Source organism: Nansenia antarctica, assembly GCF_963989245.1.
Source record: "Nansenia antarctica genome assembly, chromosome: 7".
NCBI lineage: Eukaryota > Metazoa > Chordata > Actinopteri > Argentiniformes > Microstomatidae > Nansenia > Nansenia antarctica.
The window spans coordinates 35,525,105-35,577,604 of NC_137677.1; the positions used below are offsets into that span (position 1 = coordinate 35,525,105).

General features: G+C 44.9%; 2 protein-coding genes and 1 long non-coding RNA gene across 3 annotated transcripts; 2 read left to right on the forward strand and 1 right to left on the reverse strand.

Moving 5' to 3' along the window:
- The first annotated feature begins 22,801 nt into the window (after positions 1 to 22,801).
- Positions 22,802 to 25,595, forward strand: LOC308163077. Its single transcript, XR_013937597.1, has 3 exons — positions 22,802 to 22,882; positions 22,981 to 23,051; positions 25,079 to 25,595. It is a non-coding gene; the product is annotated as an uncharacterized lncRNA (long non-coding RNA).
- A 4,024-nt stretch (positions 25,596 to 29,619) lies between these two features.
- LOC308161810 (putative inactive tRNA-specific adenosine deaminase-like protein 3) lies at positions 29,620 to 30,711 on the forward strand (the record flags this gene model as incomplete). The annotated part of the gene is made up of 1 exon (XM_080535889.1): positions 29,620 to 30,711. One exon carries the CDS (start codon positions 29,620 to 29,622, stop codon positions 30,709 to 30,711), a length of 1,092 nt encoding a protein of 363 aa, XP_080392015.1.
- A 1,303-nt stretch (positions 30,712 to 32,014) lies between these two features.
- On the reverse strand, positions 32,015 to 45,728 carry LOC308162552 (RAD52 motif-containing protein 1-like; the record flags this gene model as incomplete). The annotated part of the gene is made up of 7 exons (XM_080536698.1): positions 45,577 to 45,728; positions 44,272 to 44,451; positions 40,465 to 40,584; positions 39,160 to 39,358; positions 38,552 to 38,644; positions 32,274 to 32,353; positions 32,015 to 32,107 (listed from the first exon to the last, which is right to left on the reverse strand). Exons 1-7 carry the CDS (start codon positions 45,679 to 45,681, stop codon positions 32,015 to 32,017), a joined length of 870 nt encoding a protein of 289 aa, XP_080392824.1. The 5' UTR covers positions 45,682 to 45,728.
- Between the last annotated feature and the right edge of the window lie 6,772 nt (positions 45,729 to 52,500).

A 52,500-nucleotide genomic window follows, 5' to 3' on the forward strand; every position in this document is an offset into this window, starting at 1 on the left:
GGGAAATTTGTGCACAAACTATTTCGTTGTCTCAGTACTTGTGTTCTGTTCAATGACAATAAAGTTTAATCTCTTAATCTTAATCTTAACATTGACTCAAAGTCCAACTGCCACATGAATATCTATCGTATGCATCCTATCGCATTGTTTAGGTGGCTACATACAACATAGTGCTTGGTTGACATTACAGGAAGAATCAATATCATTGATATCCTCAAGTTGCATATACAGTATTTTGTTTTGTTTTACACAGGGGTTCTTTTTCATTAGTATTAGTGACAGGAAAAGATGGCTGCCGTGAAAGGCCTTGTATAAAAATAAAAAATAAAATCATCACATTTTTAGGGATCAAAATTGTGTTATGGACGGATACGACTTCACATAAAATCAATACTTGTGTGATCCTTTAACAACATTATTTGATTTTTTCAAATTATCATTTCATTTCCCCACTCTATTAGACAAAATCACGCTATAATTAGTCGCTACTTGGTTTTCAGGTGTGGATTCCCCCCCCCCCCTCCCTTTTTTTGAACTCCTCCCTTTCCTTTTTCTATTTAAACTTCCTCTTCCTGGTTCACTTCAATTCTCCCTGATGAAGGCACAGTGTGCTGTGAACGTTGGAGCTTTTTCTTTCTTTTAAGCCTTTTATGATATCAGTCTTGCTTGACTTTTTAAAAAAAATCATTCTTGATAGGTTGGGACAGAACCCATATCTACCGTTTAAATTAATTATTCCTGTCAGTAGTTTGCACAAATAATTGTGTACAAACAAATTGCCTTTGCACATGGTTGGGGGAGGGGAAATCAAGTTTCTCCAAATGTTGAGACTCTCTTACACATTGAGTGTGGTGTGTGTGGAGTGAGTTTTGCACTTTAAAAGCACCTTGTGTGTTTCTTCAAATCACAGAGGTTGGGACAGAACCAATATCTACCTTTTAAATTAATTATTCCTGTCAGTAGTTTGTACAAACAAATTGCCTTTGCACATGGTTGGGGGAGGGGAAATTAAGTCTCTCCAAATGTTGAGACTCTTACACATTGAGTGTGTGGTGTGTGTCGAGTGAGTTTTGCACTTTAAAAGCACCTTGTGTGTTTCTTCAAATCACAGTTGAGTGTGAAGTGAGTTTTGCACTTTAAAAGCACCTTGTGTGTTTCTTCAAATCACAGTTGAGTGTGGAGTGAGTTTTGCACTTTAAAAGCACCTTGTGTGTTTCTTCAAATCACAGTTGAGTGTGGAGTGAGTTTTGCACTTTAAAAGCACCTTGGTGTGTTTCTTCAAATGTGAATTTGGTGTACTTTTACAGTCCTTGGTTTGAGAGGGACGTTCTTTCCACCCCTGCTTCAAGGCAACAAAAATGTTTTTCTAAAAACAAATACAAATAGATATGACAGGAATAACAGGAATAATAGTCAGCAGGCCTTGAATTTAGGCCTATATTTCTTTTATCTTTTATCTTCTTAAAGTCTTTTAGTTTAGCTAGCATCCATTGAACACTTACCATGAGCGACGAGTGGACCGCAGTCCGTCGACGGAGACGGGCTTCTCGGCAGGGGCATCTGTCTGGGGGAGGGTCCGGAGGGCCTCAAGCGCAGTATCTACTAAAAAATCAACAACAACATCAACCTCCCAGAGTTGAAAAACAACTTTTCAAATTACTCCAGGCTACTCACCATGCTGAAGTGATCAGTAGATCTCTGGAAACAGGACAGTTTCCAGTGGGGATGATGAAACAAGTTAATAGACTAACATTCTTTATTAAAAACCTCTTCTTATCCACGGACCCAGATGGGCATCCGAAGTGATATAAAGAGTTTATCTCGATCAATTCTCTTCATCGATATCACATTTTTTTCACAATTTTGCATGCTATACGATGCCACATTTTTTTCCCCGAGACGGTAAACACGGCCTAAGTCACATCCAGTTTTCTCCAACTGGAGAATGTGTCATGTCCGGTTTCAACGCCAAATGTCCATACCATTGGTCGGCCAACCCCCCAAAAAATAAAAAATAATAATAAATCTGATACATGACAAAGGTCAAAGGTCAAAGATGGTGCCAAAATATCTCCAAATGGCCTAAACATATAGGTGTCCGCCTAAACATACCTGTACTAAAACAGGTACAAAGTTGCATTTGCTCACATTACTAGCATCAACTTTGGCACAAGTACTAATAAGACCCTGGAGTACTGATTCCTAGATGATTTGGGCTTGGTTATCAGGTTTCCAAGGTGATATTCACTGTAAAAGCTGTTTGTTTTTTAGGCGGAGACTGAATTTGAGATGTTTTATAATGTTCTAGCTCTATTTGCTCTGACACAGTAACATAGATTTTGATTCTGACACTTCTACAGCCACCCCACAGGTGTTAGCTTTCATTTGATAACAATATCATTATGAAGGCCCTTGTGATTGTGGAGATATTCTATATTCACTGTGGGCATGTCATTTCGAGCAGAAAACCAGAAAAATTAGGTGGATAAGAAGAGGTTAAACCCTCATCTCCCCATCCTGACACAAATCACAGAGTGAAACTTAACACAGATGAGTGGATGGTTAATAACTTGAACATTCTCAAAGAAATTATTTTGGGGATAGTATAGGAGTGTAGTAAAAACATTTTGGTTTATGGATCTGGGACCCCTTAAAACATTATTTGATTTTTTCAAATTATCATTTCATTTCCCCACTCTATTAGACAAAATCATATGGAGGACCAAGTCTGCCAAAATTAACAATAAATATATAGACACATAAATGAATGTATGAACAAATAAATCAATGAATACACACAGTATAACGCAATACATTTCTATATGTATTTATTATTTTCCACATTCATTCTTTCTTTTCCACATTGTTTTCCACATTCATTCTTTCTTTTCCACATTGTTTTCCACATTCATTCTTTCTTTTCCACATTGTTTTCCACATTCATTCTTTCTTTTCCACATTGTTTTCCACATTCATTCTTTCTTTTCCACATTCTTTTCCACATTCATTCTTTCTTTTCCACATTCATGCTTTCATTCTTTCCCCGATTATCAGTAATGTATGCAAATATAGGGGCGTGTCTTGCATGTTGTCCTCGCCCCACGCATTTTCATTGGTTGATACCGCGCGTGACGTGGTAAAAGCGACAATGTTGACATTTTTCATTGTTAACATACTGTGTTCAAAACGGTGAAGAACACGTTCAAAACAAAATGATTTGGTGCATTTTTGCAGTAATCATATTCCTATCATATATGACAGAAAGATCACAATAAACAGTTTTTTTGCACAGTGTTTGAGTGACTGTTATTTTGCACTCTGTTAATTGTTAATTGTTAATTGTTAATTTTATTTATAATGCGCCCCCCATCCAACTTTTACATCGGCCCGGGTAAAGGAACAGATAAAGACAAGGACAAGGAACACAGAAAGCAAACAGACACAGACTACTTAAACGAACATCTCAAGGGATACAATTTACAACAAATAGGGAGTAGACTTAGGGAACATCATTGACGAAGAGGTGGGTTTTTAACTTGGCTCTAAAGGAGTCCAGAGTGGGGGCAGACTTGATGGCGGAAGGGAGCGCGTTCCACAGGGTCGGTGCTATCACCGCAAAGGCACGGTCACCCTTCCTCTTGAGGTTGGTGCGGGGGACCCTCAGGCTGAGTTGGGCGTCGGACCTGAGTCTGGGCCTTGAGGTGGAAGACAGGTCCAGGAGGTCCTTGATGTAGGGTGGGGCGAGACTGTTGAGAGCTTTGTAGACAAAGGTGCAGATCTTGAACTTCACTCTCTTCTTTACTGGGAGCCAGTGAAGGGAGATGAGGACAGGGGAGATGTGGTCCCTCATTTTAGTGCCTGACACCAGCCTGGCAGCGGCATTTTGGACTAGCTGCAGGCGGTAGATGGTCTTATCAGGAAGTCCAGCATAGAGTGAGTTGCAGTAGTCGAGCCTAGATGAAATTAGCATGAGGACGACCAGGGTCCAAGACATCTTACACAGGGGACAGGATTCCTGTGTTAGGCCAGATAAAGGTACCGGTCAAGTATGAAGGAAGAGAGTGGATGTTACCACTGCTCATAGTAAAAGGCGACAAGACAGCCTTACTTGGCCGCAACTGGCTGAAACAGATAAAGCTGAACTGGGCAGAGATCTTCAGTGTGAAAAATGACAAGCCAGTGAGTACGATAGTTATGGAGATAGACTCCAGTTCTATGAGTGGAGCGGAGCCCCATAGGGGAGCTCTGCTCCTATTGGTTTACCCGCTACCTAAAGTAGCCAATGACTGAATTTTTCAATGCCTGCGCCCGCCTGGGGTGCTATATAAAGGGGCGTACTTCGCTCCCTCATTCTCCCAAACATACAAAACAGCCGGGTTTGAACGAGTCGAAGTGGGCCAGCAGCCCTATGGGGCTCCGCTCCACTCATAGAACTGGAGTCTATCTCCATAACTATCGTTCTATATCGTGGAGCTCCGCCCCATAGGGGAGCTCTGCTCCTATTGGTTTAGGCGGAGCGAGCGAGGCCAAATGTACCCCCACTGAGACTATTAATCCGAAAACAATCTGCCCCTTCGATTCGTATGCAAGGCTAATAGTCTCGCAAATCCATAGGGACAGCCTCTGCTTCGAGAGTGGTGTCCCGGCTTTCTGTCCGCCATAGCAGATCAGAAGCCGGGGAGAAGATCTCAGTCCTGCCTCGCGCTTCACATATTGTGCCAACGCGCGCACCGGACAATACAATGTAAAACGCCTCTCCCTCTCTCCGTCGTGAGGAGGAGGAAGAAAAGGCGCTCAGAGCACAGCTCTGAACCCTAAACCCACGATTAACCGTAGGGATAAAAGCCAGGTTAGGCCGTAATACAGCTTTTGTTTCGTCATCAGATATGATCAAACAATCTGCCCGTGACGAGAGAGCGCACAAATCACTCACTCGCTCAGCCGTAGTCAAGGCGAGGAGTAGACTCGTCTTGAGAGACAATAAAACGCAACGACACAGTGACAATGGGTTCGAATGGGGGCACGCACAGCGCCTCTAGCACAATCGACAGGTCCCATTTTGGCATTAGAGTCCTATGAGGGCGTCTAAGCCTACACACTCCAGTCAAAAAACGCTTAACCAGCGAATGACTGAAAAACCAGTGTTGTTGTCGCAAAACCCTCATGACAAGCTGAGATGGCAGCCGCGTAAACTTTAATAGTTCCCGCCGCCAATCCCTTGTCAACAGCGACTGTAAGAAACACAAGAACGTTTCGACCCGACAACATACAGGGTCAACGTCCTGTCCCTCACACCACTGTGTAAAACTCGCCAGCGCACCGCATATCCCTTTGCAGTGGATTGCGCGCGCGCACTCTGAATGGTCTGAATGACCGCGTCTGTCAGACCCCTGCGTTCTAACAATCCCTCTCAGTAACCAGGCCATGAGGGGCCCCCCCTCACCAAGCCTCCGGCTTGAGAGAGTGCATCTTGTCGATGAGGTATGGGCCATGGGCCCTCTACCAACATCTCCATCAGTTCCGGAAACCACGGGGCTCCGGGACGGTCCGGGGCTACAAGAATTAACTCTAGCCTCTCTGACCTCACTCGTGCCAACAGTGGGAGGATAGATGTCAGGGGTGGGAACACGTATAACAGGACCCTCGGCCATGGGTGGTGTGCGAATGTAACGACTCCCAATGGCGGGTTGTCCTGTTCGCGCAGGGAGAACCAAAGGCGACACTGCGCATTCGTCCGTGACGCAAACAGAACCACTTCTGCTTGCCCGAACCGTGCCCAAATCAGCGACACAATGGAGGGTGCTAACCTCCAGTCGTCGTCCCTCGGGCCTCCCCGTGATAACAGATCTGCTCCTTCGTTGAGCAGACCTGGAATGTGGAGAGCTTTCAGCGAACTCAGGCGACTCGGTCTCTCCAGTAGCTCAGGTCGGTTTTGACCGATCTCTGTATTACAATCAACTTGCGACGGCGTCTCACTGGAACCCGTCGCAGTCGTGCGAACCGCCTCTGCAGTCTGCGCATGTGTAAAAGGCCTAAGGGGACCACTACATGGGCTGCAGACATCAGTCCTAGTAAGGACATCCTTGACAGAGCGGTGATTGTATTTGTCACTCGACACACCCGGAGAGCTGACGTCAGTGTCGCTCTCCGTGGTGCCGATAAACTGGCCCTCATCTCGGCAGTAACCAACTGAATGCCTAGATAGGAAAACTGTTGAGCCGGCCACGGAGCACTCTCTGTCCAGTTTACAGCTAACCCCAGCTGAGTGAGGTGCTGCACCAGTGAGGTTGCGTCCCGAATGGCTCGATTTGGGCATTGGGCCAAGACCAGTAGGTCGTCGAGATATTCTAATATGCGTATCTCGTTTCGCCTCAGTGGTTCGAGTGCTGTCTGCACGCATTTGGAGAAAAAACGAGGAGCAAGCGTGCACCCGAAGGGCAGGCGCGTGTACTCGTAAACCTTCCCTTGGAAAGCAAAACGTAGGAATTTCCTGTGCCACTCTGTGATTGGCACACGAAATACGCGACCCTCAGGTATCTACGAAAGGGGCGTTTCGCCACTCTCTCGTTGAGGACCCTGAAATCTAGTATGGGTCTCATGTCTCCCGAATTCTTTGGGACAAGGAAATACGGGGAGTACCATCTCATGTCCCACTGGTCCCTCGGAACCAATGTCACTGCGCCCTTTGTTAGGAGATTCGTAATCTCCTCCTGGAGCGCACGTGTCTTTATCGGGCAGGACAAAAAACAGTCTCTCTCACGCCCCTGAAGGGCGGAGGAGGCTGAATGAACTGTAGTGCATATCCCCTCCTCAATGTCCTGTCTAGCCAGCCCGACAGAATACCTGTCCCTTCTAGTCATTCTGCATAACGCAACGACAGCGGCTGGACCGTCTGTTGTGGTGCAGTCGACAGAAAAAACTTGAATTTCTGTATGATCCCAGCCGCCGCTGCACACCGAGGAGGTGGCACAGCCCAAGGTGGGGTCATTTCGAAAGGGATGGGCTGCCGTCTGTAAAGAGTGTTTGTTATGTGTAACAATGCTCTTTATTGACACAGGTTTATTATGCCTGATAATCAAAGAACCGGCCGCACGCTCATGAGCTGGGCCAGGTCTTGATAGACATGGAGGGGTTTTTGATGTACATAACGACCCCTCTATACGGCTACATACAGGGGTGTTTAACCCGCTACGTGTCGTGATAGGGGTAAGTCCGTTAGGCAGAGAGCTGGCCACACGCCGGTAAGCTGGGCCAGTCTCCGGTTTGTTTCTAACCGGTAGCGAGTCGACCACACTCTGACAAGGCAGGTCGATCTCCGCTCTGGTAGATAACGGTCCCTCTATACGGCTACAGACAGGGGTGTTTAACCCGCCTCGTGTCGTGATAGGGGTAAGTCCGCTAGGCAGAGAGCTGGCCACACGCCGGTAAGCTGGGCCAGTCTCCGCCTTGTTTCTAACCGGTAGCGATTCGACCACACTCTGACAAGGCAGGTGGGTCTCCGCTCTGGTAGATACCATGGAAAATCCTCCTTAGGGATGGTTTGCCGTCTGTAAAGAGTGCTTGTTTTGAGTAACAATGCCCTTTATCGACGTAGGTTTATTATGCCTGATAACCAAAAAACCGGCCGCACGCTCATGAGCTGGGCCAGGTCTTGATAGACATGGAGGAGTTTTTGATGTAAATAACGGTCCCTCCATACGGCTACAGACAGGGGTGTTTAACCCCCTTTGTGTCGTGATAGGGGTTAGTCCGCTAGGCAGAGAGCTGGCCACACGCTGGTAAGCTGGGCCAGTCTCCGCCTTGTTTCTAACCGGTAGCGATTGGGCCACGCTCCGACAAGGCAGGTGGGTCTCCGCTCCGGTAGATAACATGGGAAAAATCTCCTTTACTGAAAAAGTAAGGTGGGGATTTTCCTTCTTTTGCCTCTTTATGAGGTAGCAGCCATGAAGAGGAAACCGGTGGTGGGGTCATTACCGACCCCTCCGCCAGTGAAACCGGGCCACGCTGCCGTGGGGGGCCGTAGCGGGCCCTCCCAGTGGTCAGCGGCGGGGGCTGGGGATGCCGAGTGGGGCATGGCTCCGTCGTTTAGAGGTAGAGCCAGTGCCGCATCACGCCGAAATCTCCGTTTCGCAGTCGTTGACGGTCTATTCGTCACCACGGCGGAAGAAGAAGAGGTGGAGCTTGCTCAGAAGCTCCGCCTCCGCTGCAGACAGACCGTTGGTCGGTCTGTGGTGATTTTCGCAATGGCGGCGTTAAACACGGCGATGTTATTCGCCGCTGCCGCCGCCTGCGCACCAAGATGGAATGTGGAAAAAGTTTCTCTCAGAAAAGCTCTTTAAATGTACACCTCCGAAGTCACACTGGGGAGAAGCCTTATAGAAAATCGCAGCGGCAGGTGTCCCGGAGGAACTTCTTCGTGGTCGGCGGCGGACGATCCATCGCTGAAGGGAAAAGTCTCCTCCGCTGCTTGGAAGTCGCAGCGGCAGGCGTCCCGGAGGAACTTCTCCATAGGCGGCGGACGATCCATCTTGAAGGGAAAAGTCTGGCGGGTCCTCCAGTCTTAGTAGTCGTCCTTCTCAGTCTTCAGATATAAACCCGTGCTGAACTTTTTGGGAGAATGAGGGAGCGAAGTACGCCCCTTTATATAGCACCCCAGGCGGGCGCAGGCATTGAAAAATTCAGTCATTGGCTACTTTAGGTAGCGGGTAAACCAATAGGAGCAGAGCTCCCCTATGGGGCGGAGCTCCACGATATAGAACACCTACACTCACAGCCCTCCTAGAGAAGCACAAAGGACTGTTCAAGGATGGCTATGGAAAGATGCAGGGTTTCCAAGCGAAGGTCAGAGTTCAAGAGGGAACCAATCCTAGGTTCCACAAGCCCCGCCATGTTCCCTATGCTTTAAAGAAAGCTGTAGAGAAGGAACTAGAACGCCTGGAGAAGAATGGCATCATTTCAAAAGTGGATAGGAGCGACTGGGCTGCCCCTATTGTCGTGGTTCCCAAGAAAGACCGCAGTGTGAGGATATGCGGAGACTACAAGGTCACAATAAACCAGAGTATTCAGAAGGAAGATTACCCACTGCCAAACGTCGAGGATCTGTTTGCCACCCTAGCCGGGGGTAAGGTTTTCAGTAAGCTTGACCTGTCGTTTGCTTATCAACAGCTGATGGCTATGAACTGATGTCTCCACAGGTCTCTCTCCATACTCGTCCAACACTGTAAGAGATTGCGGACGCTTGACATCTCCATGTGTAAAGGTGTCTCCATAACAACAGTGGACCGCCTTCAATCACAGCTCCCATTTCTAGAGAACATCCACTGTGGGCGGGGCTGACCTCACTCTCACACTCTGATTGGACGTCCTGAATGACTGAACTTCCTTGAATGACTGAAGGTCCAGAATGATTTCTCAGAAACACGCTGCTACCGCAATATCACATTAAATAATTGGATAAACTACCTGATCCTTTTAATGATGATGAAAATAATATCTAATAGCTTCAGTAATGTGAGTATAGTATAAGTTGTGATCCCTTACTTGGACTGTGTGTACTGTATGCTCAATATGCTGGCAGGTTCCAGCAGTCAGAAACTGTCATTCTGTCTATCAGGGCTGGTAAAAGACTCAGTCTCCTGTCTGTCTTCTCACCATCTGACTGTGGACATGGCCCTGTTTAAGCACACTTAAAACTTATCCTTCTTTCCTCCTCTCCTTGAATATATCACTAATCTGACATGACTTGACTGGTAAAAGCAATGGAAAGGGTAGATTTGATCATCGACATGCGGACGGAGGAGGTAACTACTGTTACTACTGTTACTTTACTTGTTACTACTGTTACTGCTGCTGTTACTGTCTCTGCTTGTTTGAACTGTAGAACACTGTTGGTCTTCTTCTTGCTGCTGTTGTACTCTATTGATACTCTTCAGTTCCAGCACCTCAGCAAAGTCTGATAAGGGATGAGCGGTGGTATTTTCACTATTTGCAGTAATCATATTGACATGTCTAGAAAATATTAGCAGAATATATACAATGAAATGAAATAGACTAGATGCATTGCCAGGGAAGACATTAGATGTGACCCGATGCAGACCAAAACCCTCAGGAGTGAGACATTTTTGGTGTGATTGCTATTGTATTGTAGCCCTGGAATTTCTGCTTTTCTTTTTTGTTTGAACTTTGCATCTTCCACTTTATTTTCCACTTTTCATTTTACACAAGTAAATGTAGTGTACTTTGAAGTAAATGTACCGTAACTTACTTTCTGCAAAGATACTGAAAAAAATAAATACACTTAAGGATAGAAGCAAATTGTGGCATTTCTGATTCATTCTTGTTGCCTAATACTTTACAGTTTTACAGTCAACTATTCTGTCTATGATTACTATAAATCAAACCATTCTTATAATGAAATATTCATTCTTGTGAAAATCATTCAGACTATGTAATGCTCCCTGTTGTTAATGTTTTGTAAGTCAGAATGTTATGAATGACTGTGTATGCTTTCTGAGTGAACATTGTTGCCAGTGTATGGTTGAACGAGCTTCTTTTGAGACATGAATGAAGTGATTGGCCAACATCCAAAGTGATATTTTAATCACGCTCTTATTCTGAAAGAATTATAGAAAAAAACAGGTGAGCTGTAGCAATTTATACAATAAACAACAATGAATACATTAACAAGTTCAAGTTCAAATTCAAATTCAGGTTTCTTTATTGAATATTCTTTTTGCATTTTGTGAAACTGAAATACAAAGAAAATGTATTCACGTGAACATCAATGAAATACAACATAAAAATATAAAACACAATTTTGGACAGTCTCTGGCGGTGGTGGGTGAGGCTGAAACGTTCATGCTGTGTTCAGGAGACCAGTGCAGAATGGGATGGGGGATGGTGTTTTGGGGATCTGGAGTTGGGTACTGTTTCCGGTTTGGCATCTTCTTCTTGTTACAAAATCTTACAACATTTCTTATTCTAATTTAAACTTAAACTAATTCCTCAATGTACAAAGTTACTATTTAATTCCCATATTCCCAATAATATTATATATAATATAAATATATACAAAGTTGTATACTACAACTGAAAGCTGCCGCTACTACCGCTACCATGGCAACCGGAGACAAGCTACCGTAGTTCACATAAGGCTGGAAACGCTACAAGCACACACCTGACACCATCTCCAGGAACAACAACAAAAAACAGAGGGAGATCAGGCACCTGTGAGGGAAGGAAAAGGTGATCATGTCAGATCTATGGTATAGAGCTACATGACTGGGGTCTTAATCGCTCTGTATAAATGATAGATGGATGTAATGATAGTGGTATCTCCAGATGTACGTCTGTGTGTGTGTGTGTATATGTGTGTGCCTGCATGTCATGAAAGTATACTTTATTATTTATTTTATTAAATGTTATTTACCTTTAATACTGGCCAAAGCCATAGGAAGCGGTCGAAATGCTGGCCATCAGGTCGCAGTGGAAGTTCTCATATGTCCGTGGATGTTTTGACAATTTCAGCTTCAGGAAGCAAGTGGATGACTGTGGTAGAACACAGTCAACCACTTCCACTTGCAGGTATTCTGGAGGGACATCCCACCCAGTCCAAAAAGCCAGAAGTCTTTTCAGACCTTCAGACGAACCTAGGTAGTGGATAGGATATCAATTCAGAAACAATCCATTTCAACAAGGGCCAACAACGAATGTCTCCGCCCTAGGAGACCTATCCTAGAGGTGGCAGATTTTGGCAGAATAAAGTAATTAATTGCAAGTGCCCTAGAGAGTGCTGTGGTCTAATGCGCTTGGTGCTTGTTCTGTATACACATCCATGTAAGGGCATCAGTATCGAATAATGAAAAATAGCCATACTTGTTTCGATGAAGGTCCTCAGGAATCCCAGCATCCTCTCCTGGCCCTCCTCATCGCCATCTTCCGAATCTGCCTCCGGCCATTCAATTTTCTCCAGAATCATCTAATATAAAATGCACCGGTTAAAATTTGCTCCCCCTTTATGCTTTTTCAATTACAAAAGCCGTTTCAATACACAATCTTTAAAAAAATAATCGAGACACATTTAATGCAAAGCTACATGTGATAAGTTCGCACTTTGGCGACCCCACTGGTCATGATAAAAATGATCATGTGTTTTAAGAACCATATCTCCTACAATTCCCTCCTCTCTTGCTGTGACACTGCTTTGTGGATTCCGAGGGGGGAGTGTTGATGTCGTTGCATGCTTAAAAAGTCACTTCTGGCAATATTTCCCACGGTATCTAGCCTAGACACCTATGTCTAAAATCTGAAATTCACAGGGTCTCATGTCACGAAAAATATTTTGGGGATCTTGCTAAGGCCAATCCATACTCTCGTAACAAAAACAAGTGAATATTTAGCAATAAAAATGCTGTCACATGTAGCTTTAATGTTTTCATTTGCATTACCTGTGGCGTGATCCTGGTTTCTGCGGCTCTTGGCCATAAGACTGGCACAGTGTCCGGCCTGGAACTTAATAGCTCCCAGACACCGGTGTCTTTTAGCCCCCTCCTCAGGTGTTTGACCTGCTTTTTCGTCCTTTCCAGCACCTGTAAAACAAATAAACCCCCCCAAAAACGTGTCATGGTTATATTAAGGCAACAGTGAATTCAATGAGAACCAGTGGTTTCGTTTAAATTCAAAGACTTAAGAAAGACAAACTTACAGCATGCACCAATAGTTTCTCCGCCAGCCACATCCTGTTTGCTGATGTAGGCCCTGGGAAATCCCATGCCTGGCATAGGGAGAGGACCTTCTCTTTGTGGTCCTCGGTGAGGTCATGACCATTGTTCAGCTGACAAGAAATGTAATTGTGAAATGTAACAAATGTAAAAAGCAATTACTTAACACATTGTAAATAGAGAGCAATATAACATCATGAAATACTGCACAATACTAGCAATTAAAAAGCTATTTCTAACCAGTTCCAGCGCCTCCCGAACATCCATGTCCACACAATCCAATGGGGAGACAATTGTCATGTGCTGCGCCCCCCAAAACAGGACATGTGCAATGGCTGGGCTCAGGCCGGTCAAGCATGGTCCACCATGCAGGAAACTGTGCCCCATCATGCGGCCCGCGACAATGAAGAAGTCGCTGTCGAGGAGGGTCTGGTCAGTAGACGGAACCAGATGGTCCGTCTCCCCGTGGAAAAGTAAGGTTTTCCCTTAAAATAATAAAAAGGTTAAACATTTATTTTAGACATCTGGAAAATATTAACATGACCACTGTAAGGCGATCAACTTCTCCAGAATCGATTTAATTGAGTCGTCACTTACAAGCGAGTTCGTTTAATCTCAACGAGACGTCCTTGATATCACTTCTTAAGATGATATGATCCAATCAAATATTAGGCACCACTACTGAACTGTTCATTAAGATAATATTTATTCAAGCACATCAGCAAGCAATAATAGTTCATTTCCATGGAAAAGTGTCTCATCTAGTTTCACCTCTGCAGGCCTATCTCAGCTAGCCGTCAACAAGTTAACTGCAGTGGCTCCACCAAACAAGACTCCCCTTTCGCCTTCGTACACAGTCTTTATACATTTGATTTAACATTTTGGGGCTGGGTGATGCCTCCCCCCCTATCTGGTAGTTTTCCAATTGTCAGCACAAAGTCCGTTGCAGCTGCGAGCAAGTGTCCTAGTTAGCATGGCCTTCAATTCCTCTTCTGTGTGGGTGCGAGAGTGTACTGTGTGTTATCAGCAGTGTGTCCTGCTAGCCTCCCGTTCTCATGGTGATATCCGTACTTTGTATGAGCAGAGCATTGTGTCAGTGTCCTTATCAGAATGTCTTGTTATCAGAATGTCTTGTGAAAACACAACTATTGAAGTTACACAGTAATATTAGGATTCGATTTACAAGTTAAAATATAGTATTAGAAGAATAGACTTATCATTAATCATTAGTTATGAAAGTATAAAATCAGTACAGAAAAATAGAATATTATAACAGCAGGTGTAAAATGGTTGTTAGCACATAGGTAAAAATAAGTAATTTACAGGCAGTTTGAATCATAAAACGTTCTTTTAGTCAGGAGCTTGTATTCTTCTTGTCGCTCAAAAACAGAACCTCTCTTTTGGCTTTGCGTGACCTTCCTATTGTTCTCAACTGACCTCAGTCACATATTATTTAAATGAGCACATAGTACATGATTTATCACTTCTAGTTATTTTAGTACAAATTCCCAACATTGGCGACCTCCTGGGCACTCTTTAAAGGGGTGTCTATTCAGGAGGTGTGTGCGGCGGCGTGCTGGGCTTCGCCCCACACGTTCGCTAGATTTTATAGGTTGGATGTTACGGCTCCAACGCTATCACACTCAGTCCTCAGTTTGGGTTCCTCTTAGGACGTAGTTCCTAGAGTGTGAGGGTCCATTCTGGGACAGTTGTCGTTTTACAGGCAGGTCTGGCAATACGGGAGTAAGTATATTCCCATAGTGAGATACGAAACGAGTACTATGAAAGAGAACTTTAGGTTATTTACATAACCCCGGTTCTCTGAGTAGTATTCGTGAGTATCTCACCGGACCACCCGCCTTGCTTTAGAAGCGAGAAAGAGGTTGCTTGTTTTGAATGACGACAGACGCCGTGTGTACGCCTTATATAGGCGGAGGGTCCCGTCCCTCGTGACACAAGCGTCGCCTGGGCCAGCCAATGGGCTGGCGCAGTGTAATTCAGTTTCTGATGAGGTCACGCAGGGGGCGTTCTCATAGTGAGATCACGAATACTACTCAGAGAACCGGGGTTATGTAAATAACCTAAAGTTATCAGGGCCCTATTCCACGAAGCTCGATAAAGTTCTAAGCCTCGATAAAGTTTTAAGCCTCGAAAATGTTAGCTTGCGTTCGGTGCCATCAATGTGGCTCAAATAATTCGCTGCTTGGTTGAGCTCCTTCTGAGTCAGATATAACTAGCCTGGTCGCGACCAGGCTAAAACACAGGCTATAGTGAGACGCGCGTCAAAAAAGGCTCACAGGCGGAAACTACATCCCGAACGACAGTTCCTCCCTAGGAAATATTAGTTCCCACTTCACACGAGATAGATAGATTAGATAGTTTGACTGTGTGATAGATAGATAATTTGATATTTTGAAAGTGTGATCGATCGATAGATAGTTTGATTGTGTGATAGATAACTTGATATATCAATAAAGAAAAGAGTGTAAAAAAAAAAGTTATTCTCTCAACTTGCATTGGTGCATCACAGCGGTCTGGCTGGCGTAGTGGTTAAGGCTGCGGACACGAGTTCCAAAGGTTGCGAGTTCGAGACTTGACTTAGTCATTCATTTATTTATTTTTTACATTTAACCGAAGATTTCATGCAAAGGTTTCAAACACCATTGTAATCGTGTCAGTTCTTGTAAATTAGCCTGCACCATAATTTTATAGCCTACATACTTTTTTAGATGAGATTTTAGATTAGATTCAGACAACGAAATGCAGTAAAAAGTGCGCCTGAAGAGGGATTTGAACCACCGATATAAAATGACGAATAAATCCTATGGCAGCGGTCGATACCACTAGGCCATTGTGGCGATATGACGGTTTGTAGCCTGCTGCTGATATCACCACAGTAGTAAATATTCATTTATTAAAATATGAACATATAACAATAACTGGGGCTAGTATGACCTACGCATTTAATCGGTCAGCAATTTCTTGCCAAACCATTTCCCTCGCCTTGTTAATTGCGGCAGTATTGCACTATTTTACATCTTATTTTTCCGTCTTCATAAAAAATCAATAATTCGGAATGCTGCGCAAATGTAGTACCCCTGCAGAGTGGAGTATCTTCATTTCGACAGATCGACTCTTCTGGGCTGCGTATGTCTGCGTGCACGCGCCCATATCGAAGATTTGTAAGCCTGTCTTCTGTGAACACTGATGACACAAGGCTGATCCTCATTCGAGGAATCACCTGAGGCTTGAAATCCAATCTCGAGTTCCCTGAGCGCCGCATTTATTTATAGCGCCGCTATACTGATCCACCTTTAGTGGAATGACCCCCAGTGCAGTCTCAAGAGGTACACAGTGTGTGTGTGTGTGTGTGTGTGTGTGTGTGTGTGTGTGTGTGTGTGTGTGTGTGTGTGTGTGTGTGTGTGTGCGTGTGTGCGTGCGTGCGTGTGTGTGTGTGTGTGTGTGTGTGTGTGTGTGTACAGTTGCAAGAAAAAGTATGTGAACCCTTTGGAATTACCTGGATTTCTGCATAAATTGGTCATAAATGTGTTCTGGGGGGTATTCCATCAACATCATTAAAAGAAAATCCAGGTTTAGTCTGACAAGTCTCGCGAGAGTTCCTAAAAATATCCAGGCATATTATTCTGATAAGTCTCGCGAGAAGTTATCAAAAATAAGCCAGGATTTTCCTTTAGCGACGTTGATGGAATACCCCCCTGATCTTCATCTAAGCCACAACAACAGACAAACACAGTCTGCTTAAACTAATACCATACAAACAATTATATGTTTTCATGTTTTTATTGAACACACTATGTAAACATTCAGGGTGGGGGGTGTAAAAAGTATGCGAACCCCTTACACCGGGTGCACACAGGGCCGTTGCGTTGCGTCGTTCTGGCGCAACCTGGTGGGATGGACTTGACGTACTTCAACGTGCGATGCAGACGCAACAACGCAGCGGGAAAAGTTTGAACAAAAAAAAAAGTTTGAACAATGGAGGAGCAACTGATTATTGCCGTCTCTGGCCAACCTGCGATCTACGATATAACATTGGAAAACTACAGAGACACGAACAGGAAGAATGCTGATGTTTAGCAAGCCGTCTGTGTTGTGTCGAAATAAAATTAACAAATGCCTGGTTATGTTATAAATCCTGGTAAATCTTTTTTTTCCTTGTTTAACTAACGTTAGCTATGCTATGTGTGTGTGGCCATCTAGTTCAAATTCGACTTTCAATCATGTACTGTAGCCAGCTATTGAGGTACTACTCTACTACTAAACTGAAGTGTGTGTGTGTGTGTGTGTGTGTGTGTGTGTGTTCAGTTAGTGACAGTGTAGATTAGAATGAGAGTACAATTAATTTATGTATTGTTGTTCTTTTCAGAAGAAAGATGTAGGAAGAGGTGGCGAAGCCTCAGAGAAAGGTATAGAAAGGAGAGATGCGAGAAAAAAAAGAGTGGTTCGGCTGCCACAAACAGCCGACCATGGCGTTTTAATTTTTTTTTAAATTTCCTTGAGCCGTTTATGCGGCCGCGCCCGACGAGCAGCAACGTCATGGTCGTCATGGATGAGCAGGAGAGAGAGCAGGACATGGTCAGTGTATCAGAAAGAGAGATAGATGAGGAATGGAGACAGGAAGCAGAGGATGAGATGGAGGGACAGGCGAGCTTGGAAGAGGAGGATGAGGAGTTGTTGGAGGGAGCATCAGAAGCAGATATTATGTAGCGTTATCTTCTAGGGTGAAAAAAAAAAAAACATACTGTAGCCCATTTAAGCTCTGTGAGTGCCATACTGGGGTTTACTGACGTCACCGAGACACATGTACAACACTTCACTGTTCAATCTGGTAAAAGCTGGTGACAAGCGCATTCAATATGTGTGCACACGCACGCACACATATGCCACTACTTTGTTTTTACTGATTTACTGATACTGCAGTCGTAGCGGTATCTTGCTTAATAACCAAGACTCAACGGGATGGGGGTTGTTCCTAAGTAAGAATACAACAGGAGCTGCCATAACCTTTCTGTTATCTCTACCTCAACAGCTTCATCAGCAGGAGCACCTCCAGACCCCCCCAAGCTCCCTGCCCTAAAAGGAGGAGGCACCGTGCTCCGGGTACCTCAAGAGGTACACCCATGACAGCATTTCAACAGCGTGTGGCCTCTGCGCTGGAAGATGACCAGATGAGGGCAAACCAGACACCACCCGACGAAGACGACCTCTTTGGTCAAACGGTTGTCCTCATTCTGCGGAGGCTTCCACTGCCAACCAAGGCAGCGTTGAAGCTTCAGATTCATCAGTTACTATATAATGCAGAATTCCCACGTACGTTTTTTACATTCTGTTTAATCATCCCCTTATCAGTGGAGAATCTGATGTGGATGTATGTTTTTAACCCTTTGGATGTTGTTTTTGTCTTTCATTACAGAATAAGCCACACGCTGTTGAAAGGCCGTCATGGGTGTACCTCTCCGACTGAGAGAAAGAGAGAGAGAGCGAGAGAGTGTGTGTGTGTGTGTGGGGAGCAAGTTAGAGTGAGTGAAAGAGAGAGAGAGAGAGAGAGTGTGTGTGTGTGTGTGTGTGTGTGTTTGTGTGTGTGTGTGTGTGTGTGTGCCTGCCTGCCTGCCTGCCTGCCTGCCTGCCTGCCTGCCTGCCTGCCTGCCTGCCTGCCTGCCTGCCTGCCTGCCTGCCTGCCTGCCTGCCTGCCTGCCTGCCTGCCTGCCTGCCTGCCTGCCTGCCTGCCTGCCTGCCTGCCCTCACATGTCTCCACATGGTGGCACTGTGGCACTAAACGTATGGTACTATTGTACCCACATCATTTTTATGAAGGGTCATTATTTAAACTATCCTTATTCAAATTATGCCAGTTGCTCACGTTGGTAGAATTTATCCATGAGAAAGAAAAACACAAGTTTAGAATGGATTTTTGTGCTCTTATGTAAAGCTGTGGTTGGCTCTTAAAAGAGCCTTTGGGTTTGAGGGTGCATAGCACTGGTTGTAGAGGCTGCTCTAGATGATGGAGTTCTGCCATGGGACAGCACCTGCTGGAGAGGAGAAGTAGGATGTCAGGGTCTCCCTCACTCTCTTCGCTTCTGTAGTGGAGTTGTTGTTCCCTGTGCGATGTGTGTTACCCCTTACCCCTTACCTAGGGCTAATGACTTCTCCAAGAGCTAATTGGAGTCAGGAGTCAGCCGACCTGGAGTCCAATCAATGACTGCATTTACATGCACACCATAATCCTCTATTAAGCGGCTTATGCTCGATATTCCTATTGGGCAAGTGTCATGTAAACACAGTCAGTGAGAGGAGATTGGAGGTGTTGGTTATCGTGCTGGATCAAACATTCCATAGAATGCTGCTCAATTTCTAGAGGTCACATGATAAATGCATTTTTTTTTCATGTTTTTTATATCATAGCATATATATATATATATCATAACATATCATATATGTATCATAATTACTCATTCTTTTTCAAAACGGTGTTGCTATGCAACCCGTCAATATAGAACATAAGCAAATAATAAGTATGCCTATTCATCAGAGCAATAGAGTCCAGGGAAAACTGTTGCGCCTTTGTCCTTTTTATCTTCCAGTGATTGGTTGCAGGTGCGGTAGTTTAAAAACATTAATCAGAGCAGTCATACGTCTCTCCCTGTCATTCAGAACGATCACGCCCCCTTTTGGGTGGTAGAAGTGTTCGCAGTTTGACTGGCGGTCAATGTAAATTTGTGGTCTTTGCTACTTTAATCCGATAAAATAAGAAAACAGTATTGCTTTTTAGATATTAGGATCTCAAATCCAATGGCCAGTCTGGCAAACAATTATATAGTGTCGTTGCCGATCAAAGATCTGGGGGGCCAATATCTTTAGCTAGCTAAAGTAACTAGCTTACTATATTGTTGTCTTAGCAGTTGGTAAAAGAACAGGATTAAAATAAATATATATGAGCAATAACATATCATGGGCTTGCTACAGCAAGCACAATAACAACAATAAACAACAAACAATAACAACTTGTACAATAATACTGGGACCATTCGTGACTGTAGGCAGTCAAATACTAGGCAAACATGTGTGTAGGACACAAATAAACTTGGATTTCATGCATTTCAAGTGGCATCTTTGTAATCATGACAACGTAGTCATGTCTAAGAATGCATTTCACCATGTACATTCCCAATATAGTGAAAATACCACCGCTCATCCGTGATCAGACTTAGCTGGGGTGCTGCAGTTGAAGAGTATCAAATATAGTGCAAAAAAGCAGCATCTGCACACTCAAATCTATGCAAAAAACAATGTTCATTGCAGCTTTCGGTCTCCAGGCTATCAGACAATGTAAACAACAGCTGTATGACGAGTTTATATGACACAGTTTGACAAGACTGAAGAGACACGCATTGCATTCTGGGGATGTTGAGTAGGAATAGCATGCATCGATCGCATACTCAAAGATTTAGCAGTATACATACTAGATTTCTTGCATACAAAAATTTCGCATACTGTACAGTGTGAACACTCTCACATACTCAAATCTATGTCATATCTAGTATGAATAGTATGCTAGTATGCCATTTCGAACACACCCTAAGATTTCCTTTATGATGGGTTTATAATTCAGTTTGCACATTATGTGAATTTATAAAGCATTGGTAACAGTGCAGCCATAATTGCCGGTTAATTCCCGTAAATTACTAAATTTACCATACCTTCAAGCGTAGTAAACCTTGCATCAAATCCGAACATACTTACGGTTTGTTAGCAACCGCTTTACTTTTGCTAGCAATCATAACAATGCAAGCAGGTTTTCCCTATTGTTTAAAATGCTACAAGGGCCAATAGCCATATCTTGCCGACCTCGTCCCCCTCCACACCCCCTTCCGTTGCCTCAGGTCTGACGACCAAACCACCCTCAAGACCACCAGGACCAGGGGCGGCGCTAGGGGGTGGCTACTTGGGCTCAAGCCCCGGATGTTTTCTGAAAAGCCCCGAATGTTTTACTTTAAAAAAAAAAAAAAAAAAACTCTCGTGAATAACGTGCAGTACCGGAGTCCAACAGAGAGGCAGCAGCTGCGCAACATTAGCCTGCGTACTGCGTAGCCTGCCCTGCCCTGAAGAAGAAGTGATCTCAATCAGTGCCTGACTTGCAAAATTGTAAGGATGGATATCCGAAAGTTGTTTTCAACAAAACAAGCGCCTTGTTGCAGCAGCAGTATCAGCAGCTGACAACAATGACATCACCAGCAGTGATGACATAGATGATGTTTCAGGTTTGTGAATCTTATTAGAAAGGTGACTGACTCACTGACACTACTTTTCCGGTTTGCTAATGCTAGCTGGCTATCACATAACGTTATGTTATAATGAAAATGAAACATAGCAAGGTACTGTTACGGTACATGGTAAGAAATCAAACAAAGGATAATACTTATACAAATAAAGTGAATAACAGGCTGATAGTCTTTGATATCTGCACTCTGGTTGACTGAGTAACAAGTGAAAAATAATGATGTAACGTTAATGTTACAGCTAGTAAACATGGAGTAACCACATTAAGTATGCCCTTATGGTAGTATGTATGTATACAGAACATGACTCAAATCTATCCTAAAATGTAACGCTAACTAACTAAGTTTGTTTAATGTCCCAGGGGGGATTTGATTTCACAGTACTATACACAGGCCAACAATACATGTAATATATCGTCATATAACACAGGACAAGACTCTAAATACAATATAAGTGGTGAGCACAGAGTCTGCCCTGATATACATACTGTAACATAACTAGCCTCAGCCCATCAATTATGTAATTATATACAAATATAAATTATGGTGACTGACAGGGGGAGCTACGTGTGCTGACCTCCCTCTGTGCCCAGAACCACCACAATTAGTTTGCTTCATTAAAGGGTGTGAATGTATATGTGTTCTCCAGTGCCTTTTGTCCGCTTTAAGGTGGTGGTAAGTTGAAGGTTGAAGGCAAAATTTTCCGGCGCGCTCTGCGCGCACATTATATTCCCCCTCTGGGCTAAGCCCCGGATCTCCTACGATCCTAAATCCGCCCCTGACCAGGACCAAGCTCTGGACCTGGGGTGATAGGGTCTTAGCCCCGTCCCTCTGGAACGCCCTCCCCAACCACATCAGACAGGCCAACACCCTCCCAACATTTAAACAGGCCCTCAAAACCCACCTCTTCCAGCTTGCCTTTACCAGTTAACCCTCTCCCCCTCCCCTTCCCATGTGTCCCCAGCACTACCTTAATTAGGCCCCTATACTTTCTTTAATTTATTTTTTGTGTCTTTTTATTTTTACTACTTAATCTTTTCAGTTTGTAAAGCATCTTTGAGTGTCTAGAAAAGAGTGTTTATTTAAGTCTAATGTATTATTATTGTTATTATTATTATTATTATTATTATTATTATTATTATTATATCTGCATACAAGCTGCTGAACTACATCTTGACTGTCCCTCCTAAAGACCTCCTCACCCCCACTAACCCTCTGTACAGTTCCTCTACTGTTAATAATAATAATAATAATAATAATAATAATAATAATAATAATAACTGTTTTCAAGTAGAATACGTTTAAGAAGTAATCCTTCTTTCGTCTAGTTTGTGACTGCTAATGGCCCCTGGTCTGAGCATATATTTCTTTTTCTTATGATGGCTGAGGGATAGATGATTCACTTAATTTAGACAAAGCATTCCCCCCTCCCTTTGAGAATGATGGCATAATGCTGAGGGACCGCCCGTTTTATCTGACATACGCCCTTCTGCTAACACCTAAAATGCTCTGTCTTGTCCAATCTTGTCCAAATAATGATAATAATTCAATGTTTGCAGCAGCTGTTACATTTGGGTAAAACAAAATGATCCATATTTTATGGCTGTGTGATTATTCTCCAGTCTCTGTGTGTGCTCACGAGTTGGTTAAATCTCACCTGGCAGAAAGAAGCTCTCTCTGAGCCAGATTTCTGAGGAACATCAAATATTAACATTAACAAATGTTACGAGAACGGGAACCTCCTCGTTTCGTAGGATTCTGCTTTGCATGTGTCTAGGGTCAACCCATCAAAATGCATACTATCACAGCAGTATAAAAGTCAGAACTTGGGGTTAGAATAACACACTTGTGGCGATACTCCAGCATGTAAGTAATTTAGTTACTACAGGTCATACAACTGTCTCATATATGAATAACTGTGTGCCTAATGTCATTGTTTCTGCTTGACCCTGTATTGTATGTAGAGTTATCTGAGAGGACAAAATAACAGAACATCTGAATCACATCAAATACGTATCGTAACCAGTTGCCAAAGGTGAGTTTTCTTTTCTTTCTCAGCTTTTATGCAGCCGCATGTTGTCAATGCTTGAGTGTGATAACCCGACACTAAAGTCTTCATTATGAGTGTGATAACCCTACACTAAAGTCTTCATTATGTGAGTGTGATAACCCTACACTAAAGTCTTCATTATGTGAGTGTGATAACCCGACACTAAAGTCTTCATTATGTCAGTGTGATAACCCTACACTAAAGTCTTCATTATGTGAGTGTGATAACCCGACACTAAAGTCTTCATTATGTGAGTGTGATAACCCTACACTAAAGTCTTCATTATGTGAGTGTGATAACCCGACACTAAAGTCTTCATTATGTGAGTGTGATAACCCTACACTAAAGTCTTCATTATGTGAGTGTGATAACCCTACACTAAAGTCTTCATTATGTGAGTGTGATAACCCTACACTAAAGTCTTCATTATGTGAGTGTGATAACCCTACACTAAAGTCTTCATTATGTCAGTGTGATAACCCTACACTAAAGTCTTCATTATGTGAGTGTGATAACCCTACACTAAAGTCTTCATTATGTGAGTGTGATAACCCTACACTAAAGTCTTCATTATGTGAGTGTGATAACCCTACACTAAAGTCTTCATTATGTGAGTGTGATAACCCTACACTAAAGTCTTCATTATGTGAGTGTGATAACCCTACACTAAAGTCTTCATTATGTGAGTGTGATAACCCTACACTAAAGTCTTCATTATGTGTGTGATAACCCTACACTAAAGTCTTCATTATGTGAGTGTGATAACCCTACACTAAAGTCTTCATTATGTGAGTGTGATAACCCTACACTAAAGTCTTCATTATGTGAGTGTGATAACCCTACACTAAAGTCTTCATTATGTGAGTGTGATAACCCTACACTAAAGTCTTCATTATGTGAGTGTGATAACCCTACACTAAAGTCTTCATTATGTGAGTGTGATAACCCTACACTAAAGTCTTCATTATGTGTGTGATAACCCTACACTAAAGTCTTCATTATGTGAGTGTGATAACCCTACACTAAAGTCTTCATTATGTGAGTGTGATAACCCTACACTACTTCATTATGTGAGTGTGATAACCCTACACTAAAGTCTTCATTATGTGAGTGTGATAACCCGACACTAAAGTCTTCATTATGTGAGTGTGATAACCCTACACTAAAGTCTTCATTATGTGAGTGTGATAACCCTACACTAAAGTCTTCATTATGTGAGTGTGATAACCCTACACTAAAGTCTTCATTATGTGAGTGTGATAACCCTACACTAAAGTCTTCATTATGTGAGTGTGATAACCCTACACTAAAGTCTTCATTATGTGAGTGTGATAACCCTACACTAAAGTCTTCATTATGTGAGTGTGATAACCCTACACTAAAGTCTTCATTATGTGAGTGTGATAACCCTACACTAAAGTCTTCATTATGTGAGTGTGATAACCCTACACTAAAGTCTTCATTATGTGAGTGTGATAACCCGACACTAAAGTCTTCATTATGGGAGTTGTTTTTGTAAGCCTCGTAACAAGCTTTGCCAGTTACAATCGCTGACTAGGAAGGTAAAGAGCACTACTGTACAGTACACTACAGCAGTGGTGGACTCAGGCTGTTTGAAGGGCAGGGGCGAAAAAGAAAAAAGGGCACCTACTGCACAACATGGGACCCCATCAGTGCACATGGTCAAGTTTAGACCATTGGAGGGGCACCAATAGGGCACATCCTCTCATTTTCGCCACTCAAAAGGGCACTTAAGAGAGACGTTTTTCAACCGTGGGGGCACCAGGAGGGGCAGTCGCCCCCCCTGCCCCCCCCCTGAGTCCGCCAGTGCACTACAGTATGTGTCTTGTCTGCTTGTTAGAACAATGAATAACCAGAACATTCCTTGTGTGTTACCTCTGTGCGCATCCACAGTGACTGCTGATGTGCATTCAATTGTTGTTTATTTTTCTTTCTAGATATTTGATGTTGTGCTGGCCCTATTATTGACTCAAACCTTGTGCTCTACACAGGATATCAGCATGGGGTTCCATTGGCCTTCCCTGTTCCTGGGGTTGCTCTGTGCAACAGTGACGATACGCGGTCAACCAGCCAACGTCCAACAACGGTACGCTACCTTCCTCCGACAACACGTGAACGGGCGTATGACTGCCGAGGCCTGTGTGGGCTATATGGACCATCTGAGGTTGACAAATCCTAACACTAATGAATGCAAAACCAGAAACACCTTCATTCTTGCTAATTCAGGGCAGGTCAGGGCCATATGCACTGGAGGTGGCACAAATTTGCGTCGTTCAGGTCAGGGTATTATTGTCAGAAGCAACTCTCGCTTCCCTGTAGTCACATGTACGCACACAGGTGGGGACCGTTACCCCCACTGTAAGTACAGGGGTAACAGGGATACCAGAACAATTGAAATAGCTTGTGAAGCAGAATGGCCAGTGCATTATGATGACGATACTGTTATCGGTTAGTAGCTCAATATATAATGCTTTGATGTGGCTCTCAGAAATAAAATGTTTCATTCACCACCTGTGTCCTGTCTTTCTGTGATACACTGATAACCATACATGAATGCCATGGGCGTCGATGGGCGTTGAAAATCGATGGTAAAAAAAAGATATATATATTTTAAAAAACAACAACATTGAAACCAGAATAGAAGTAAAAGTAGTACAATACTCATTATTGTATTTTAAACAGTTTTTCAGTGCATGAGGTCAGCTCACTGCCTGGGCTAGAGGTACTCCATTTGCGCCTTGCCCGAGCGTTTCCCCCTCAATCAGGGTTGCCAGATGGGGCAGGTTACCGCCGAATGGGCTACTTTTGATCACACTGGGCCGGAAAAATAAATAGGATAAATAGCATTTAGGCGGTAACAAAATGTCAGTGCCTGAAAGTTACAACATGTGTGAAGTTAAAACACACACCCTAATAGCTACATACAATGTGCAGGGTTTTTATTTTATTTTACAAACATCATTGGCAACAGACATACAGTTTAGGGGGCAGGAGATGGGCACCTGCCCAATAGTAATTAGCGGTTTTCTGACAATAGGCTTTGGGCTGTTTTTTGGTGGATTTAGCGGTTTTTAGACTGTGATTAGGCTGGACTTTTCTTTTTTCTGGTGCCGTCCTAACGGTAAAAGTCAACCTCCGCGTATGATGAATGCTGTACATTATTCCACTTTGGGTCATTTATTTGATTGTTGTTGACCAAGAGACTCCGGCCTTTTCACATCATTATTTGCTAGCAAACAGGTGGGATCCGGGTGGCCCTCTGTCAATATAAATCAATCAACCAAGCACCAGGCAACATTGACATTACATGTGAGCATGGCTGGCCAGTGCACTTTCGAAATGATATTGTTTACTTCCAGAACGGATAACTTTTGTTATTCAGTCGCTTTCAAAAGTAAATAAAGCCATTTGATTCCTAACCTTGATATTGATTTTGTTATTGTGTCAACACACATGCTTACAAAAAACGACAGTATTAATTTGGCGCCAGACTACAGTTTCCCAGAGTGGGTTTGACTGAATTTCAGCCATTACTGGAACACAATGTAAGCTGTGCAAACATGATTGTTTGATAAGTCTCAGAGAGCAAGGCAATTATTTCTAGGCCAAGGTCTTATCACAGACTAAAGCTGAACTACACAGTTAGTCCCCAAGTACAGTGCCATTCACCTTTAAACTCTCTTGTTTACACCTCAAAGTAGAACATAAAGAATAATCGACTAAATCTCCTACTTTGATCCAATACTTTTGTGTAACTGGTGTCAGGGCTGAATTTAGTCACATTGCTGGAAAAAAAATACAATTCAAATATATTTCAGGTTGGACCAGAAAGTGACATCTCCAGTGGTTTTAACCAGCATACTTGTAGCTCAGTGTAGTGTGATGTGTGATGCCTGAAATCCTAGCCAGGGATAGAATGCAGTGTCTCTTGTGGCCAGCAGATGGCAGGGATGCTGCGCTATTAAACTCTCAGATTCCTGAGATTCCAGGGAATTTATGGCTTTAATCCACCTCTGGGATTATTAGATGTTTCATTCATTAGTGGGAGCTCTGTTTTAACACTAGAACAGCCATGGGTGGGGTCATTAACACTAGAACAGCCATGGATGGGGTCAGAAAAAGTATATCTTTGCACTCAATCAAATTTCAGGACCCTCCTTTCATGACTTTTCCTAGATATGTGCGTTCTACCACTGACCAGTATCCTTACATTTTTAAAATCACATCAGGATAAGCTAGTATGAAGCTATTTTGCAGTTTTTCTGTGTAGGAGGCTAATTTACAAGACGCGCCAACTAGTGGTCGTTGTGTGTAAGTAGCGTTTCCCATTGTAAAGACTATGGTCATTTGACCCCCGAGGCTGTCCTAGTGTTAAGGAGGGTAGACAAGGGGTCATCTCAACAGAGTCAGTCACAAGCATTATACTGAAATGATTTATATCATTACATGAACTGTGGGTTTTGGACACTACCGTTAAAATCAATAAGCACATTTCTCAAAAGTGTGTCCCACTATAGCGTGTCTCTTTATAAACAGTCTACACACCAAGCAAAATGGTTTCAGTCTTCATTGGGAAACCAAAAAGATCTATAAACTATACTGCAGCAAATACAAACATGTATTGCATTTCAATGTGTGTATTTGTATTTCATTCTGACACGCTTCACCCTCCAATGTGTATATGGCAGATATGTGTATATGGCAGATAATAATAATATAAAGTGAAGATGATTTATAATTTATAAATGTAATGTTTCATTTTTTCCCATTGCAGTGAACGGTGGTGATGGCATCAATATGTTTGTGTATTTCGATGGAACGCTTTTATTTTGAAGGTTCCGCCAAACCGGAAGTTCCCTTACATGTGTTCGTTTTCTTCTTAGCACAAGAAGTATTCCAAAATAACTGTTACCCTATGATTACCCTGGTCTAGGTAAGTCCAGTAGCACTGCCAATAGACTGTTAACGGTGTGTCGTGTTTTAGCAAACATAATACAATGTTATTCTGTTTTTTTCTACGCTCAAAATGTGCACTTCATAAGTCATCCGGAGAACCGATATCCACTCTCATGTGGTCTAAGGTTTAGGGTTATTTAGATGGTTCACTATTTGTCAAACTTAATTTGTTTTAGTTGTATCAAGTTGCTGATCCATCCAGACGTTGTTGGTGTATATCTTTATTGCATACGTCCATGGCCCCAGCATTTAAACAACGTTTAACCTGGATCAGTATCTTTACACTCCAAACTCAGTCAATGGATAACATAGCTGAATGGCAGCGTACTAATGAGACCGTCTTGACTAACATGTGGGCATATAGACCATTTAATTACGTTTCTAGCATTTCATCAGATAAAAGAATTCCCCATTATTGCATGGAAAGCCGTCTTATATCTCTTTCGTTGTGCTTCAAATTAGAAAAATGCGAGTGCACTTCTCATAACACCACACTTCCACCAAGTGGTGCAACCTGACAGGAAGTCATAACGCGCCAATCCTGTTGATAAGTAGTTCCTACTAGACAGCTCCGTCAAATACTGTTTTCATGGAATATTTGTGCTAATTACAGCATCTATCTAAATACATCGATATCCCATCATATTGTTAGAATTCAATGTTTTCTCAGGCCAAATCCGTTTTGACGATTAGAAAAATTAAAATTAACAGTTAAACTGTAAAACCATGTTATATGTTCTGTTGGTATGTTGGTAACAACAGAATTTACATCAATAAACACAATCTTAAACTCACTCTAAGACGTGTATATCCTTAAAATAATTATTTTGATTTCACGCTAGATATTTTGGTATTAACGACATGCCTTTTTTCTGTTATGCATTATTGTTATGTTATCCTAATTTAAGTTTTCAGAAGAAGAAATTCATGAGGATCAATACCAGAATTAAAACTTTCACGGTTCAAGTTTATTTTTTGCGTTTCAGATATTAAGTGAATTCTTGCCGATGATCCATGGCTGCCTTTGTGAATGTTGGCACACATCGAACAATCTATCATTCGTTCATACCACCCACCGATTATTCAACCATAAAATTACTCTATGAGAGCTTACTAAACTGCAATTTATTCTCTGCCTTAAAGGGGAACAACTGCACATTTGGGAAATTGGATGTGCGTTCAACGTGCGCATCGCTCTCATGTAGGGAGAGCCAATCAACGAAACACCCTTTTTCGTTTTTTTAGAAGTGAAACATCCCTTAAACTCCAACTCCATACTTGTGGATGTCAGTTCTCCAGCTATTCATCACTATACTGTTAGTTAATTCTCTAGCTATCTATTTCCTACTACAGACAGATTTCCCATTTCTTTTGTTACGACAACTATGTAGCTTGGTCTTTGGTTTTAGTAATAGTGCTATCACTACAACCAAAGAGCAAGCAACAACCCTTAGATGTGAATACTCTATCTCTCTGTCAAACAGATCAGCATAAAAATCTATTACATTTTCTTGCAGGTGTCATGTTTTCCCCGTAAATTAAGTTGGAAAAACCACAACTTTCAACTGGGGACCAAATGGAGCCTCTCTGCAAACGCAGGAAAGAGTCAAAGTGTGACACTGACGCCTGGGTGGCATACCCTGTGCTCTCTAACGAGCAGTCACAAGACACTGAGCTGATTGAAGCCTTCGCTGCGCCCATCGTCAACAAGAGAGAAACAGCTCGTTTACTCACGGAGTTGGCTACACTCTACCCTTTACCTGGACTGAACCACATAAAGAGAGTGCGGGCGTGCAAAGATAAGGGCATCCCTCACCCCTTGGAGGTCATAGTATGTCTTGCCAGTGATGTATCAGACACACACAACAGGAAGGAAATGCACATATCTTCTCTGTTGGCCTCCTCAGACTTGGACTTAAACGGTCTCGGAGATCCTTTTCTGGTCAAGATACCAGCATGTCCCCCTCTGACGAGACTTCAGTTCGAGCAAGCAAGCAAGCACTGGCCTACCTCCTTCCACGAGGACAAGCGTGTGACGGTGGCCCTGAGGGGACAGCTGTTCACCGACCCTCAGAAAGCTAGGATGCAGGAGTACATGATGGCTGCCGTAGCTGCAGCGAGAGCAGGGCAGGAGAAGGGCATGGAACCTGTGGGGGCTGTAGTTGTCGACCCAGAGGCAGAAAGGATCCTCGCCGTGGGCCACGATTGCCAGAAAGGCGCTCATCCACTTCATCATGCTGTCATGGTCTGCATCGATCTTGTGGCCCGGGGACAAGACGGTGGGGCGTACACTTATGACCATTACCCTGCCTGCCAATATACTGTGCATAATTCCTCAGCGCCTCTAAGACTGGGGAACATGCAAACCTCTGGAGTCCTGTTGGATGCAGTCAGTGCAGGGGAGAGAGAGAGACAGGCAGAGTCCTACATCTGCACCGGGTATGACCTGTATGTTACCAGAGAGCCTTGCGTCATGTGCGCCATGGCGCTGGTCCACTCCAGGATCGGCAGAGTCTTCTATGGTACCAGCTCTGCTGATGGGGCATTTGGGACTAAATATAAAATCCACACTCGAAAAGATCTGAATCACCGCTTTGAGGTTTTCAAAGGAGTCTTGGGCCAGCAGTGTGAGGATCTTTTAACGGGCCAGTGCAGTATACCAAAATGAATTCCTGAAGGTTGACATCTTGTTTAGGAATAGTAAACCTTTTGACTAGTAAGTAAGTACGTTTCCAAAACTTTCCACTAAGGTTCCACTGCCGTGATAAATATATTAAGGACTTTGTACCACTGAGTCCCTTGCTTTGAAAATATTGAAGACTTCATTTGCCTAGAAATTATTTAAGACTTGATTTTATGAAAATATTTAAGATATTAGATTCAGGGTATGATGGAAAGATGATAAGATATCAGGTTACTTCGAACATTCTAGGTCCCTAATTAAACCTTTTTGTATGCTTTGTTACACAGTTATGCAATAATGCTTTTACTTTTGTGTTGTTTCACTTACTTCTGTGTTGTTTCACTTAATTGTGGCTATCACTGTATACTTGCCTGTATGGTTCTCATTTTAAATTTCAGACAGATAAGACAAATGTTTTAATTATATTTAGGTAAAAGGGCTGCCAAATAAAACAGGACTTAGGCAGCAGTCCAAAAGGACAGTTAGGGTCAGGTAATTCAACTTTTGAATGAATTAAGATAAGTAAATAAAATACAGTCTGCAAATGTTTGTGCAGTATGTCTTTTCATGTTGTCTCTCTTTATCTCACAGTTCCGACCAAGCTTGTTTTACAGTGCACTCCGCACTGGTTGATTACTGCAAACAATGTTATGTTTTTCAGCTGTTTGTGATGTCACCGACTATGATCAACAAGTCTAGGTGATTTTATATATTTGTGGAATTACAGATATTACTGATCATTAACACAGACAACTCGACACTACCGTCTTCATAAGAATTGAGTGTGCTGTTAAAAAATTACCGTAGTTGATTGTTACAACTTGGACAAATGAAGCAGGCTTTTTTTTTAACACAACCTTGTAGGTGTGTAGCGTTGCCTCTAACCATTATATGTTTGCAACACTAGAAACGTTAGTTTGGTAATGGTAGCCATCAAGCGGGGTGCCGCTGCAGACTAGATACACTCATACACTCCTGTCATACACTCCTGTCATAGGGTAAACGGACTGCACTTATATAGCGTCTTATTCCAACAAGTTTATTATCATAAGACGCATAACTCAACGTGGTTGCTTTTCAGACATAAAATCACATTACAATCATAGAATCTCATTACAAGCATAAAGGTCATGTGTTGCCAGGTGAGCTCCAGGTAAAGGTCATGTGTTGCCAGGTGAGCTCCAGGTAAAGGTCATGTGTTGCCAGGTGAGCTCCAGGTAAAGGTCATGTGTTGCCAGGTGAGCTCCAGGTAAAGGTCATGTGTTGACAGGTGAGCTCCAGGTAAAGGTCATGTGTTGCCAGGCAGCTCCCACGGTAGCTCCTCCTCCTCCTCCTCCTCCTCCTCCTCAGGACCATACTGACTCCACGGAACATCATTCACCTGTGGTTGGACCAGAAGAGTGTGATTGGTTAACATTCTAACATCTCAGACATTTAGAAGAAGGCGACTTACAACAAATACATTTTGTAGTGAATCATCTATCCACCCAGTCATCATAAGAAACACACATCTATGCTAGGAGAGTGTGATTGGTTGAGAGTGTTACCGTGACGACTCCCTCCAGATCGTCCTCATGTAGAACCTGGTCTCTCTCCACCCGGACCTCCACCATCACCTTCCCACTACCTGAGACAGACAGACAGGTCAGCTCAGACAGACAGGTCACCACAGACAGGTCAGCTCAGACAGACAGGTCACCTCAGAGAGACAGGTTAGCTCAGACAGACAGACAGACTGGTCACCTCAGACAGACAGGTTAGCTCAGACAGACAGACAGACAGGTCAGCTCAGACAGACAGGTCACCTCAGACAGACAGGTCACCTCAGACAGACAGACAGGTCAGCTCAGACAGACAGGTCACCTCAGACAGACAGACAGACAGGTCACCTCAGACAGACAGGTCACCTCAGACAGACAGACAGACAGGTCACCTCAGACAGACAGACAGGTCACCTCAGACAGACAGACAGGTCAGCTCAGACAGACAGACAGGTCAGCTCAGACAGACAGACAGACAGACAGACAGGTCACCTCAGACAGACAGGTCAGCTCAGACAGACAGACAGACAGGTCACCTCAGACAGACAGACAGACAGGTCACCTCAGACAGACAGACAGACAGGTCACCTCAGACAGACAGACAGACAGGTCACCTCAGACAGACAGACAGACAGGTCACCTCAGACAGACAGACAGACAGGTCACCTCAGACAGACAGACAGACAGGTCACCTCAGACAGACAGACAGACAGACAGGTCACCTCAGACAGACAGACAGGTCAGCTCAGACAGACAGACAGACAGGTCAGCTCAGACAGACAGACAGGTCACCTCAGACAGACAGACAGACAGGTCACCTCAGACAGACAGACAGGTCACCTCAGACAGACAGACAGGTCACCTCAGACAGACAGACAGACAGGTCACCTCAGACAGACAGACAGACAGGTCAGCTCAGACAGACAGACAGGTCAGCTCAGACAGACAGGTCACCTCAGACAGACAGGACAGCTCAGACAGACAGGTCACCTCAGACAGACATACAGACAGGTCACCTCAGACAGACAGACAGGTCACCTCAGACAGACAGGTCACCTCAGACAGACAGACAGGTCAGCTCAGACAGACAGACAGACAGGTAACCTCAGACAGACAGACAGACAGGTCACCTCAGACAGACAGGTCACCTCAGACAGACAGGACAGCTCAGACAGACAGGTCACCTCAGACAGACAGACAGGTCACCTCAGACAGACAGACAGACAGGTCAGCTCAGACAGACAGACAGGTCAGCTCAGACAGACAGACAGGTCAGCTCAGACAGACAGACAGACAGGTCAGCTCAGACAGACAGACAGACAGGTCAGCTCAGACAGACAGACAGGTCAGCTCAGACACAGACAGGTCAGCTCAGACACACAGACAGACAGGTCAGCTCAGACACAGACAGGTTAGCTCAGACAGGACAGACAGGTCACCTCAGACAGACAGGTCAGCTCAGACAGACAGACAGACAGGTCACCACAGACACAGACAGGTCAGCTCAGACACACACACAGACAGGTTAGCTCAGACAGACAGGTTAGCTCAGACAGACAGGTCACCACAGACACAGACAGGTTAGCTCAGACAGACAGGTCAGCTCAGACAGACAGACAGGTCACCTCAGTGTGTGTGTGTGTGTGTGGGTGTGAGTGAGTGTGTGCGAGTGTATTTGTGTGTGTATGTGTCAGGGTTTCCGTTAGAAAAATTTGCCGTCGGACATCGTGTCCGGGAAGAATTCGATTTACCGGACAAACGTGATATATTCCGGTCATCATATTAAAATATATATATATTTTTTTTTTCCAAAATCATATATTTTTTTCCTCCAAATCTAATGTTTGTCGCGGTGATTACTGTTGTGTAGCGGCCTATATATGCCATTTAATGTCTATTTCTCATCCGATACGATTAGATGCGAGCTATATAATATATAATAATATAACATGATTTGACGCATGCGCGCTATGCCATGCGTCAAATCCAGCGCTGAACGGGTCCAGCGCTGAACGGGCGCCTCACTGGGAACTGAACAGACAGCATCGATCAATGAACGGACTCCACATTACGTTAACTGAAGTTTGTTAAATTGTTTGGGATTAATGTGAGTTTTCTATTTTCTCTTTACAGTTTTACCCTTTTTTTTTTTAAATCAATAAAACAACGTCATTTCTATAAGTCTCGCTGGTTGGGAAGGCATTTCGTTTAGCTCGGGAGTATGACAATGGGAAGAACATAACTGTTTATTGAGAAACAATTGATAGGCAGTCTGGGATACGTATATAAAGAAATACCACAATGTCTAGATGTATAACATTTTATTGAACAGTAACAGTGCAAGCATGTAGGCTACGGGGAACAGGGATTTTGGTCAGTAGGTCCTTTGTACAGAGGGCGTTTCTCTCCGACAACGCGTTCCCAGGTACCATGGAAGTCATAGGTAGTCCAGCACACTGACAGAGAGACAGACAGACAGACAGACAGACAGACAGACAGGCAGACAGACAGATAGACAGACAGACAGACAGACAGTCAGCTTACTTCTACTCTTTTGAGTGGAATTACTCCTTTAATTAGCTGTTAGCCATCTCAAAGCCCCCTGAGTTGCTCGTCAACACTGAGAATAGACCACATTATAGAAACCAAAACACCGTTTTTTTAAATCCACAGGGAATAACCGAGAGTGTAAGGAAAGGCACACCCAGCGCTGTCAGTGGTGGGGAGACTTGAAGTGGCTTTGCTTGATTTCCATCACAGATTCAAGGATTGAAACACTGATGAAAATAGGGAGTAATAGTGATGGGATTATTTTAGATTATTTTAGATTAGATTAGATTAGATTAGGTGAGATTCAACTTTATTGTCATTGCAGAGTACAAGTACCAGACAACAAAATGCAGTTTAGCATCTAACCAGAAGTGCAAATAGTGATATAAAAACAAACACTTAACTTTCGGGGAAACTGCTAAAATAAAATAAATTAAATAAATTAAAAAAGAAAGCGACTATTAGCACCGCCGAATGACAACAAACGTATGAGTAATGAGTAAAACAATGTCACTTTTATAGTATGTTGTTTAACTTGCCGTTCGGTCGCCATGGCTCTGGTGTGTGTAGCAGCTTCAGCTAGCTGGCTGGAAACTTCTAGGGGTGCGTTCGTAAACACGCTCTGAGAGCGCCGGAGCGCACGCTGGCTTCGATGTCACAGAGCGACCGAGTCGTTCGATTGGACGAGAGGCGTTCCGCGAGTGCTGATCGGATTTCCAGAGCGTGTTTACGAACGCACCCAGCCAGCTTTAGCGAATTGTATTCAAAGGGAATTATTTTCACCGGACAATATGTCCGACGACTTTTCAATTTGTCGGACTTCACCAAATTTTACCGGACAAAGACCGGCAATTGCCGGTTAACGGAAACCCAGGTATGTGTGTGTGAGGTGTATGTGTGTCTGAGGTATGTGTATGTGTGTGTGTGTGTTGTGACATCCCTCTCACTACCACCCATAAGGCGGGGGATCAGAACCGTGGAAAGCACCCCAGACCCCTAGGCAGAGTGGTCAAGATACTGTCTAACCTGACCCCTACGCAGAGTGGTCAACGGACCCCTAGGCAGAGTGGTCAACATACTGTCTAACCTGACCCCTAGGCAGAGTGGTCAACATACTGTCTAACCTGACCCCTAGGCAGAGTGGTCAACGTACTGTCTAACCGGACCCCTAGGCAGAGTGGTCAACGTACTGTTTAACCGGACCCCTAGGCAGAGTGGTCAACGTACTGTCTAACCGGACCCCTAGGCAGAGTGGTCAACGTACTGTTTAACCGGACCCCTAGGCAGAGTGGTCAACGTACTGTCTAACCTGACCCCTACGCAGAGTGGTCAACGGACTGTCTAACCTGACCCCTACGCAGAGTGGTCAACATACTGTCTAACCTGACTCCTAGGCAGAGTGGTCAACGTACTGTCTAACCTGACCCCTACGCAGAGTGGTCAACGGACTGTCTAACCTGACCCCTACGCAGAGTGGTCAACGGACCCCTAGGCAGAGTGGTCAAGGGGAGATACTATCTGGTCGCACAGCTGTCCCGCATCCGCCAACCAACGCCAGCCAGCCAGCCAGCCAGCCAACCAGCCACCCCCCCAAACGCCAAGCCGGCGTGTCCCTCCGGTGGAGGGACCTTCCGTTATCCTTTTTTTTTTTTTTACGTTACGGCAGCGCCGTTCTTTTGAGTGGGCAGTGCCCCGCCATCCTTTAAGTTAGGAGGAAAACATGCCAACATGGCTAAAGATACCTACTGCCTACCCCTGTCTCTAGCTTGTGTGTGCAATTCCTCATGGCCACAATGAGAGGGTTATCACAGTGCAGTGAGAGGGTTATCCCAGTGAGAGGGTTATCCCAGTGAGAGGGTTATCAGAATGCAGTGAGAGGGTTATCCCAGTGAGAGGGTTATCACAGTGAGAGGGTTATCCCAGTGAGAGGGTTATCACAGTGAGATGGTTATCCCAGTGAGAGGGTTACCCCAGTGAGAGGGTTACCCCAGTGAGACGGTTACCCCAGTGAGAGGGTTATCCCAGTGAGACGGTTATCAGTGAGAGGGTTATCAGTGAGAGGATGATCACAGTGAGAGGGTGATCACAGTGAGAGGGTTATCCCAGTGAGAGGGTTATCCCAGTGAGAGGGTGATCACAGTGAGAGGGTTATCCCAGTGAGAGGGGTATGCCAGTGAGAGGGTGATCACAGTGAGAGGGTTATCACAGTGAGAGGGGTATCACAGTGAGAGGGTTATCCCAGTGAGAGGGTTATGCCAGTGAGAGGGTGATCACAGTGAGAGGGTTATCACAGTGAGAGGGTTATCCCAGTGAGAGGGTGATCACAGTGAGAGGGTTATCACAGTGAGAGGGTTATCCCAGAGAGGGTTATCAGTGAGAGGGTTATCCCAGTGAGAGGGTGATCACATTGAGAGGGTTATCAGTGAGAGGGTGATCACAGTGAGAGGGTGATCACAGTGAGAGGGTTATCACAGTGGGAGGGTTATCCCAGTGAGAGGGTTCTCAATGAGAGGGTTATCAGTGAGAGGGTTATCCCAGTGAGAGGGTGATCACATTGAGAGGGTTATCAGTGAGAGGGTGATCACATTGAGAGGGTTATCCCAGTGAGAGGGTGATCACAGTGAGAGGGTTATCCCAGTGAGAGGGTTATCCCAGTGAGAGGGTGATCACAGTGAGAGGGTTATCCCAGTGAGAGGGTTATGCCAGTGAGAGGGTTATCCAAGTGAGAGGGTTATCCCAGTGAGAGGGTTATCCAAGTGAGAGGGTTATCACAGTGAGAGGGTGATCACAGTGAGAGGGTTATGCCAGTGAGAGGGTTATCCCAGTGAGAGGGTTATCCCAGTGAGAGGGTGATCACAGTGAGAGGGTTATGCCAGTGAGAGGGTTATCCCAGTGAGAGGGTTATCCCAGTGAGAGGGTTATCCCAGTGAGAGGGTTATCAGTGAGAGGGTTATCACAGTGAGAGGGTTATCCCAGTGAGAGGGTTATCAGTGAGAGGGTGATCACAGTGAGAGGGTTATCAGTGAGAGGGTGATCACAGTGAGAGGGTTATGCCAGTGAGAGGGTTATCCCAGTGAGAGGGTTATCCCAGTGAGAGGGTTATCCCAGTGAGAGGGTTATCCCAGTGAGAGGGTTATCCCAGTGAGAGGGTTATCACAGAGAGAGGGTTATCACAGTGAGACGGTTATCAGTGAGAGGGTGATCACAGTGAGAGGGTTATCCCAGTGAGAGGGTTATCCCAGTGAGAGGGTGATCCCAGTGAGAGGGTTATCCCAGTGAGAGAGTTATCCCAGTGAGAGGGTTATGCCAGTGAGAGGGTTATCCCAGTGAGAGGGTTATCCCAGTGAGAGGGTTATCCCAGTGAGAGAGTTATCCCAGTGAGAGGGTTATCACAGTGAGAGGGTGAGGGTTATCAGTGAGAGGGTTATTCCAGTGAGAGGGTTATCAGTGAGAGGGTTATCCCAGTGAGAGAGTTATCCCAGTGAGAGGGTTATCAGTGAGAGGGTTATTCCAGTGAGAGGGTTATCCCAGTGAGAGGGTTATCCCAGTCAGAGGGTTATCAGTGAGAGGGTTATCCCAGTGAGAGGGTTATCAGTGAGAGGATGATCACAGTGAGAGGGTTATCAGTGAGAGGGTTATCCCAGTGAGAGGGTTATCCCAGTGAGAGGGTTATCAGTGAGAGGGTTATCAGTGAGAGGGTTATCAGTGAGAGGGTTATCCCAGTGTGTACTGACCCAGGACCAGCAGGAGGACCTTCTCCAGGGCGTCCACCACCGCCTTGTCTTTGGCCCAGCGCTGCAGCTTCCCTCTCTGGAGCAGGACCACCTCTACACACACACACACACACACACACACCACACGCATGCACCATACACACACACACACGCGCACGCACGCACCAAACACCACACACACGCACCATAAGCACACCACACACACACACACACACACACACACACACACACATACCACACACATGCATACATACATACATAGACACACAAACACACACACACACACACACACACACACACACACACACACACACAGGTTAGATCCATGTCTTTCTCGTCTCCCTCTGTGTTGTGTTGTGTGTGCGTGTGTGTGTGTGTGTGTGTGTGTGTGTGGTTTTTCTGGCGTGTGTGTGTGTGTTCGTATGTGAAGTGTGTGTGTGTGTGGTTTTTGTGGTGTGTGTGTGTGTGTGTGTGTGTGTGTGTGTGTGTATATCTGTGTGTGTGTGTGTGTGTATATCTGTGTGTGTGTGTGTGTGTGTGTGTGTGTGTGTGTGTGTGTGTGTGTATATCTGTGTGTGTGTGTGTGTGTGTGTGTGTGTGTGACTGACCGGTGGTCTGGTAGGCCTCCTCTGCCAGGCCCCTCCCCCTGCAGCTGAGGCCGTGGTGGGGGAAGGTGAGCTCCACCAGACAGCCGTACCTCAGCCTGCTGCCCTCCTGGGACCCCCCTGACCCCCCCTCCAGCCCTGGGGACTCACCCCCAGACCCCCCCGCCGGCCCTGGGGACACACCTCTGGACAGGTCCTTCAGCTGACACACACACACACACAAACACACACACAGAGACTTTGTGTAACCGTTGTAACCAGATGGACAGATAAAGAAGTGAGGGTGTGTGTGTGTGTGGACATGGGTGCAGAGTCACTACCTATCTTCCGCCGTAGACTGAAGACCTCCATCTCTTCAGGCTACAACTTAACTGTCCATCCTAAAGACATCCTCATCCCCTCTACAGATTATCTACTGTTAATATAAAATTAATAAAAAAGAAATACAATAGAAAATCTTCCTTCTTCTAGTATTATGACTGGCAATGGCCCCTGATCCTAACCCTGGTCCTAACCCTGGTCCTAACCCTGGTCCTAACCCTGATCTAACCCTGGTCTAACCCTGGTCTAACCCTGGTCTAACCCTGGTCTAAGCCTGGTCCTAACCCTGGTCCTAACCCTGGTCCTAACCCTGATCTAACCCTGGTCTAACCCTGGTCTAACCCTGGTCTAAGCCTGGTCCTAACCCTGGTCCTAACCCTGATCTAACCCTGGTCTAACCCTGGTCTAACCCTGGTCTCACAGTGAGGATGTGTGTGTGTGTGTGTGTGTGTGTGTGTGTGGTCTTACAGTGTGTGTATGTGTGTGTATTCACAGTGAGGGTGTGTGTGTGTGTATCCTCATAGTAAGTATGTGTGTGTGTGTGTGTGTGTGTGTGTGTGTATGTGTGTGTGTGTGTGTGGTCTCACAGTGAGGATGTGTGTGTGTGTGTGTGTGTGTGTGTGTGTGTGTGTGGTCTTACAGTGTGTGTATGTGTGTGTATTCACAGTGAGGGTGTGTGTCATCACAATAAGGGTGTGTGTGTGTATCCTCATAGTAAGTATGTGTGTGTGTGTGTGTGTGTGTGTGTGTGGTCTCACAGTGAGGATGTGTGTGCGTGTGTGTGTGTGTGTGTGTGTGCGTGTGTGTGTGTGTGTGTGTGTGTGTGTGTGTGTGGTCTCACAGTGAGGATGTGTGTGTGTGTGTGTGTGTGTGTGTGTGTGTGTGTGTGTGTGTGTGTGTGTGTGTGTGGTCTCACAGTGAGGATGTGTGTGTGTGTGTGTGTGTGTGTGTGTGTGTGTGTGTGTGTGTGTGTGTGTGTGGTCTCACAGTGAGAATGGTGGTGGTCCAGCCGTTGAAGCCCAGGTAGTGGTTGATCAGGTCCTGACAGGAGCGCAGGCCCAGAGGCCTGCTGGGGAGGGAGGGGGGGGCCCTGCTGCTCTGCTGCACCTAACACACACACACACACCAGGGTTTCCGTTAACCGGTAATTACCGGTCTTTGTCCGGTAAAATTTGTTGAAGTCCGACAAAGTGAAAACTCGTCGGACATAATGTCCGGTGAAAATAATTCCCTCTAAGCACAATTTGAATACAATTCGCTATAGCGAATTTTGGCTTCGGGCCACCATTTTCAGCTGAGCACCAAACACACACACACTCATACACGCACAACACTGCCCGAGAGAGAAGGACCCGCCCCCTTTAGTTAGCCTGCCCGAGAGAGAAGGACCCGCCCCCTTTAGTTAGCCTGCCCGAGAGAGAAGGACCCGCCCCCTTTAGTTAGCCTGCCCGAGAGAGAAGGACCCGCCCCCTTTAGTTAGCCTGCGCGAGAGAGAAGGACCCGCCCCCTTTAGTTAGCCTGCCCGAGAGAGAAGGACCCGCCCCCTTTAGTTGGCCTATAGGCTAACTAAAGGGGGCGGGTCCTTCTCTCTCGGGCAGTGTTGTGTGTGTGTTTGGTGCTCAGCTGAAAATGGTGTCCCGAAGCGGAGCGCCTTAACTTTATCGCACAATAACAAGGATAACAAACGAAACGGACAACATTTACACTATGGAGACAAACTTCAGCGATATGATCTAACAGCCGGTCTTCAGGACGACATACAAAAACAGTTATGTTCTCCTCATTGTCATACTCCCGAGTCCAATTAAGTATGATTTGACAGGCAGCTAAACGAAATGCCTTCCCAACCAGCGAGACCTGGGGGGTATTCCATCAACGTCGCTAAAGGAAAATCCTGTCTTATTTTTGATAACTCTCGCGAGATTTATCGGAATATGCCTGTATATTTTTAGGAACCCTCGCGAGACTTTGTCAGACTAAACCTGGATTTTCTTTTAGCGATGTTGATGGAATACCCCCCTGGTTATAGAAATGACGTTGTTTTATTGATAAAAAAAAGGGTAAAACTGGAAAGAGAAAATAGAAAACTCACATTAATCCCAAACAATTTAACAAACTTCAGTTAACGTAATGTGGAGTCCGTTCATTGATCGATGCTGTCTGTTCAGTTCCCAGTGAGGCGCCCGTTCAGCGCTGGACATAATGGCATAGCGCGCATGCGAATCATGTTATATTATTATATATTATATAGCTCGCATCTAATCGTATCGGATGAGAAATAGACATTACATGGCATATATAGGCCGCTACACAACAGTAATCACCGCGACAAACAGCTATATTAGATTTGGAGAAAAAAAAATATGATTTTGAAAAAAAAAAAAAAAAATATATTTTAATATGATGACCGGAATATATCACGTTTGTCCGGTAAATCGAAATCTTCCCGGACACGATGTCCGGCGGCAATTTTTTGTAACGGAAACCCTGACACACACACACACACACAGACTTAAACACACCTCCTAGCCCCTTCCTCCTACCTCCTAGCCTCTACTACCTCCTACCTCCTAGCCCCTACTACCTCCTACCCACTACCTCCTAGCCCCTACTACCTCCTACCTCCTAGCCCCTGCCTCCTAGCCCCTACCTCTTAGCCCCTACCTCCTAGCCTCTACTACCTCCTAACTCCTAGCCCCTACCTCCTAGCCCCTACCTCCTAGCCTCTACTACCTCCTAGCCTCTACCTCCTAGCTTCTACCTCCTACCTCCTAGCCCCTACCTCCTAGCCTCTACCTCCTACCTCCTAGCCCCTACTACTGGTTTTCTCTGTGTACCACATGTGCAAAAGAAGATATTTGGTGAGAAAGCATTCTCATTTTATGCACCCAAATTGTGGAATGCACTGCCAGTTTACATTAGGGATGCAACCTCAGCAAATATGTTCAAGTCAAGACTAAAAACCCATGTTTTTAATATTGCCTTTAAATGACTAAATACCACCAGTGTGGTGCCACACCCGCCCCCCACCAGTGTGGTGCCACACTGCCCCCATATGTGCCCTCAAGGGCTCTGCGCTCACAAGGCTCTGCCCTGCTGATTGCTAGAGTCAGAAAAAGGACAATCGGTGAGCGTGCGTTTTCCTTCCGTGCACCAACTCTCTGGAACCGTCTTCCATTAGACATCAGACAGGCTGAATCAGTGAAAGTGTTCAAAACTAACTACCCACCTGTTTTCTGTTGTCTAAGTGCCATAGGCTGTGTATCTGTGCTGTGTAATTATGTGTGTTTTTAAATTGAAATAGTTGTTTTTAATTTGTTTAAAATTGTTGTTTTTACCTATTGTATTTGTGTTGCGAAATTGTGTGTTTTTAAATTGAAATAGTTGTTTTAAATTGTTTTAAACCTACCTATTGTAAACCTACCTATTGTAAAGCACTTTGATGTAAAGTGCTATACAAATAAAGTTATTATTAGTTATTATTATATAATGATTAGAGCACTTTGAGCTGCAATGTTTGCAGGAAAAGCGCTATACAAATAAAAAGTTATTATTATTATTATTACTACCTCCTACCTCCTAGCATCTACCTCCTAGTCCTTATCTCCTACCTCCTACCTCCTAGCCTCTACCTCCTTATCTCCTACCTCCTAGCCTCTACCTCCTACCTCCTAGGCCCTACCTCCTTATCTCCTATCTCCTAGCCTCTACCTCCTAGCCTCTAGCTCCTACCTCCTAGCCTCTATCTCCTACCTCCTAGCCTCTACCTCCTAGCCTCTACCTCCTGCCTCCTAGCCTCTACCTCCTACCTCCTAGCCTCTACCTCCTAGCCTCTACCTCCTACCTCCTACCTCCTGCCTCCTAGCCTCTACCTCCTGCCTCCTAGCCTCTACCTCCTACCTCCTGCCTCCTAGCCCCTACCTCCTAGCCTCGACCTCCTAGCCCCTACCTCCTAGCCTAGACCTCCTAGCCCCTACCTCCTAGCCTCTACCTCCTACCTCCTAGCCCATATCTACTGGTGAACACCAGGGACGTCTGGCTGCTGTTCAGAGGGTCATCATTATACCGTAGTACCACACTGCCCCCTAGTGGTGAATACAGGACTGGTGGTTGGCTTTTGTTGCAGTCCCTGTATGATGTTTTACATCTGAACAATATCTAGTTTTCGAGTTTTTTTCTCTTTTATTTTTCTTCTTCAATCATTTTCAGATTTCTATATATGACACACCATTTGGAAGCTTACAATCTGCACTTTTAACATTGTTCTACGTTAATGCAACATTAAAAGTCGAGGTGCTCTGGGTCGGACCACTACATACGTGTAGGGGTGTGTGCTGTGCTCTGGGTCGTACCACTACATACATGTAGGGGTGTGTGCTGTGCTCTGGGCCGTACCACTACCTACATGTAGGGGTGTGTGCTGTGCTCTGGGTCGTACCACTACGTACATGTAGGGGTGTGTGCTGTGCTCTGGGTCGTACCACTACGTACGTGTAGGCAAGTGTGCTGTGCTCTGGGTCGTACCACTATGTACATGTAGGGGTGTGTGCTGTGCTCTGGGTCGTACCACTACGTACGTGTAGGCGGGTGTGCTGTGCTCTGCGTCGTACCACTACGTACGTGTAGGCGGGTGTGCTGTGCTCTGGGTCGTACCACTATGTACATGTAGGCGGGTGTGCTGTGCTCTAGGTCGTACCACTACATACGTGTAGGCGGGTGTGCTGTGCCCTGGGTCGTACCACTACGCACGTGTAGGGGTGTGTGTGCTGTGCTCTGGGTCGTACCACTACGTACGTGTAGGGGGGTGTGTTGGAACAGGCCTCGTCCGTGTGTGGCCCTCTGGGCGCGGGAGGCCTGGGCGGCAGAGAAGAACTTGACCAGAGCGTAGAACCCGGGCCTGGCCACCGCCGCGTTAGGGAACAGCTTCAGCAGGTACAGAGGCCCGAACCGGGAGAACTCGGTCCAGATGGATTCCTGTAGAACGCAGGAGGCACGTCAGAACGGACCAGCACACAGCAGAGAGGACAGGTGAGGCACGTCAGAAGAGATTGACAGTAACATAGGCAAACCACTCCCCTCAGTTGAATCTCTGCACACCCACAGAACTGTAAAACGGGCAAAGAAGATCATCTCTGACCCCTCACATCCTGCTCATCACCTCTTCCAGCTCCTCCCCTCACGGAGGCGCTACAAGTCATTGTCCACAAAGACTAAACGCTTCACCAACAGCTTTCTCCCCATAGCCATCAGGACTCTGAACGCCTCCCTCTGGCCCCCTCCTCACTGTCATAACCGACATGCATACGATTGTCTGTTGTTGTCTATTTTATTATTTTTTTTGTCTGATGTTGTCTATTGTGCACTTCTTTGTTTTTGTCATTTGTGTGCTGCAGAGATCAATATGCTGTACCGAGAACAAATTCCACCGGCTTTGGTCGTGTGGCTAATAAACTATCTATCTATCTAACATAATTAAGACGCAGACCAAAGACACAAGTTCAACAAGGAGGAAAGGCTCATCATTCAAGGACAACTCTTACAACCTGACTAGTCCTCCACTACACTAACCTACACTAACCTACACTAACCTACATTAACCTACACTAACCTACACTAACCTACACTAACCTACATTAACCTACACTAACCTACACTAACCTACATTAACCTACACTAACCTACATTAACCTACACTAACCTACACTAACCTACACTAACCTACACTAACCTACATTAACCTACACTAACCTACACTAACCTACACTAACCTACATTAACCTACACTAACCTACATTAACCTACACTAACCTACATTAACCTACACTAACCTACATTAACCTACACTACACTAACCTAGATTAACCTACGTTTCTCATATTCCAATAGGAATAATTAAATACAATTAAATAATTAATTACATCGTAATTACCAGGGAGATTTAGGCAAGGCAAGGCAAGTTTATTTGTATAGCACATGTAATACAACAGGGGCAATAAATAATAATAATAATAATAATAATAATAATAATAATAATAATAAAAACATTAACAATAACAAGAATCATCATCATGTGTAATGTTACTTACTGGTGATACTTACGTAAATGAAAGCTTCTGTGAATGTGGGCTGGATGCCCCAGACGAACAGGGTTTTATTCAGTTCAGTTGGAACTCTGAACTCGATGATGTCGACCTCAGTATCCATGGCGACGGCGACCTCTGACCTCTGACCCGGCGACGGCGACCTCTGACCCGTTCACCTAGCACCTAGCAGCTCCGCAGGACACTCGACGCATAACGGGTTTGCTTCAATGTTGCAAGGCGTCGGTGCCTCTTTACTCTACCGTCTAACACTGTTCAGGTCTTCACACAGCGACATGTTTGATGTTTCCAGACAGAGACACACAGAGAGAGAGAGATGTTCTAACCGAGAGACATGTTTGATGTTTCCAGACAGAGACACAGAGAGAGAGAGATGTTCTAACAGAGAGAGACTTGTTGTTGTTGTCTGTCGTACTCAGCTACTTCCGCACGCTCGAGAGCTACGGATTTTGCCGCGCTGAACGTCATCCGCGAGCACAGCTGTGTCCAATGATAGAGAAGCGTCCAGCTGAATCTCCTCCCCTCGCTTCCTTCTCAAGCCCTGATTGGAGGAGAAGGAACCAGATCTTCTGATTGGAGGAGAAGGAACCAGATCTTCTCTCTCTATCAGAAACCAAAGTGCACCCGCCTAAAATGGAATGAAGTTCATGAACATTAACATAACAGATAGTAAAAGACTCCACATTGTAATAGTTTCTCATGATAATAATAATATTATTAATAATAATAATAATAATAATAATAATGTTTATTATCTTAAATTATAATTTCTATTCAAATAGTTGTGAAAATGAACATTTTCTCCAACGACGACCCAAGGCACCCAAGTTTATGTCATGGATCTAATGTTTGGGTCATGGGGCATGTTTGAGAGCAACTGGATTGTCTAATAAAGTGATTAGTCCCATGTGTAAAGTAATTGATAGGCCTAGTGCTCTAGTGGGAATATGGTTGCAATTAGGATCGTCTCTTTCACACCTACATTTGGTTTAAGGCCAGGCAACACACTAATAGGCTTTGTAAGAATTAGTTTTTTTTTTGCACATCACAGGAATCACATCAGTCTTCCTGTTTACACACTGAATGGTTAGAATTAGTGAAAACAGGTTCTCAATATATTGTTATTTCATATATTTAAATATTTCTACGGATAGTAGGCATCTACGAAACCTGGGTGTTATTTTTGATCAGCCCATGCATTTGGATAAACATGTTAAATCCCTGACACGTACCTGTTTCTTTCACCTCAGAAATATTGCTAAGCTCCGGTCCATTGTAACCCACTCTGAATTAGAACTGTCTGTACATGCATTTATCTCATCTAGACTTGATTACTGTAATTCACTGTTTACCTGTCTCAACAAATCATCTGTAGCACAACTTCAACTGGTCCAGAACGCGGCTGCCATGCTTCTCACCAGGTCCAAGAAATCATGCCACATCACCCTCATCCTAGCATCCCTGCAGTGGCTCCCAGTACAACTTAGAATTTGTAAAGTACTGGTGTTCGCTTTCAGAGCCCTTCATGGCCAAGCCCCCGCCTACATCTCGGATCTCATTCACCCCTACTCATCCACCCGGTCACTGAGGTCCTCCGACCAGGAGCTCCTGGTCGTGCCTAGGACCAGACTTAGAACAAAAGGGGACAGAGCGTTGAGGTGATGGCCCCAAAACTTTGGAACGCCCTCCCCCTTGACCTGAGAGCCGCTCCTTCAGAACAAATTTTTAAGTGGCAACTTAAGACACATCTGTTTTAGCCTTCTTATTGTTCCTTGTACAGGTGATTTTGTGGTAAATGCCCATGAAGGTTAGTGCAATCTGATATCATGAAATGACACATTTTTCAATAGGAAGCACTATGTCTCTTTAAAGTCAGCTGTTTCTTAGATTCTAAGCAGTAGAATTCATCACCTAATTGAAGCAGTCTAACTTGTATCTGCGTCCTTTCTTTGTTTTGACTCAGGAGAAGCAGAGTGGTGCAGCAGAAGAGTGCTGGGCCCATAACCCAGAGGTCGATGGATCGAAACCATCCTCTGCTAAGTACAATTTGAGTCAGATCTTTGTTTTAAGCTTCAAGGTGGCAAAATTGGTTATTTCATGTCAGGTCCAATCTCTTCCTCCCTCAAAAAGGTCAAATTTGTCCGCTTGTGTTTGTTGAAACAGAAAATGTTAATTCTCAGAAGCCCTGGTGGCCTAATGGATAAGGCACTGGCCTCCTAAGCCAGGGATTGTTGGTTGGAGTCCCACCTGGGCTGAATGAAAGCAGAGTGGCGCAGCGGAAGCGTGCTGGGCCCATAACTCAGAGGTTGATGGATCCAAGCCATCCTCTGCTAACTGTCTTCAAAGTCAGCAGTTTCTTAGATTCTAGGCAGTAGAATACATCACATTACTGAAGCAGTCTAACTTGTATCTGTGTCCTTCCTTTGTTTTGACTCCGGAGAGGCAGAGTGGCGCAGTGGAAGCATGCTGGGCCCATAACCCAGAGGTCGATGGATTGAAACCATCCTCTGCTAACTGTCTTTAAAGTCAGCTGTTTCTTAGGGTGTGTTCTCACTAGAACATTTGCTTCACTTGGAATCGGAGTTTAGGATAAAAGTCGCTTTGCTCTGCGTTGTTTGGAGCTGTGAGTACGTGCATTCGAAGTCGCTCCCGGAGCAAACACCCGTCGGATGCTCCGCTTGAAAAGGGTGGTTTCGCTCCGGTTAGAAACGACGCATCCATCACTTTGCTTCGCTTCGCTTTTGGTGAGAACGCTGCTCGAGGCAGTCCATAGGAAAACAACAGCGCATACGTGTTGATCTGGATAAGAGCGGGACGAACGGGCAGATCTATCTATCTATCTATCTATCTATTGTTCGTCCTAATCTGTAGCCTACATTGCTCTTCAAAAAACCTATAAGACCATTCCCCTGTTATGTTGGATTCAATGCAGCAATATGGACTACGCCTACTTTACGTACGTCCCAGGACAGTCCCAAGGCAGTCAACGTGTCCGTGGGCATTCAGTCGGCGTGTGTGTGTGTGTGTGTGTCACAAGCTCGCTGCATGTGGAGACCCCCGGTAAATGAAAGCGCGCAGCTGTCTCTAGATCAAGTGTGTGTGTTCTCCCATCTCTGCCTTTCATAAGAACAGCGCAACACTTGTTTGTTTTTTTGTATGTAGGCCTATTTATTTATTTATAAATGGTGGTGAAGATCTATTTCCTGCTCATGCTCGTATTGATGTTGATTATTTATTTATTTTTAATTTGTTTTTCAGATTGTATCCCTTTTTTCACCCAATTTGGTAGCCAATTGAACCCAACCTAGCATCCAATTATCCCCTGCCTATTGCGAGGGATCCGCCGCACGACCCCGCGGCCGGCAGTCCCAGAGGAGGCCGCCAGGCAGACTAGCTGACTGGCTCCTCGAGCCCAGCACCGTTATTCCAGCACCAGACGGGGGCGCTGTTGCGCGACGGATCCTTGTCCGGAACTACTCCTATACCCCCCTGGGGAGCGGCCGCCCAATATGCCGTTCCCCGTGTGTGCCCTGGCCATATCCGGGTCTGGTGAGCCTTGATGTTGATTTGACATTATCTGGAACCAAAAACCAAAAAGAAGCGCCAGTAGGGCGAACGCCATACGTTGTTGTGGGTCCATCGTTTGTGTCTCTGTTGAATTCCCTCTCAATTTTTCGGACCAATCAAATACCATGTCTGTTCCTTCGATTGCGTATGATACTTCGTTTACATGAAGGGCTGTGAGAACGCAAATCAGAGAAATAATTTATGCAACAATGTTGCGAAGTCATCCACTTGCTCCGGGTCTCGATTCGAACTTTCATGTGAGAACATGACCTTAGATTCTAAGCAGTAGAACTTATCACCTTACTGAAGCAGTCTAAATTGTATCTCCGTCCTTTCTTTGGTTTGACTCAGGAGAAGCAGATTGGCGCAGCGGAAGCGTGCTGGGCCCATAACCCAGGGGTCGATGGATCGAAACCATCCTCTGCTAACTGTCTTCAAAGTCAGCTGTTTCTTAGATTCTAAGCAGGAGAACTCATCACCTTACTGAAGCAGTCTAAATTGTATCTGCGTCCTTTCTTTGTTCTGACTCAGGAGAAGCAGACTGGCCCAGCGGAAGCGTGCTGGGCCCATAACCCAGGGGTCGATGGATCGAAACCATCCTCTACTAACTGTCTTTAAAGTCAGCTGTTTCTTAGATTTTAGGCAGTAGAACACATCACCTTACTGAAGCAATCAAACTTGTATCTGCGTCCTTCCTTTGTTTTCACTCAGGAGAAGCAGAGTGGCGCAGCGGAAGCGTGCTGGGCCCATAACCCAGAGGTCGATGGATTGAAACCATCCTCTGCTAACTGTCTTTAAAGTCAGCTGTTTCTTAGATTCTAAGCAGTAGGACTCATGACCTTACTGAAGCAGTCTAAATTGTATCTGCGTCCTTTCTTTGTTCTGAATGAGAAGAAGCAGAGTGGCGCAGCGGAAGCGTGCTGGGCCCATAACCCAGAGGTCGATGGATCGAAACCATCCTCTGCTAACTGTCTTTAAAGTCAGCTGTTTCTTAGATTCTAGGCAGTAGATCACATCACCTTACTGAAGCAATCAAACTTGTATCTGCGTCCTTCCGCTGTTTTGAATCAGGAGAAGCAGAGTGGCGCAGCGGAAGCGTGCTGGGCCCATAACCCAGAGGTCGATGGATCGAAACCAACCTCTGCTAACTGTCTTTAAAGTCAGCTGTTTCTTAGATTTTAGGCAGTTGAATTCATCACCTAATTGAAGCATTCTAACTTGTATCTGCGTCCTTCCTTTGTTTAGACTCAGGAGAAGCAGAGTGGCGCAGCGGAAGCGTGCTGGGCCCATAACCCAGAGGTCGATGGATCGAAACCATCCTCTGCTAACTTTCTTTAAAGTCAGCGGTTTCTTAGATTCTAGGCAGTTGAATTCATCACCTAATTGAAGCAGTCTAAATTGTATCTTCGTCCTTTCTTTGTTCTGAATTAGAAGAAGCAGAGTGAGGCAGTGGAAGCATGCTGGGCCCATAACCCAGAGGTCGATGGATCGAAACCATCCTATGCTAACTGTCTTTAAAGTCAGCTGTTTCTGAGATTCTAGGCAGTTGAATTCATCACCTAATTGAAGCAGTCTAACTTGTATCTGCGTCCTTCCTTTGTTTAGACTCAGGAGAAGCAGAGTGGCACAGCGGAAGCGTACTGGGCCCATAACCCAGAGGTCGATGGATCGAAACCATCCTCTGCTAACTTTCTTTAAAGTCTGCTGTTTCTTAGATTCTAGGCAGTTGATTTCATCACCTAATTAAGCAGTCTAAATTGTATCTACGTCCTTTCTTTGTTCTGAATTAGAAGAAGCAGAGTGGTGCAGCGGAAGCGTGCTGGGCCCATAACCCAGAGGTCGATGGATCGAAACCATCCTCTGCTAACTGTCTTTAAAGTCAGCTGTTTCTTAGATTCTAGGCAGTTGAATTCATCACCTAATTGAAGCAGTCTAACTTGTATCTGCGTCCTTCCTTTGTTTAGACTCAGGAGAAGCAGAGTGGCGCAGCGGAAGCGTGCTGGGCCCATAACCCAGAGGTCGATGGATCGAAACCATACTCTGATAACTGTCTTTAAATTTAGCTGTTTCTTAGATTCTAGGCAGTTGAATTCATCACCTAATTGAAGCAGTCTAACTTGTATCTGCGTCCTTCCTTTGTTTAGACTCAGGAGAAGCAGAGTGGCGCAGCGGAAGCGTGCTGGGCCCATAACCCAGAGGTCGATGGATCGAAACCATCCTCTGCTAACTGTCTTTAAAGTCAGCTGTTTCTTAGATTCTAGGCAGTTGAATTCATCACCTAATTGAAGCAGTCTAAATTGTATCTTCGTCCTTTCTTTGTTCTGAATTAGAAGAAGCAGAGTGGCGCAGCGGAAGCGTGCTGGGCCCATAACCCAGAGGTCGATGGATCGAAACCATCCTCTGCTAACTGTCTTTAAAGTCAGCTGTTTCTTAGATTCTAGGCAGTTGAATTCATCACCTAATTGAAGCAGTCTAAATTGTATCTTCGTCCTTTCTTTGTTCTGAATTAGAAGAAGCAGAGTGGCGCAGTGGAAGCGTGCTGGGCCCATAACCCAGAGGTCGATGGATCGAAACCATCCTCTGCTAACTGTCTTTAAAGTCAGCTGTTTCTGAGATTCTAGGCAGTAGAACACATCACCTTACTGAAGCAATCAAACTTGTATCTGCGTCCTTCCTTTGTTTTGACTCAGGAGAAGCAGAGTGGCGCAGCGGAAGCGTGCTGGGCCCATAACCCAGAGGTCGATGGATCGAAACCATCCTCTGCTAACTGTCTTTAAAGTCAGCTGTTTCTTAGATTCTAGGCAGTTGAATTCATCACCTAATTGAAGCAGTCTAACTTGTATCTGCGTCCTTCCTTTGTTTAGACTCAGGAGAAGCAGAGTGGCGCAGCGGAAGCGTGCTGGGCCCATAACCCAGAGGTCGATGGATTGAAACCATCCTCTGCTAACTGTCTTTAAAGTCAGCTGTTTCTGAGATTCTAGGCAGTAGAACACGTCACCTTACTGAAGCAATCAAACTTGTATCTGCGTCCTTCCTTTGTTTTGGCTCAGGAGAAGCAGAGTGGCGCAGCGGAAGCGTGCTGGGCCCATAACCCAGAGGTCGATGGATCGAAACCATCCTCTGCTAACTGTCTTTAAAGTCAGCTGTTTCTGAGATTCTAGGCAGTTGAATTCATCACCTAATTGAAGCAGTCTAACTTGTATCTGCGTCCTTCCTTTGTATAGACTCAGGAGAAGCAGAGTGGCGCAGCGGAAGCGTGCTGGGCCCATAACCCAGAGGTCGATGGATTGAAACCATCCTCTGCTAACTTTCTTTAAAGTCTGCTGTTTCTTAGATTCTAGGCAGTTGATTTCAT